The sequence below is a fragment of the Acanthochromis polyacanthus genome, chromosome 5 (assembly GCF_021347895.1).
Source record: "Acanthochromis polyacanthus isolate Apoly-LR-REF ecotype Palm Island chromosome 5, KAUST_Apoly_ChrSc, whole genome shotgun sequence".
Taxonomy (NCBI): domain Eukaryota; kingdom Metazoa; phylum Chordata; class Actinopteri; family Pomacentridae; genus Acanthochromis; species Acanthochromis polyacanthus.
In genome coordinates this window covers 24784573-24856335 of record NC_067117.1, presented here as the reverse complement: position 1 = coordinate 24856335, position 71763 = coordinate 24784573, and the positions used below count along the sequence as shown (strand labels likewise).

General features: G+C 41.2%; 4 protein-coding genes across 4 annotated transcripts; 3 read left to right on the top strand and 1 right to left on the bottom strand.

Moving 5' to 3' along the window:
* The first annotated feature begins 15143 nt into the window (after positions 1-15143).
* frmd4ba (FERM domain containing 4Ba) lies at positions 15144-42840 on the top strand. The gene is given in 25 exon segments (XM_051948287.1): positions 15144-15484; positions 19742-19807; positions 19908-20002; positions 20136-20197; positions 20200-20235; positions 20547-20629; positions 21877-21933; positions 22308-22330; positions 26347-26430; positions 27215-27280; positions 27741-27798; positions 28429-28515; positions 34138-34214; positions 34761-34899; positions 36269-36410; positions 36515-36648; positions 36725-36841; positions 37265-37493; positions 37633-37689; positions 37787-37922; positions 38842-39006; positions 39142-39902; positions 40003-40138; positions 40512-40750; positions 41691-42840. Coding segments are annotated over 25 exon segments (3222 nt in total). The 5' UTR covers positions 15144-15322; the 3' UTR covers positions 41702-42840.
* Positions 42841-45784: 2944 nt separating this feature from the next.
* Positions 45785-51472, bottom strand: arl6ip5a (ADP-ribosylation factor-like 6 interacting protein 5a). The gene is made up of 3 exons (XM_022187718.2): positions 51210-51472; positions 47254-47471; positions 45785-46939 (listed from the first exon to the last, which is right to left on the bottom strand). The coding sequence occupies exons 1-3, from the start codon at positions 51386-51388 to the stop codon at positions 46764-46766; spliced, it is 573 nt and encodes a 190-aa protein (XP_022043410.1). The 5' UTR covers positions 51389-51472; the 3' UTR covers positions 45785-46763.
* Positions 51473-51527: 55 nt separating this feature from the next.
* trnt1 (tRNA nucleotidyl transferase, CCA-adding, 1) lies at positions 51528-60834 on the top strand. The gene is made up of 8 exons (XM_022187810.2): positions 51528-51651; positions 51860-51989; positions 55161-55354; positions 55870-56008; positions 56180-56306; positions 56442-56635; positions 58455-58708; positions 60141-60834. The coding sequence occupies exons 2-8, from the start codon at positions 51860-51862 to the stop codon at positions 60384-60386; spliced, it is 1284 nt and encodes a 427-aa protein (XP_022043502.1). The 5' UTR covers positions 51528-51651; the 3' UTR covers positions 60387-60834.
* Positions 60835-60978: 144 nt separating this feature from the next.
* avpr2b.1 (arginine vasopressin receptor 2b, tandem duplicate, 1) lies at positions 60979-66829 on the top strand. Its single transcript, XM_022187904.2, has 2 exons — positions 60979-62213; positions 65062-66829. Exons 1-2 carry the CDS (start codon positions 61349-61351, stop codon positions 65268-65270), a joined length of 1074 nt encoding a protein of 357 aa, XP_022043596.1. The 5' UTR covers positions 60979-61348; the 3' UTR covers positions 65271-66829.
* Positions 66830-71763: the final 4934 nt, after the last annotated feature.

The following is a 71763-nucleotide window of genomic DNA, read 5'->3' as shown; positions in this document are numbered from 1 at the left end:
CATGTCATTAGAGAACTCGGTGACAGTAAGAGTGATGCAGAACAAAGGCACAGCACTGCTTTGTATAGGTGACTTTATTGGATTTGTGCCTCATGAGAGCAACATGTGCTGTCTTTCTTTCTCTTTCTGACGCACAGAGACAAACTGCAAAGGCAGCGCTGCTTTGTGTTGACTTTAGTCTGGGATGTTCAGCTGCTTTTAATGGGGTCAGCGCTTCCGATTCAATAAAGCTATTAACCCTCAGAATATTCCAACGCCGCTGCACGCTCCACTCTGCACACAGGAGTCATTTGCCCATCATGGTCCATTTACCTTATCCGTACACAAGGCAGTCTTTGAAAGGGTAAACAAGATTCAAACATCTCATCCAGACAACCTGGACAGTGTGACCTGAGCTGCTGAAGTGTTCCCACATCTCCTCAAGGCCAGTGTTTTGTGTTAGAAGTTCTTTATCAGCATTTTTCTCCTCTCTTTCCCACACATCTACATTATAATGCTCTTTGCATAGATTTGAATGAGAGCGTTTATCAGTTCGGCTATGTGATACAGTTGTCACACAGGTTCACATAATTCAGCACCTCTGTTAGAAAACAAAGTTCCTGCCAGACTGGTTCTCCTCGCTGATTTCCTCCTCGCAGAAAGATCGAGCTTTTGATCAAAGTGTGTTGCATGGCAGGTGAGAATGTAAATGGGAATCTTTCCAAGTTAAGTCATCTCACTTTACACATTCTGTTAATTTCTAAATTAATTTAACCTATAGCACGCAAATAAAAGCTTTTATATATCTGAAAGGTGTTTGGAAGGAAGAACACTGACAGTAAAAAATACCCCTAAAAGTAACTTAAAGAGGTATTCCAGTGTTTTGGAATTTCACTTTTATGAAGGTTGGGAATATATAAGGGGCAGATTTAGAAAGAAACCAGTCACATCTGAAGCAGCAGGGGCCAATAAATTCTGACATTCAGTCTTTATTACTCTGACTTAAGCACTACAAACACTTGATTATAATATTAGGACTCTAATGGTGTTTTTTTGTGACTCTGAGGCCTCTGAACTTAATCTGTAAAGTTGGTGGTAACCGCTACTGCTAAATGCTGAAGTGCTGTTAGTTAAACATTAAGTTATTGCTTCCCTAAACGCTACCCTACTATATCAATAGCACATGTGACCAATAGTCATAGTTAGCCTGCGGTAGAGTGTGTGTTATACAGCAAAAGCTAAACTTTGCTAACATTAGCTAACATTAGCCTCCACAAATTTCAAAGCAAAACCTCTGGTTGCGTCAAAAGTATATTAAGTATATTAAAATATACTTAATATATTAAAATATATTAACTTTGCACCTTTCCCCTCCATAGTAGACATTAGTAGAAACAAGGAGCTGTACAAAACAGTCTACAGGCTATATTGGCAAATACCTTTTAAAGATTCACACAAAAATGACATTTTTTGGTAAACTGCAGGGAGCTCATGCCAGTTACCCCAGTAGATGCTGCTTTTTGGGATTCCTCATTTCCCATAATCTCTACTACAAAGGAGACAGTGTGACAGTACAAATTAGCATGATGCACAGTCAAGTCACAATAGGGTAAATAATGGAAATACATCTGGTTAAAATCACCTGGAATTCTCCTTTAGTTTGAGCAAGGGTGTTTTCTGCTGCTTATAAATGCAACTTTTCATTTTATACACAGAAATTCCAAACAAAACGGTGTCATACTCTTTGATTGACAGGGGATATACAGGGCAAAAACAGCAGTGCTCCGAGTGCTTAGTTGTCAGAAGTGCAAAAACATGGATATTGTGGATTAGCACTTTCAGGCTTGATGCTGGAGGCCTAATTCAGGGCCAGGCACTGGAGTGTTTTCTGGTTAATGTGTTTGTGGGTCACCAGTAATCTATAGGCTTAGTAGCAGAAATCAATTCAGATCCTCAAACCAGGAGGGACATCTGAGTGAAGAGGTTGTGTTTCGTAAAATGATTTAGACATGAAATTTTTTTTTTTTTAACCACAAACTTCAGTCCGCCTGTGTTTGCTGTAAATGTCCTCAGTGGCTGTAGAGGTTTCTGTAACATAATCGCTGCAAACACCGAAAGTTGTGTCAACAGGAATCTGTTCCTCATTGGCTGTGAACCAGCTCAGCAGTGTACAGACACTACATCTCCTTTCCTTGTTTCATGTCTGCTTTGTCCTGTCAGACAGGACATCCTGTATAAAACAAAGAGTCTGGACCTTAGTTTCGCACACAGAACACAGACATTGTGAAATTTCACAATGTGTTTCAAAATTTACGATTCTCTTGTGAAAAGAGTTTTATGCAATGAAGATACTATTGCTTTTTGTTGGATTTCTAAGGGATTTGGTCCGTTCATGTGTGGCTGTAGTAAATAATGATGCTCAGAGGTGTGCTTGTGTTTATTTCCCTTCAGAATACAGCAGAATACGCAAACATCAGCCCTGGAGAGTGACTCTCAGCTGGTTGGCAATTCCTCTGGGAGCCAGTTTCCATATCATTTAGATAAAAGAGACTGCATTAAAACAAGCTCCAATCTGTTTAAGGGCAGATACTTGACAGTTTGTGGACAAATTCCACTAAAAATGCAGTGTTCAAGCCCACCTCCTTATGAATTATTCAAAGAATGGACACAAGGATGGATTTATAAGTTATCCATGTGTATCAGTGGCTATTGACCCAGACACTTCAGAGTAAAAGCCTTGTGTCTCAGGGGAATGTTAGAAGAAAATTAATCACAATTCCAACAGTGCGTGGTTTATACTCGTACAACAACCTATACACATTAGGTAAAACAGGTAGTTGGCAACACATCGTTATTTATCCATCGTAAAAATAACTAAATAAATATAAATAAAATGTTTTATTGTGAAACCTGTGCTTCCTTCTTCATAATATAAGCAGCTTATCTCATTAGTTAGGATATGTGATACAGTCTCAGGTTAGGGTTTTAATACAGGTTCACATAATTCAACACCTCGGCTAGAAAGCAAAGTTCCTGTCAGACTGGTTCTCCTCACAGAGTCATTCCCTTATCTCAGAAGTGATATAATGTTGTTTATTATATAATGTGTCTGTTTTGCATAGTGATGCAGTTCCCTAAATCCTACACCACTGCATATTAAAGGTCTTGTTGATGACATTAGTGATTACAGTGGACAAGCTGGAAAAATGGTTGGAAATCCGAAATAGAACCCTTGTTTTATAGAAGGTACCATTCTATACAGCTATTTGTAACAGCTTTACACTTTATATTAACATAACTATGAAATGCTGTTAACAACAGTGTATGAAATGTTTCTCAGAGTGTCAGTAAAATGTAAGTCTCTATCTGTTTTTGGTCAAGGAGAGAAAATGACTGAGGTCTTGGCTTATACAGAGAGAGTTGACATTGTCCAAACATCTAAACAAAACTCTGCATGTGCTCTGTTTTCTGGTGTCAGTTCTGTGCTTTGTACACGCACCATCCAACTCAAGCTCCTCTCAATACCTTATATTTGGTGCATGTGACGTCGTGATTAGACGGGGAAAAGCATTGCCTGATGTTTATGTAATCCAGCTAGCGATTATATTTGGTTACATTGCATGATTTGGAAAACATATTAGTTGAATACAAATGTATTTTCTGAGTGGGTTGCACAGATAATAGAGAAACATATCACAATGATGCATGTTATATTGCTGCAAAATGTCATGAGCGTTGTTGCTTTGTTGAGTTTTTTTTCTGTTTGCGAAGTATAAGCAGGATAATAAATGCTCATTTATGCCAGCATATGAGCATAAATCCTTGGAACATGTGTCATGTTTTCGGACTTCTGGTAAATGAGGTTGCACTGAGGTGCTACACATGTTAGTGGAACTGTGACCAAACTTCAGCTTGCGATAGTTGACCACAAACCTGGGAAAGTTTTAGTTCATCATCACAAAAGAAATGTTTTTTTTTCACATTTGATTATGTCTGAAGGCAAAAGTAGTAAAATAAAGGCTTTTAGTTGATATTTAGTTTGTTTTGCACAGATGTAAACACTTATATCTGTGTCGAAAACATATTTGAATAACGTGTTGAGGATAAGAATAAAACCAAGAAGGCAGAAAAGGTGTTTTTTTCTTAAATATAACTGTTGTATTTAGAAGTGTTGTTGTCTTCCTCCCACCACCTTGGATTTCTTAGTGTTCCCAACTTCTAAAATCAAAATATTGTGCACTGCGGCACAGGTGGGCAGGTGAGATGTAGAAGTTCTACCGGATCCAAGAAAACGAAGCACATCCTCCTGCTGGGTTCACCCACAACCTGGGGCAGTGGAGGGAACCTTGAACCCAACAGATCTATGCAGCGTTACACTCCAGAGCAGAATACCCCTGTTTTTGTTTGTGTCCTACTCCTCCTCCTCCTCCTCTTCCTTCTCTTCACGTGTCTCTCAGACTGGGATGTAATTGCTGTGAGGCTGAGAAAATGAAAATAACAACAAAGCAAAAGCCCTCCACCACCTTCCTCCTCTGCCTGTGTTGCTTTCAGCCTGCCTCGGAGGTTTTTGGAGTGATGGAAGGGGAGTGGTCTTTCCTCAAATTATGCCACTCGTGAGCCTCTCTCCAACCATCCATCCATCCATTGCGAGCGCGCTCCATTTTCCTGCATTTCACCCTTAAATACATACCACACACAGATCACACACCAGGAGAGCTGTCGGGTGAAGGATATAGAGGGGATGCGAGAAAGCCTGAATGGTAATGATCAGAATGAGACTCCCCACACGGCCCATGTGTGTAAAGCAAAGGAGGAGGGGCGGATGGAAAGGGCCTGAGCTGCTATTATTACCCTCTCAGGCTCAAATGGAGAGGTACATGGTGTCGAGGCTGGAAAAAACAACCGTGCTTCCACAGCAGACATACCCTACGGCCTCATATCCACAGTGATCAATACTGCTCAGCTCTTAAAACCCCATGTGAGTGTTTCACGCATTTAGTGCCAGAAGGGATGGAGGCGTGGTAAAAAGACACATTGGAGACTTCTGTGAATATGCAATGCTCTCAATCCTGCAACCCCCCACAAAGTAATTTCCTGTGGAGTTGAGTGTGCCATTTTTTTTCCCGAAGCATACCTCGATGAGTTAATTTTGTTTGGGTTGTATCACCAGTGGACTTACAGAGGGCTTACAGGGTGTCGTCTCGTAGACAGAGATGGAGGCTGGGTTAGCATCCATCATTAATGGAGTGTCACCTGAGCTTCCTCTTGCACCGGCTTAATAGGGGAAACCAACACCCCCACCTGGACTGATGCACACTAGCGGCTCACGATCCTCACAACCGCTCACATCCCCTGCAGTTTAGAAAGACAGAAATCATCCAGCTGCAGTCACCTTCACCACTGCAGCTGGGGAAGGGACAAGGAGGGGAGGGAAGTCATTATCACCTGCCCTGTGGACCGAAACCGAGCACCCTGCTGGTCCACTCAGACAGGCCAGGCTGAGCTCTCTGACAGGAATAAAGGTCTGCATGTTAGCTGCAACATGGAAGAAAGACTCTCGTGCCACGATGACAAGGAAACTGTGTCATGGGAAAACCTGTAGTTCAATAGAAAAAGCCGTCTTTGATCTAGAGGGCTTTTTTTTTCGAGGTTGTATTGTGCTGCTAAGAGACCTGTCAGCTTCCCTTTGAAATACATGAGTTTGTCCGACATGAGCGTGTCCTTTCACCTACTGTACTCTATTGTATCAGCAGCGCACGTGGTTGTCACATTTACAGGCCTGCCAAGTAGCAACTTAAGGTGTCTGTCAGCCGTATTAGCCCCTTTAACCACAGTTGGTCGTTAGCCAGAAATGAATGAACGTTTGGTGATGCAGTGGACTGGACTTGTAGAAAGCTGATCTGGAGGGTCAGTGCAGTCACAACAGGTGTTGAGCGTGTTGGGAGGAAAGATAATACTGAGTGCCCCCAGGAGAAGGCAGCGGTTGTTAGACTGGACGTGACAAGTGGTGTTCACACGTGTGCAAATACATTTAAATGCGTCTTTTAGACTGGGCTGTATTTTGAAAATGTTTAATGATTAGTTAATCAACAGAAACTATATAGAACCTTGACAACTGAAATATAATTTCAGTAAAATTAGCAAGCAAATTAGCAAATTTTTCTACTTGCTTTGCTTACTTTTCTATATCATTACAAATGTTAAAGTTGGTGTTCGGTCACATAAACTGAGTAAATTGACGAAGTCACCGTGGACATTTTATGCTGTATTATTATTTTGTTTCTCATGCATTTCTCATAAGCTACTGGCTGAGCAATTATAAAAACAATAAATAGATTGTGCATTTTAATGTACTAGGAAAGCAGTTGTTGCATGTGTGAAACAAATCATTTCAACTTCACACTTTTCATAATTCATGTATTGCGTTTGAATGGGAAAGATTATCTCTTTAGGCCATGTCACAATTTACAGTCACTGTTTCCAGCAATTAGGGGTATTGCATATAGTTGCTATTAATATTTCTATTTCGGTGAAACTCCGCTGAAGTGGTTAGGCCTTTTTCACTCGCTTGATAAGCAGTAATTTGTTGTCCAGATGACTGATGAGCTTTGTAGATGACTGAAATCAAATTATAGGCATCCCTTGGTATTACTAATTCCAGATAAACTTTCATGCATACCGCTAACAAATACAGATGGCCTCAAACTACTGGGCTGTTAGCCATCAATAATTAGACCACAACACAAAACCAAATGAAATATTTCACTTACAGTCGAAAATGGTAGTTATTTTGCTTTTTAAACCAGTGATAATTAATGCGACACAGTAGATTAAAGTGGCCTCTTTTTTGTTGTTGCTGTAGAAAAAGCTGCAAGCACAACAGTGACATTCCATACCAGCTTATAAAGATTTATCTCCAGTATTTGCTTACTTTTTACCTCTGTTTTGTTCACTACCCTCTTCTGATAATAATATGTGGCTCCCTATCCTACCGAGATTGACAGTGTTTTTCACTCTCTCGTCGCCAACTCTGTCTGTTGCAAGTTGCTTTGAACTCACTGAGAGCAGTGAGAGAGGAATAAAACGTTTAATAAAGTTATAGGTCGTAACATTCTGACAATGAGTTGAAAAATTGTACAACATACCACAGCGCTGAGGGAAACTGTAGGGTCAGACGAGTTCATGTTAAGCTGTCGCGCTACAGCAAGTTACTGAACACTCTGAACCTCTAAACCTGCCTGTGGCTTTGAAAGGCATGATATCTCTAAAAAGAAAAAATCACCAAAATTACAACATTTATCAGAGCCAGAAATGGGGAAAAACAGAAACATCATCACATTGGATCATTGGATTTTCAAAGTTTAACCAAATCTGAGTTTTAAATTGTGATATTTAGTCAAAATCCCTTTATTAAATATCAAACTATGTCTCGTTTAAAATTTTGTCAACAGTAAATAGTTGGCACTAACTAGATTCTGTCAAAACGAGAAATTTTGCAGTCCATAGTGCAACATTTGACAAAAATTCTGAGTGTTTCTGGTTGAACTTCAGGCTGTGTTTACAAAGAGCAGATGGGAGACAAGTATGGGATCAAATTAAAAATGTAAATAGGATACAATATCTATAGGGTTTCAGAATACTTTCATTTTTTTCAGTATGGGAAGCACTTTGATAAAGGTTGTGCTATACTGTAACTGATTGCAGTTTTTTTGGAGAGAAATTATTATTGAAAAATGATTTGTGGCTTTTTAACTTTGTTATACTACACAGAAGACACATGTGAGCTCTGCCTACTTCTAACCATGGCTGTGCTGTTTCCATAGAGGTGCAGGATATTACAATACAGTGAACAATGAGCCCACAATCAGTGAAAGTGTGACAGTAAAAAACACCCAGAAGCTGCTTGGGGGTTCAGAAGGTTGCACCATTTTACACGTATAAACATCGATAAGGACAGCTTTAAGTCTTGCAGTTCATCCAGGTTTGGTGATTGTTTTCCAGTTGCTGCCATGTCTCTCACCCTCATCCCTTCTGTTTGGTCATTTTTTCTTTGATTTTGCTATTTGAGGTCAGCCTGTGGGACTTTTTCTGTCTTCACAGCAACTCTGCGAATGTTTGTCTAGTTCAAATTTTAATTTGTTTGCATGCGATGTCTTTTCTAACCACTAAAATATTGAAAAGCAGTGCGACATGTTTTCCATCTGCAGTGTAGCAGCTGCTTTAGAATGTGTGACCATATAAACAGTAAAAGCATTGAACTAGACATTTTAGCAGCAGAAGAAGCAGCAGTTGCAGCAGTAAAGCGAGTCCAGATGCCTTTTTTGAGACTCTTTGCTCTACAAGCTCTACCTTCTTATAAATCCCCATGACTCCTGGTGAACTCACCCTTCCTTCAAATCATGGTATTTCATGAAATCGTTCTGACAATGCCGGCACCTTTGAGAGCTTTCATCCAATTGAGAGCACTTGTTTTCATACAGTGGGATAAAAATAGAGTTTGCCTACCATATTGGTGTCTTTAAACTGACAGAACAGCGGCAAGTATTCCCATAAGACCACTGCTCTTCGTGTGAAAGTGGCCACACAGACTCTGCTGTGTGTCAATATAGCACAGCAGCTAGAAGTGTATATTGGTCTTGCACATCTGTTGTGGTGTCTCCGACATGTGTTGTGTAGCCAGATAAGGCCATATAACTGATGTGATTATCTATTCAGTAAATTGGATTGAGCGTGATAAGCCAGCGGGCCTCAGATATGCAGATGCAGACATCAACAACCAGAAGTCCACTAATCGCTGACAGGATTAGCGACTTCAGTGTGTCTATGCAGTACATAACTGCATTGGTTTATCTGAAGGGAATGTATCCCTTAAAGGGTTTTCAGTGTTGATGAATTCACATGTGTCAAGTGTACAGTTTTTGGTGTCAGATTGAATCTGATAAAAATAGATTATGAGTACTGGACTTAGTTCTGAAATCAGATTACAAGAGCCAATGAACAACATATGAATAAACAGAGTGAATATTCACAAATATGATGGCAGCACTTCACTGTAAAGCAAATGTTTTGCGCTGTTGTTGTATTTTAATATTTGTTAACCTCAGCATGTATGGGTAAATGTGACTGATGAGTGATCTGAATGAGCATATTCTGTAAATAGGTTATTCAAAGACAAATTTCATTGTACTGATACCTAGTTATGATGCAATCTCAATACAGCTTTTGAATCCTTAAATCCTTCATGCTAGGTCAGTACAGCTCTAAGAATGTAATTTTATTGGCCATTTAGTTTGTTACTTTAGTCCAGAATTATGTAAAATGAAACTATTTTATAGATGGCTACCAAATATATATGTCAATAATCAAAACCTTGTATGTCATCTATCAGTGTCAGTAAAAACAGGCTGTTACTAACTCCTGCTTTACATATGTGAAGATGTGTACTACACACAGCTAATGAGCATATAAGCAATGTGAAGACCTCATACTAAGCTCTGGGAAGCTATAGTGACATTCTCAACATTTCAGCAATTTTAGCGAAGACAGCAATAGGTGCAATGATAATCAAACAATCAATATCTCACAAATGTGTTTTGTACCTTAAGTATTCTTCGCTCTCAAACGTCATCCTTCAAGCAGTCTATATTTTATGTGCATGACAGTTTTATTAATCCAGTTATTTATATCATAATATGTGGGGCTTTTTCCTCCTTTCAATAACTTCACCCCCTGCGTCGCCTGAAGGCTCATTACAGACTGGTATTGTCTCCTCCCCCCCGCTTCATCTCTCACTCTGTCTTTGTTTCACTGCGATCCCTGTGGAGAAGTGCACTGTGGCCATTCACATTTTCCATCACTTGCATATGATATTGAAAACTTCTGACACTGGCTCTTTATGCTCCTTCTAAGAAGCATCTTGACAAATCTGGTCACCCACGATCCCTCGGGCCAGCATTTTGTCAGACAGTTGCGGGGCTGTTGGCTGACACCGCGGCCTCTGCCCCCCTCCTCACCCTTCCCCCGCCCTGACCTCCTCCTCTTCAGAGCATCTGGGTTATGTACACACATGGTTTGTCATGGCCTGTGGCCTCAAGTCTGCCCATGAGCGCCGGCCTGTTTCAGCACGAAGAGCTGCATGGCCCCGAATCCCCAGATGCAGCCAACACGCCGATAGGTGCACGGCGGCAGCCAGCAGCTCCAGGCCTTCGTCTCTTTCCCTGCCTTCTTTTCTTCTTCTACCCCCCCTGCCTCTGCCACACAAAGCCAGGCTTGACTGTACCGCCTGAGCACACACAAAAAGCTTTTCTGACTCGCCATTCATTTGCCAAATGGAGCTCTATCACATGGTGTTAATTGGCTGTAATTAAGATGTCTCGTGGTGTCTTAAACAGATGCAGTGACAATTTCAGTCAAGACGTAAAATGGCAGCCTCTCATTGGGTGGCTTGATTGTTCATTGTAAAGACCCTTAGGATAGATGCATTTTTTAAAAATCTGGTTCCTTTTGATTTATTGCTCGCACAGAGAGTGTCATTAGGAGATTAAACAATAGCGACAAGACAAGACAAGACAAGGTGCATGATTTTTCCTTTTTAGGATTCTCATACATGAAGCCTGCAGCTGCAAAGCTTATTGAAAACTAGAACATACTCTATGCATGACCAGAAATGGCATTCTTTCATGTTTCATGAACCTGATCTACTGTATTCATCTATGATGTATGATTACAAATCATCTTCCAATCAGATAGCATAACCTCTGACAGCTGCTCCTCTTCTAACTACAAGTGACAGTCAGGAAGCTTGGTGCGGCAGGGTCGTGTGAGGAAAGACCTTAATAAGTGGGAGTGAACCATCCTGTGAGTGTGTGTGTGTGAGTGTGTGTGTGTGAGTGTGTGTGTGAGTGTGCGTGTGCGTGTGTGTGTTTTAGGCATGCAGTCCAGAATGTCTTCCATTCAGCGTGTCAGCTGCAGTCTCAGTATGTGGTAGAACTCGTCAGCTGCGGACCCGTGTGGATGACAGCTGTTTCCCTGCCCTGCTCAGGCTCTGCTATGATCACTGGGAGGCCTTCCCCGTTTAGACTATTAATCTACCACTTACTGTACACGGTAATTGCCATCCCACATTGAAATGTGCCCGGGGACACGAAACTCTGATGATCTTGGCAGCATGGCTGCCCCTGTCACACCCTGCCTTGTATTCTCAACAGATTCAGACCTATTAACACTGACTTCTGGGACAGAACAGAGCTAAATTGTAACAGCCTGCCTGTCTGTACTCTTATTAAACTTTCAAACCAGGTGTCGCAAGTGAAATGAGGCCTTTATATTAGGAGAAGGGACATGACACTGGTGTAAAGGTAACAGGAAAACCCTCTGGACAGAATAATTTACCACACAATTTCCAGTGCTAAAAGTATTTCTTCCATTTGGCCTCCAGGGTTGTGTGACACTCAATTTCCCCATCTGCTGGCTATAAAGGGGCACTGCAGCATGATCACTAAATATGTCAGCCACCACTTCACTTTCACAACAATTGATTGTGCTCCGCCTAAGGGTGAAACTGTAACAACAGCTTGAAAAGAATGAGCCTCTAAGTGAGCAGAGTCTTGTGTGCAGCACATGACTTGTGTAGAGAAATGGAGTGACACCAGAGTGACATCAGAGAGGGTGACGGACCACCGTGTGAGGTCATGTTATCGGCTGCTGTGCCAGGCGGGGAGAGGTGGACACTGGGAGACCGAATACGATACATCTTTTACTGTCCTGAAAAGATTATATTTAGGAGCATTTTATCTTAAAACAACCTGGCAAAATACAGCCTGTTTGACATAAAAGCTGAGAACATCTGAATGTGAATTTGTCATTGTGATCACCAGGAGACAAAGAACCCACATTTTTTTACTGGGTTGATATTTAACACAGCAACTAAAGCTGCTATAATCAATATTTTTCAGCCTATAGCTGTTTGCTTTGACCCCCAACTTTACTGTCTGTGTCCCTAATCATGATATCAACCAGTTTCTCTTCCATACAAAGCAGAAATAAAAAAGCACTAACAAACCGATCATCATAAACCGTCAACACTACATAGCCAAAGATTGCAACTAGATGGTAAAGTTGGTGCTGCATTTATCTGGTTAAGAGCCAGGTATTTCCCTCAAGAGCTGATAGAGACCATGAAATCACAATTAACTCGGATTAGCCTAATTGTTGAGCATGCTTAAGCAACTGCACTAAAATGTAGGTTATCTTAAGTTCCTGAGTTGCTGTGTTCAGCTGTTGGCTGTTGCAAAGGTGTTTAAATACGCATAGTATTGGTGACAGATGTTAAACAGTTGGATGCTCTAAATTTGAAGGACAGGGAAATTTGAGAATCAGACTTTATTTTGGGTGTTTTCAGGTTTAATGCAGGCAGTTAAGTCTCATACCAAACCCAGTGTCTCATCTTTAATTATATAGCAGCTAAAAACTCCAAACATAGTTGATGAGGACCGAGGCAGGGCTAGATATTGTTGCTTGCATTCACCTAATGCACTGAAAATAAGCCTAAAAGGATGCTCATGCTGCTCCTTGTCTACTGGGTGAGTAAACAGGCAACTGTAATCTAACATATTCACCATTTTTAACATCATGTCATGCACTGTTTCACTGTCCTCATGTGGATAAAAGCTGCTAATAAAGGTTTAATGAGAAAGTGCATGCAATATAGACACAGTCATATCAATAGTTAAAGAAACTGCATAGCTTTTAAACTGCAACTGAATACGCAACTGAGCATTCAGCAGCTCACAGTGAAGGAATTTTTCATTTATTGCAGACAGTTAATAAGCGTTTACCCCTGGGATGCCCCCCGTGATCGTACACTCCCACAGATTGATTCGAGCTGAGGTCGTCACCTCTTCCAACGTATTCAGCTGTGTGAAATTCCGGAGTGTGAAATCAACTCGGATCATCCGCCGCCTGCAGGCATTTTGCATATGTTTTGTGTGTGTTCACAAGAAGTGTACATGTGAGTGTCTGGCTGCAAACACAATGCCTGCATGTCCTTACAATGAAAAATAGATGGTTTTGTTTCACTGCATATGTTTTGCAGTCTGCGTACATACACATTACCTGTATCTACCATTTATGTTGAAGCTAGAGTTCAGACTAATGTTGCTAAATGAAATGACCATTGTTTTGGAGTTTTTGGAGAATTCCACTGCCTATCTGCAAAGCATTTGTTCTAAAATAAGTGGAAAGTTGGCACATTTGTATCTCAGAAATCTGTGCTACAGATGCAATAGACCTTGTGTATGTATTAACATTATGTGGACCAGAACATGCTGTTCTCCTTTACACACATGGCGATCATGTGTGTGATCAACAGCAGTTTGTGTCCACCATATGTTCGACTGTCGCTGCAGGCAGCTGTGGCCGTGCTTATCATGGTCAGGCTGCATCTACACCATCACTAGTATGTAATCCTGTTAGGACACTTTTTAGCACTTTGAAAAGGCTTTAGAATTACAGAAGAGGAATGAAATTGTTTCCCTCTTACTGTGTTCAGTATAGTAACAGCACAGCTGTTGTTTGGTGAAGTCTTTACATTATTATTCTGTTTTATATTTAGATTTCTTCCAGAGACCCTCTAATGTATGTTAAGAAGCTTTTTCTGTGGTATTTAAGATATATACATAGAGAAAACTCGCTTTCAGCCTGAGAGAAGCTGGGATTTATTTTCTATACATTTAAATATATCGTCCAACATTTTTGGAAAATACGCCGTTTCACTTTCTTGCCAAGAGTTCTTCTTGTCTGCATGCTGATATATTTAAAGTTGCAGACAGCAGCTGACTGTCTTAGATTAGCATATATTCTGCTGTGGTATTGATCTTCTATTTAAACCTTTTCCTTTAAAATACAGTGCATGGATCTGTTTGTGCCTGGATGACGCACATTCACACGCTTCCTGGAGAATTGCTTCTAATTCTATTTTCTGTGAAAGGCCAATGTCACAGCTGCTCGATGTAGCTTCTTCGCTTCCTCCGCAGGCACAGTAATTGATGTGTTTGTTTCCAACATGCGAATAGATTTGCATGCACGCATGAACTGGCGGGATGCACGACGAATCCTGATGATGTTTGTTTGCGTAGGATGACTGCGCACAATCCTGTAAGTGGGAGATGGACGTATCTGCTCCACATGAATCCTCAGTAATAACTGATGAGGCAGAAAACAGGATTTACCCTTTTTGCCATGTTTTTTTTTTTTTTTTGGAGTTGTTCCATAAAAAATTCAGGTCTGCTTCTCTTACCTTTGCCTCCACCCTTCCTTTGTGTTACTGTTGCAGATGTAGAGATCACAGTCTGCACGCTCTGAGACAATTACGCTGATAATGTTCAGTGAGACAGCGCCATGTTGACTGTGCACACTTAAGCACTCTTGGAAACTGGGGTCACATAAACAAACAGGCGGATATTGTTTCCAGATGGACTGCAACACGTCGCCGCTGCGAGCTGTCCCATCGTTTTCTTCTGTATTGTTTTTCTCAGTGTTCTCAGAGTTGTTTGTCTGAATCAGGTGTTCTGCGTGTGTGCGACATTTGGTTATTAAATGCAGATGTTCAAAAAGGAAGACGTCTGGTTTGGAGTCGCAGCAGCTTTTCCTCTGCATTTTCTCCTCAAAGCCTTCCTGAATGGCTTCCCCCCACCGGTTTCACTTTTGCCTCGTCAGTTCTACCAAACATGCTGATCCAAATAGAACCAATTATTTTTAGTGTTTCTGCAGAATATAATGGGTGGGAATGTCTGGTCTCCTCAGGAAATTGCTCCCACAACCCAGACAAAGTGACAGGCCATTCCCGCACCCTTTTCTTAGACAATGAAACTGAAATACATGCTGGAGTAAAAGCAGTAATATAAAAGATGAAATCATTCCCCTTCACAAAACAAAGCATCCTCCACATTATATTACTGTGAGCCGCAGAGGAAAGTATTTATGACTTTAGAGGTTGAGTGGCGAGCCGGAGTTTGTTTCCGTGTTTGTATACAAGTGTGTTTATGTGGAGGGGAGCCTCTGCAGCAGGGGCCTCATGGTTCTGTCCTGCCCTCCCCTGCACTCTATGAGGCAGTGTTTTGGACCGAGGCCCAGGACCGAGCCCGAGGCACGCTGCTCCGCTCCAGCCTCTCCAGAGCGCCGACTCTCACTGACATTACATCAGCTGGGAGACATAGTAGACCAGTGTGTGTGCTCCTTTCAGCTTGTTGCTCTGAAGCAAAACAAAGTGGCCTGCAGATCACCTCCTCTTGTTCTGAGAGGTGTCATCAGCAGAAGTAGATATTAGGCAGCAGAGGAGAAAGTCATGGCTGTGCGCATTATACGTGGAATGGAGGACCTGGTGGCATCGAGCAGCCAGCTGGTCTGGAGCCTGGCACACCAGACACTGAGGAGGTGGTACAACCGTGGGCTGATGCCATGCAGACGCTTCCTAGAAGCCTGGTTCAGGATTGGAAAATGCTACCAGGTATGACAGCTCCTTAAGCAGCAGCAGCATCAGATTTTAGCGGATGACAACATTTATGATCAATTACTGAATTGAATTTTTATGGCTTAACTTTCCTCTGAGTGAAGTGCGTCAGTGTTTTTCCTCATCTGGCTTATTAGTTGTATGCATGTGTTTATTTGTATGAATGTGAGGAGGCTGCCTCTTGGTGAGTCTGTTTTTTAACAAGGGTCCTTCTCGCTGCACATATGGCAGTCATTTGGAAAGCAGCATGCCCAGCCGTTTGATCTCACTGTCTGGCTGACGAGGAGAACTTTCAAAGTTGTCTTTGAAATGCTGGAACACCTGAACGCTGTCTGTGTTGTTAACGTATCCTCCTCACAAGCCTTCAGTGTAAACTTGAAAGGGATCAGGTTTCTGTGTTTTCCCAATATGCTGTCATGTGGAGGTAAAACAACAAAAATTTCCCTCTTTGACATATTTTAAAACTACACGAAACACCAGACACCGCTTTCTCTTAAAAGGGGTTCTCAGAAACAACATGATAATAAACCAAAGTGCTGATTTTCTCATTCTATTACGTAAAAGTACAGTCATTGTCGGGGTAGGACCGACTTGTAATTGTGTTGTGTACGCATCACTCATCATTTGTTGTAAAATTTAATTCCAGTCTGACAGATAACTAGTAACGATATTTTTTAAATAAGTGGGGCAGAGTAAAATTATTTCCTTCTTTAATGTAGCAAAATGGAAATATAAAGTGTCATGAAATGGATGCACTCATGTGAAAAGGCCCAAAATTTCAATTAGGTAAAGAGTTTCTTTCTTCAGCTTTGCATACATTTGTCCAGTTACTCATCAACTCATTTTGCCATTTGTAAAACAGCAGTGAATATACAGGCTGCTTGTAATCTGGATTTTGTCTGGTAATTTTTTTAAAAATGGTGAAAGGAAACAATGACATTTTTTATTATTTAATGGTAAATCTATCATTTTTATTTAAAAAATTACATTTAGTATTATCAGTGGTCCTTCTACATTAAAAAATAGAAAATTTTCTGGTATTAATGTTATATGTATAATATTAAAACTAAAAATTCGAAATTGCATCATTTTACCGAAAACATGGTGGACTTTTTCCTGTAACTGTAAATAGAAATGTTGTATTAAATCTGCCTGACTGAAAAATGACTCTTTTGCCAATTCTCTACAAACTCACTTTTCTGTGAGTTGCTGATAAGCAAGTCTTCTGTGGTAGCAACTGATTTTTATGAACTAAATTTTTTCACAATTCCATAAAAATACAGAACTAAAATAAAAGAGATCAAATTGTATCATCACATTTTCTCTTAAAACTACAAACAAGCATAAACAAAGACTTGGCAGCTATTACATCACATGTTAATAAGGCAATTCAAATATGTATATCAGCAGAAGCACATCTATAAATCATGTTCTAAGGACAGTTACTGTTAAATATACAGTCTTACTACTGTTAATGTACAGATATTTCTTACAGTGTAGACTTAATGGGTGCAGCGGTGGGTTGCAGACCTGCAGGGTGGCCTCAGTTTAGCCTGAGCAGGAGTCATGTGAAGAAAGCAGCATCAGGGCTCCCTGCCCATAATGACACGGCTTCAGGGGATGACCTCCCTGACTTAGTGGTGACTTGTGACCTTTCCTTTTTATCATCAGGGACCTTTTTCTGAAGCTCAGGTCCTCACTTCAGCTGAACTCATGGCAGTGATCTCTGTCAGTCTTTGAATAAAAAGTGGATGGTGGAGCTTGGTCAGTGGTGTTTACATGATATTTTTTTTTGACAATATGGTGTGAATATACACCATTATAGGGAGTTGAATTTGATGTTTTATGTGCTCCTTTGAAGCTGGTTATGCATTGGCACACAGAGAAAAGACTTGGGGATAAAGGATTTAGAGTCACATGCACAGTTTTTAATGGTGAAATCAAAAGTTCAGTGACTGGTTGCAATCAGACTGTTAACTGAAGGCCTTTGTCCCTTTCTCTGTGTTTTGATGTCACTGGTTTACAACAATACAGCATTGATAGATAAGCTCTTGGAAGGACTGTGGCCTAGATAACCACAACAACTCAGGAGAGGTCTGCTGTAGTGATTAATCCCTGTTTAAACAGTGGAAATTACTGTCGGACACAATAATTCTCCTTATCAAGACAAATTCCTCTGAGTTGTGGATTTATTGAGGTGAGGTTCAGTAGTTGTTTTTCCCCTGGTTTTTGTTGGTGACTAAGATTCTTGCCGCCTCTGGACCACAGAGATATGCAGCTTAAAACTGCCCCACTGTGCAGCTCACTACATACTTGGACATGCAGTTGAAGGAGTGGGTATGATGTTAAAATGTGGTGCTTCAGAGCAAAAGTTAACATAACACCAAGTTAGTGTGACTGCAAATGCAGCCCTTTGTTGAGGAGTCCAGCTCTGCCCAAAGAAACATAAATCTCACTGAGGTTTAGGGCGTTGAAAAACAACAAAGTGGAAAAGTAGTTGTGCTATATAAAAAGTGAAATGGCAGCTCTGTTGTGGTGCCGAGAACAATATGTGCTGCTAGATTGAAGTTTAACGCCATACCAGAAGGCGTTTTCCCGCCCTGCGGTCACAATAACTGGACATTAACATGACCCTCACTTTCCAACACTGAGCCAACTAGTTGGATGGCACATGCTGTCACTAAAGTCACAGAAAAAAGCATCCTGAACACATTCATTTGGCAACTAAAAGCATGCAGTCACATTCTTGGCACTGAGATTCCTGAGATCAAACGTAGTAAAGTACTGCTGTCACTACTGTAACTGGAACAAAGAAGGTTATAGAATTATAGACTTGGAAAGCAGCTTTCTTACAGTTTTTTTTTTATTTTGTACTAATTTTTTCACCACTACAAGGCATATTAAAATGCATTAAAGCCACTGTGTGCTGAATGTTTGTATTATTACAGTATTTATCAAGTTATTTGAGAGAAATGGACAAACCATTGTGAAGTTCTTATAATTGTGTGGATTTATTCTAAGACATCAGATTTTATGTGTAGAACTCTTTTCATTCATATGAAATGTAACATTAAGTCTCGAATGAATACTAAACTAAATCAGGGACTGAGGAAACACTAATATAAATTTTAAAATGGTGATAATTTCACCGCCGGTCAAATTCCACAAAAGCAAATAAGACAATAATCAAGAAAATGATTTGAGACTTGCTCCATCAATGATGTGGGCATTCCACAAAAGACTTGAAGTGAAATTTTGCAATGTTTGAAAGAATAAAAAATGTTCATTAACCTTAGAGGTGCTGGCAGGTGGAATTACATCCAGACTAGGCTAGTTGTTCCTCTGTTTTCAGTCTTTGTGCTTAGCTAAGCTATCCTGCTGCTTATGGTTGCTCACATTTCACTTTGGATTAGAGATGGAAGGGCTGATTGAAAAAACTTCACAAATGCAAGGTGGATTTCACTGTGGCGGTGCACTGTAAAACTCTTAAATATAGCGTGTGAAAACATGTTAATAGACAGAATAGTGTCACAATCCACAACGGTACAATACTTAGAATTTCAATATTTCAGCATGTTACTAAGGGTGTGTTGGAACAGCTTAACACGCTGTGGTATGACTAGATTATGATTCACCATAACAATATTTACCTTTCCTTCCACTGAGAGGTAAATCTGCTGACAGCACCAGAATGAATCTTTATACCATTCATTGTAAACAATAGAGTGGGAATTCAATTAAACTCTGGACCAGCACTTCATTGTCTTTTCGTTTGTTTTCTTGCGGGGAGAGGAAAGCGTGGGATGATGACATTTTCGTGATTTTCATTAGACCAGTGTTGATGTAGAGGAAGGATGTGTGGTGAAAGGGACAATAGTATGAAGGACTAATAGCAAAGATTTGCGATTAGGAAAGAGCTGATTTATGGCTGAAATTTGCAGCTCATGTCTTAAAAATACTTAGTGCACAAATGAGGTGGTTGATCTTGTATGGCTTTGATCTTTGGAGCGTGGGTCCCATATGGACACTTGCCTGTGGCTCTTCTTACCTATTCATTCAGCACAAGGCAAACATGACACTGAGGTGAGTCACTGTTCAACTCCCTAAAAAACAGGAGGCATTTTATCCCAGGGCGGACACAGTGGAAGACCGGCTTTGAGAGGAAAGGTGGAGATGGAGGTGAGACAATGTGTGTGCTCATGCAATGAGATCTTACAGGAGTTGCCATTTCTAACATCATCTTTCCCCCTGCAGATGACAGAGGGCCGTCTGTGCCAGGTTCACCTCCTCGATGGCAGGAAGCTGGAGCTGCTGGTTCAGGTAGCTTGATTTGTTTTTAAATTCTGGTCAGGGAGTGGAATTGTCTCAGATGTACATTTGTTTTTCCGCCTTCTTTAATTCTTTATCCTAAACTTCCCAGCCGAAGCTGTTGTCCCGTGAGCTTCTAGACTTGGTGGCCTCGCACTTTAACTTGAAGGAGAAGGAATACTTTGGGTTGCTCTTCATAGATGACACGTAAGTACACTTTAACAACGACAAGGGGATTGACTTCAAAGGTTGTTCTCATTTGAATGACGATGAAAGAAAGAGAAGGATAAAAAAATGAAGATAACAGTATTGCATGATTTGTTCTTTTATATCTTCTTAGTGGACAGAATAACTGGCTCCAGCTGGATCGTAAAGTCCTCGATCATGACTTCTCTAAGACTTCAGGCCTTTGGAGCTCAAGTTCCTTGTAAGGTGAGTCCGCTCCCTGTTAAAGCTTGCCAAATGTGGAACAACAGAACACTTATTGGAAACACCAGTCTATAATGACTAATAAAATCTGCTTGTTTTACATAAAAAGCTATGTGTGATCGAGGTCTTTTTTTTGTATTAAGATGGCCTGTTTAGAATCTTTGACTTACTGTAACCAGCAGGTGGCAGTAATGAAACACATTTTAGCCTTGTTATGTGAATGCCAACATTATTACTATACTGAGCATGATCAAGTATGTATATAATGCTGAAACACTGGTAGAAATGCTCTGACTTCGATTTTTAAATAAACTCTTCACAGGTTTTATTGAGAGGATCACCTTCCTGAAAGAGAACACAACAGTGGAGCTGTTCTTCCTGAACGCTAAATCTTTAGTGTTTAATGTAAGTGCTTTTAAGCATTTATTTAATGAAAATGTGTCTTTTGTAATCAGATTTTGCATTTAATGAAGCTACAGATAGACTGCGTGCAATATCCTTATGCACGGAAGCCTACTCTGACAAAAATATCTCAATACAAAATGCACAGCTAACATAAGCAGAAAACTATGACCTAAAACATATCCAAAAGTAGAAAAATGTCCAAAAATATAAACACAAGTAGAAACAGCATAAGAAAAAACGTACAATGTGCTTTTACAGTGTAATGACAAGTGTCCTATTTTACTTATATTTAACTCGTTTTTACATGACTGAGGGTTTAATATTCAAATAGCGCACATGTATGTTTTTCTAGCACTATATTCATCTCTTTCAACTTTGCCTAATGTTTGTAGGAATTTGCAGAAATGTTGTATTTATTATAGATAGTATTATTATATTGTTGTTTTATTGACTTCACATACTCTGCCCTTGCTTTTTTTTGCATTTCTTTATGTTGATGTTTTACTTTGGAAAATACAAATCTTTGAGTGTGTATATGTCTCTTTTTTCCTTAAACTTAAAAATACATCCTTCACACAGTCCTTAAGATTACACACTACTACATGCCACTGAGGTCCAGAGCAGGATGGCAGATGATGCTTTCAAGTACTACCTGGAATTTTCCAAATCACGCTTAGTTAGTGAGGATGCCATTCAAGTAATATGTTTTCGTTTTGCATTTATTCAGACAGAACAAAGAACTATGGGAAGAGAGTAAAAAATCTACTAAAAGTGTTACTGTTGAAGTGGGCAACGAGTTGTTACAAGAGGACAGGGGGATGAGCAAATGTACGAGGAGCACTGAAGGCGGCATGTGATCAAACGTTGCAGTGCAGTTTTTTTCGCGGGGCGAGCAGACTGGTCACCATGGGAGACGGAGACTGTTGAACCTGCTTTCGGACTGTACCACTTTTACTAAGGGGACAGTAACTTCAGGCAAGGTCTTCAACCGGGCTTTGTATGCACCGGTTTGTGTTTTGCTTTTTACAGTAAATCTCAGGAGAACTTGGGAGCTTAAAAACCCATTAAATTATCGCCGGGGACAGTTTTAAACATCGTATCGTCTCTGTGGCAGTGGTTCAGTCGGTAACGGTGGGACCGAGGTACGGGACGGGAAGGTCCTCTCTTCAGTCAAGTGTTTCAGGCAGGCTGCACTTTGTGTATGTTTTGTGATAACCCTTGCCAATTTTGACTGTTTTTTACAACAGGAGACCATTGAAGTGGAGAGTGGGAATGTTTTCAAGTTAGCTGCGTTCGCATTGCAGGTAAGAATGAGTTTGTCGCAGCCGTTTTAGGCAGAATTTTCTCACTCACCCGCAAATGTGAATGAAGACAGTCGGCGCACGCAACATTTGAAACAGTTGTCCCTTGAGAGAGCAGTGGTCGGAACTATTGTCAACAAAAACTGAACATTTGGAATATTTTTAACTTCTAACGCAAGATTTACTTCAAGACAGTGTTAGCCTTTAGTTATGAGTAAAATTAAATCCCAGTCAAATTAAATCTGTTGCAGTTTAGTCGTGTAACGTTACCTTTGTGTATATTGTTCAGGTAGCTAACATTAGCATACTGGTCAGTTCGGTAAGGATTACATATTCCTATATTGCTATTAATAACTGCATTGTTTTCTTATTTACAGGAGGCCAAAGGAGATTACGCCAGGTAAGAAGTTTGCAATATTATAATTTAAAAGCTCTTATTGAAATTGAGGTCTGTCCAAAAGGTCTTAGTAGACTTTCCATGTAACACGTTTTGAGTAAGAAAAGCAGCATAAAATGCATGATTAAGATAAACTATATCTGTTTGTCTATTTCCAACATTGCATGTACTAAGATATATATATATATATATATATATATATATATATATATATATATATATATATGCTTGACTATATTGGCATACACAGACATGAAAAATTTCATGAACTATAATCTGTATTTAAATGCAGACTCTGTACAATCTATAAAGTGTTTATTGCTTTATCAAAACTAGGAAGCCAGGTTGTTCAGGCAGTTGTCAGGATATAAATGATGACTGTCTGTTAATGAACAACTTGACTTGCTCAGATTTAGTTTTATGTTGGATTTCCTTCAGTTAATAATTGTCTTGATTTTGCTCGTGACATTGAACTGAACCCCTGCTGGCATGCTGCCATCCACATGGTCCAAACATTCCCTTTAAAGTCAGAATACTAGCATTTGTTGTCACACTGTTGTCTGTAAAGACTGATGCAATCTGTTTATACATTCAACACGTGGAAAACAGTTCTTTTTGACATGTTGTCATTGTGTCATCTCTTAGTAAATGTCACATACCCTGACAAACATGGCCTGTGTGATACTTGTACAAACACAAGAACACTGTGTACATGATTTGGTCGATGACACTGGTGCGAGATTTTGTCCTAAACCTCCACAATCTGTTCACTAGTGGTGATAATGTTTCATTGTGGGCCTTGCCGGCAGAGGCTTGACCTGCTGATAAAGTGTGCATTTTTTGCCAGCTATAGGAGTGAAGGGCATTAGCTGCCATTAGTAAACACTGCTCTGTCTGATTGGGTGACTGAACAAGTCCAAGCAGCAGAACCTGTGGTTGTGTTGTCTCTTTGCTTTGCCTCTAAAGGCCTCTTTGTCCATTATGCAAACACAAAGATTTGTGCTCTGTAAGGAATAGTGCTTGTATGCTTTGAATGGTGATATATGCAATGCTGAAAATGCAGTTTGACCTCTTGTCAAACCATTGCCTTTGTTCTCCTAGAAAAAAGAAAAACGCAACTTGGCTGCATCTGCTTGTGCTCATTAAGCGCTTTATTATTTACAAGCACGACTGACCTGATATATATTAATTAGCCTTTATTACAGCTTCACTTGGGATTTATGCCTCAGTGTTTTGATTTAAAACTGCTTTACCATGACTTGTAGAGTGCACAATACAGTCTCAACTTTCGGTTCATGTGGGTGTGGGGATGGGCTGCACTTTGTTCTGACTCTGAAAGCACAATAAAAGATAACTGGCCAACAAATCTGGTCGAAGCAGTGAGAATGGGAATCTGTCCAAATCAAGCTGTCTTTCTTATTTGCAAAGATAGCCATTTCCTCGTGGACATTCTGATTATGGTTTCTAGTTATTAAGTTGTTAAACACTTGGCAAACTTGTTTGTTTTATATAACACCTATTCTAGTAATAGAACCTGTTTCCTTCTATGGAAAAGTATATAGAAAATGGCTAAATGAAGTTGTTTTCTCAAGATTTCTCTCACTTTAGCACGGCAGCCCTCCACCGCACCATTATCTAATGCTGCTATTAAGCTACTGCATTTACCGTATTTCTCATTCCTGTCAGTGGTCTTCTTTATTTCTACTTCTTTGAGAGAACCAGTGCAGTAAATCCCATCATGAAGCATATGATATAAATGTGTCTCCTCTCCACTGTATCAGCAAAGGGTCCAGGAGCAGTAAGATTAGCTGTGGAGGAGTCAGGGAGCCCTCCTCCCACAGCCAGCTGCCTTAAGAGGGATGAGCCAGACCTACTGTCCAATTGCAGACAACTTGGCGTCAGAAGGACTCACTGTAGTCATGTTATTGTGGCCGTGTGGGCCGACCCCCTGCTGTGCATTGAATTAACGCACCATCAGGTTTCCCATTGTACTTGTAATGTGTTAGAATTCCCTTTGCTGTGTTAGTATTGCCTTGCGTCTTATGTTGCCTTACTGATTCACACTTTATTGCTATTCCTCTCACCACCTGCAGTTATAATCCACAGCTGAGTGTAACATGTTGCAACTCTTCTCTGGGGATTTATTAAAAGCATTGTGGAAAACACTGATTTGATTAATGCCTTTAATTATACCTCACAGTTTTAAGAGCTACTAGGGGAATTTTCTTGTATATTTGCAATCACTTTCAAAAGTGAGCTTCAGATATTACTCTGTTAAAATATGTATGATCTGCATGTGATTCTAAATTCACTGAGTGTCAATAGTGCTCGAAATGTACCACGCTTGAGCCAGTATTACACCCAGACAGTTTTCGTCCTCGGTTCTATTTGCAGGTGTAGCCTGTAGTTAGTGGTTCATTCACAGCAACCAGCTCTCTCATTGTGCTCCCTTCGAAGTCACCATGTCTCAGCCCTATGGAATAGCTGACACATGAGTATTATCTCTCCCACACTGGGTAGGCTGGCTGCACTGGGCTGGGCTGTACCGGGTCTAGGAATTGCCCCCATGCTGCAGGCTGCGGGAAGATAACACACGTAGTAATGAATTCCAGATTGCTGACACGGCAGCGCAGCTGCAGAGTAGATCACCCCGACAACACCAGGGCCCAGCTCCCCATAAAATGTGTGCCATCAAACACACAACTAAGTGCCGTGGCAGCAAAACCCAGTCAACCTAGGAGAGGTAGCTACAGGGAAGAGTGATTCAAGTGCCTCTGCCCTTGCAGTGGCTCACTCTTGTTTTTGTTTAGTAAGCTGCTTCACATAACTGGATCATTATGCTTCTGTCGTGCCACGTCAGAGAGTGTTAAATTCCATTACTCTTCGAAGAAGACGAGTTAAATTGATGCCCAGAAAGTCAAATGGCTTTAAGCTTGAACTCATCCAGTACTTTTACTTTATTATCCTGATGTAGTTATATACGATAGTAAACAAGAGCTGAGGATGTTCTAATAGATTTATATGACATATGGTTTGACCTACACATTGAAGTCCTGTTTGAGAGGCCATGGACTGTTTAGAAACAGCGCCGGCCCATACAGTGCTTTTCAACACAGGCAGAGGCTGCCAAGTGCTTGTGAATGGCTTTTGTTCAGGTCTCCACTGGACTGGCCCGCCAAGCCTGAACTGTTTTTGTCCACCAGAAACTGTAAACCCAGTGCTCCCACCTACATGAGATTGGAGTTGCTCATACTTCATTATCACATACCTTGACAGGCACAAACACCACAGTTTGTCTGTACAGATAACCCCATCAGTCCTGTGTTCATTACAGCACTTTGAGAGTTTGTGAGTGAGAGCAACTGTACTTGTTGGATCTATCATGTACACTTTTTGGCTAAAAGGGGAATTAATATGCTGTTGTTTACCATCATACCATAGGATTACTGTGAGGTATTTTGCCGCAGAGAACCTGCATGAAAGATTTCTCTACGAGCCACTTGAAAGGCTCCTTATGACTTCAAGTCCCTGCATGTGCTTTTGTAAATTAAGCCTGGCGAGACATGAGTGAAGCTCAAGTTTAGTCTTGGCAAGCAGTGCTACTCCTTATACTATAGATAAGAAAGATGAAAACAATAACCTGACACTGCACCTTTTCAAAAGGTTTGCAAACAAGAATTATTGCTGTCATGCATTATGATAGAAATTTAAACCATGCTGTGAAAGTATGAACATATGAAGAAATTTCCTTGACACATTTTTAGACTTTTTCAACATTTACCTTTTCTGTTGTTGTGTAGCACTCATTTTAAAGTCATTTTGGGAATCTTTTAATGACTGAATGAGATTTTCATGTATAGGAGAACTAAATAACAGACTGTTATCAGTTAATACTGAAATATTGATGCCTTACTGTGACTCTATATAACTGTTTCTCTTTCAGAACCGACCTAGACAGGAAATTAATATTGTAAATGATTATATTCACTGTTGGTAAAGTTTGTATTTGCTTTTTTCAGTGTTGAGACTGCCACATTGGACCTAAAGCAGCTACCAGTCCTACCCACCAGAGTATTAAGGGAGCACCCATCTCTCAATTACTGGTAAGATATCTGCTCTGATGCCTCTCAGAACACCACAAAAGGCATGAGTGTGAGGGGTTTGCGGGATAATTTTGAGTAGCCTACCAGGGTTCAACCAATACAATGGCTCTTCCTTCATATCATATAATTAACATTCAGCTGTGAAATCTCCAGACTGGTCAGAAACACCAGGTTGTGCGAAGGAGTGATTTCCCCAGAAGAGCAGTTTTAGGTGTTAAAGTGCATACAGACCTGGCTGTTAGTTAGCAGATGGGTTTCACCACTGATAGGGTGACTCATTAGTGCCAGGGTTGTGTTAATTACGTTTGCTCATTAGCCCTAAGAGAGCACTTGGAGGTGCTGACTGTCTGAAAGATTGCTGTCTGTCTCTTTCTTCCACATTGCTGTTGTTACTCCTCTGCTTGCCTCATCTCTTGGTCATCTGAGTCTGCTGCTAACCGAGGCAGATCCATTGGTTTAATATCCTAATTAAACTTACACTCTGCTGCTGGTGGCCACACGTACACCTCTGCCTCTCTCTCTCTTTATGTCTGTTCGGCCGCAGTGAAATTGCAGTGTCACTGTGCTGTTAAAAAGAGATGATTATAATGGGAAGTAAATGGGATGCATTTGCGGTGGAGGTAGATGGGAGCCATCAGCAGGCCAGTAGGGCAGACTGCATTTTCTGCATGAGCAGACAGAATGTGTGTCAAAGAAAAGGGCCTCCTCACAACAATCCCTCTGTGGCTAGAAATTGTTACACTTGATGGATTATTCATTAAATGTTTTATCTTTCCATTTACAGTGAAGACAAAGTGATTGAACATTACAAGAAACTAAAGGGACTTACCAGAGGACAAGCCATTGTACAGTAAGTCATGCAAACAAATCTATTGTTTTTGTATTTTAAAAATGATTTGCAAATGTACTCTTTAACCTCATGTGTTTGCACTCTGGTGGCTGTTGTTAAAAGAGGTGGCTGTCACCATGCCAGAATGTGTCATTAATTAGAGGAGGTGCTCTTAGCGTAGGCAGCCAGCCAGCCTTGGGGAGGATGTCAGTCCTCTACTGTGTTTTTCCCCTGACTGTAACTCTGTTCAACCCTGACTATTTTACGCTCAGATGATTTGTGCCCTTGAACTGATCAATGGACTCTCCCTCCCTCTGTCACGGCCCTGAAACAAATCGATCAGCTTGCCACTGCAAATGACTGTGGCTTCTCAATGACTGTAGCTTAAATCCCACTCTGTCTGTTGTACAACAGCGACCAGATGACAGAGATGAAGTGTAAGTGACTGAATTCCTGTTAACCTGTTCCTCTTTTGCTGAAGGTATCTGGCCCTGGTGGAGTCACTGCCAACATATGGAGTCCATTATTACCCAGTGAAGGTAACTGCAGTGCCCTGAGTCATACAGGAGCAGAACCTTTGAATGAGCTTATGTCAACATATTCATGTTTCTTTCAGCATCTAATCTAACACATCAATCTAGTACTTACTTATTTATATGCTTGAATCATGAGACATTCCCTGTCTAAAGTCCTTGCTGCAGCCAAGGCAACAAAATATGTATGTTCCAGTAGAAACATGCAGAGCCATGCTCCCTCTGGTCGGGTGGTAAGAGAATGTGACAAAGTGGCTTATTCTAAAATTAAAGCTTAAATAATTTGAATGGATTTAGCCAAATGTGAGTCTGAACCACTGCAGCATGATTACTTAAGCATTTTTAAGGGATTCATCCATTCAACTCTTCTTGCTTTTACACACATCCACTCACTTTTTCCTTCCAAACCCTATTAAATTAAGGTGTCTGAGGAGATCAAACAACAGCGTTAAAATGACTCAGCTGGGCTCGCAGAGATTTTAAGGCCTATAATGCATTTGATCTCTTCTTGTGTTGGTATTGCTGTGAGCCTAATGGGGTAATTGCTTTGGTAACAGGCCTCTTTTTTTCAAACTTTCACCATTAAAGTATCTCTAATGAGTGGTGGTCTGCGTGCGTGTGTGTGCTGTCATGCAGGACAAGCAGGGAATACCGTGGTGGCTGGGAGTCAGCTACAAAGGCATCGGCCAGTACGATTTGCAGGATAAGCTGAAACCAAGAAAGGTAGGTTGCCCTATTTTTGATGGTTTTGTTTTTTAACAACTGCAGTAGTTGCCTCAGCTGTTTTAGTTTTCATTTCAAATTTTGGGATTTCAGTACCAAACTAACCCACTTCAGACACTATGTCTGTTTGTTGTGTTTTTGCATGTGGAGTTTTTTTTCATCTCTGTCAAAGATTTAAGGGTGCAGGCCTTCTGGGACTAACTTAGCGTGTGGGTTTTATAAATAAACTTGATCTGGTTTTCTTACAAGTGACATTCGATACGCGAACAACTAAATCATCAGATGCAAAGATACCAGCTTTTAACTTTGTGAAAGTATGTAATATTGAGTGTCATTGAAGTAGTTTAATTGTCAGTTGAAACCCTGGCTTTCATCCACACGTTTCTTGTTAGCTAGTTAATGATCCATCCAGACTGTAAATAGGCGTAATTAAGACCCTGGTTCCCATGCCAGTCAGGAGAAAGAGGAACACAGATGGGGAAAATATTTTGGAGTGGCAGTATGTACTCAGCTCAGTCAAGGCTGTAAGTGTAAGAGCAAACACACTAAGGACCAATACTGGCAAGAGTGGAATGAACAGTTGTAGGGATTATAAAACAGCTCTACTTGCTAAGTTTAGAGGGGGAAATACACAAATACTAACACTTAAAAAAAAATGTGTGGAATTATATTGTTCTTGCAAGTTCATTTTTTGTACTTACACTGTAATTTTGTAACTGGTTATGTATCACAAGTAACCAACAACTCTGTTGCACAATTGTCATTAATGTATATTTTGCTCTGATTCAGACTTAAAGGCATTAGAGGAGATTTAATTTCCTACAGCTTTGAACGTAGCATGCGGATGCGCACATACAACCTCTCCCTCACCTCCCTCTAACCTCCCACTTCTTAACATTTACGAAGAAACGCCCCCCTCCAGAAACTTGCGTAGGACTCGTGAAGTTGTCTTTTACGGCTGGGTCCCCCTGGATCTTTAGCTGCTATTATGTAAAAAAAGATGAGCAAAACAAGTCGCCAGCTAACTACGAAGCTATACCAAAGCAACACACTTTGATTGACAGGAAAGGGAGCAAACCGAAGGCCTCGGTCCGAGCGCGTTGATTGGTTGATGTTTTTCAGGTCCTGCCATGTCCACAGTTATTTTTTAAAAATTTTTATTTTTTTAGAAACCATACATACAAGTCCACTAAAGGTCAGTATATTCATTTTATGTGAATCAGACAAATTAAACAAAAAAAAACATCCTCCATAATGCCTTTAATTCATTTTAAACATGTACCTTAAAATATCAGGCTTGACTTTTTAGCTTTATGGTGGATCTGGTTTGATTATTATTACTTTACTTCTCCTGTGCCATAAGTTTTAAATGTGTGTACTTGGGTCTGTGGTTCCCGTCCCCCATGTTTGAGAGGTGTAATTTGACAATATCCCAACTGAGCATTACTCGCCAGCCACTTTCATTAGACTCATCATAGCGGTTGTTATATGGCAGGGTGTTGACATAGCAGGGTGTGCTGTTACACTGAATACCGGAGCATTAATGGGCACAGGCACAGTGCCTCTCCCCAGCCCTCCTAGTGGAGGCATAATTATGGTGCTTCGTGGGAAGCTGCAGGGCACTAGGACCGAGGTTGGCACTGTGCCAGCTGCGTGGCTGGGTGGTTGTTTGGAGTTCAGGGACAGCAATGAGGGTGTTGGGGTGCTGGAGGGGTTCATCAAAACTAAACCTTGCCTTTTCTAACTCAAGGAGGGCACGGTCACATGAGAAACCCAAGAGTTTCCTGTTGTGGGAAAAATGTTGCCTTTTTAAATGACCTTTTTTTGTTGCTCTTGCTGATAATTGGATGTGTGTGCTTACTTTCCCTGTTTGCCTTGAAGGGAGACCTCCATATCTGGGGAATATTGATAGTACTTCCGTTCTTAGCTCACAGTCCCTGTATTCAGCCCATCCCATCCCTCCTTGCCCTCTGCCCTGCCCCTCTCAGCATGCTACATTCATTATGGTAATCTATGTGTGTGTGTGTCTTGGAGGGAACACAATTGATCAAACAATACAAAACAGTCATCTGCAGAGGGGGCTAGGCCTGGATTTAGCATTAGTAGTAGTGGGAGGTCAGTTGACCACCGGTGCAGCTTGTCTAGCTTTCAATACAATACTGTGCAAAGCTTTCACATGCTCAGAATAAGGTGAGGATGCTATGTTATGCTAGTTTTCACCTGCTAAACATAAATACACTAAATCACATCAATAGTTGCTATGATCATCCTTTAAAACTGTGACAGGATGGTTGTGTGTTTGGGTTTGTTGTCATGTGGCAGTATTAATTTGGACCTGTTCTCTTGTTCTTGTCTCCCTGATAGTACTGTATGATAAATAAGAAGCTCAGCTAAAGTGCTGTGTATTTTTTATTTTTAAGTTTTGAAAATATCTCTGAAAGCCGTAGGATAGCTTAACCCCACATTATCTTCTCTGCATGCATGCCAGCTTGATCACTCCTTACTGAATAGCCTGAAACTCAAAAGCTCCATCTCCCTGCTGTGCCTGAGAGAAGTGATACTTCAGTAAAGTTGAATACCCTGTCATTTCCATTATGCATAGATGCAGTGTATATAAGCATGTAGACAGAAAGAATAGATTTTTGTGTGACGAAGATCTGGAGTAGACATAGGAGATAGAAAGTTGCAACATTGATGCATGTTCAGGAAGAGGATTAGAAAGTATTCAGTATGCGAAATAAAAAATGGAGCATCATAGCAATATGTGTTTTTGGGAAATTTGATGTGGCTGAAGCAGATCACAAGACTGACTTTCGCAAGACATTTCCGTCTGTGTTCCCTTCTCTCTCTCTGTCACTTGGGCTCTCTCCCAGCATGTAATGAGACACTCTTTAAGACCACATGCTGGTCCAGATATATGGTGAGCCAGCAGAACCAAAACAAGTCTTCAGTTTATTATGAAGGTCAGGCTCGGGGAATAATGGAATGATCTGAAAGACCTGAATGAACTCAAAGGTGTCTTTGCAAAAAACGTAAGAAATGTTTAAATGAAAACTAAACTGACATTTTCCGTGGTCACATGTAATTTACCAAACTCCCCCTGTCATGAATAAATACTGGATGAAGTTCCTTCCGGTATCTTCCTCACATTTTCACAACTTTAAGCTATGCGTCATGTTGTGGAAACGTACAGTGCTGCCAACAGCCGGTGCTGGTATGTGACGTGCTATGTGAAGGGTGGGGCAGATCTTTTTCTGTACAGACATGTGAGTCATGCCCTTTGACACATTTTCATCCATTTATGATTTTAAGGACTGGTGGCTCAGGGGGTCCTTGGGTTGCTGGTGAGATCTGGATCTGAACAGCCTGATCCCATCTGAAACCACAGGCATTTCTGGCACACTTCCACCTGCCTGTAATGAGACATTTGGCAATAACAAGGGACGTGTAAATAGAGAAGACACTGAAATTTGTGTACTGTTACATTGCTCTTTCATTGTTTTTAGAAAATGGTTACTTTTGTTTACTCTACATGACTTGTATTAATGAGTCACTGAAGGATTTCTTGGACCGTTTCCGTGTTAAATGAATTACTTGCAGTCTTGTGATTGTGGTGTTTGAGGTGTGTCACATCCTTGTCATATTTTAGAGACACAGCAGAGTCTTATTAGTGTCATCCATGCACTGGCTGACACAGTGTAGAGTTTCACTAATAGGATAAAGGAGCCAGAGAAAATGTGTGTTTACCAGGTAGACCTTTATTATCTGGTATTACTATGTAAATGAGGCAGAGTGATAGCGACTGGGGTGTGTGAATTGGTGTGAGATTCCCTCCACAATGAGATTAGATTTTTGGATGCGTCTGCCAGCTTTTCCCCCATTGTTCATTAAGTGCAATGCTCTTCCTCTCATCAGCAGACTGACTAAAGAGTGCAGCACTGGCTGCAAAAGCATGCACAATGATCCACCATGCTGATATCATGCATTCAATAGCATCTATAACACGTAAAAAATGGAATCCTCCAGTTAAAGTGTAGTAGTGGGATTTCAGCTTGTCAAACATTTTAGGTATAATACAGTTTTTTTCCTCCTGCTGAAAAGCCCTGCTGTGTGCTCACTTGCCTTTACATGATGCCTGCTATTAATGATTACCCCTCAGTAACATATTTCTTACATGTTTGCCTGGTAGGGGGATGGCTGTAGTGGATTCAGCTACACAACAGTGCCTTAGCGGTATTTAAGATATGAAAAGCAGAGAACTTCCCAGACTACATGTGGAGAATTCAAAGTGTGTGAGTGACGGGAAGCAGAGCAGAGGTTAAATGTCTTCGAACATGGCAAAAACTCGCTTAGCAAATACTTGACTGTAACCTGCTCATCTGGTCTGACTGAAAATGAAGAGGGCTGTGTTGGAGAGAGAGAGAGAGAGAGAGCAGCTCAGAGCAGTACAAAGCTTTGAAGGAAGAGTGATGTGTCCGTGATGTCAGAGCAGGAGGAGGGGTTGTGGTTAAGGAGGTGTGGCCAGCCATCTCAGCTGAAACTCTTGCAACACCTATCTGAATCCCTGAGAACAGACAAGAGAGAGTATTGTTCGAGGAAGCTCTAGCCCTGTGGGAAACTCAAAGTCAAAGGATTCAATACAAACCCAAGTGAATTCCGCAGGGATTTGAAAAGCGCAGAAATACCCTTCACGGTAAGATGTTATTTTGTCCACCGGTTACCTGTCAAGCTGATTTAGATAGTTTTCATGTTTTTATTTCCTTGTGCACTTCTCTAAATGACTACTATACTGTAGTGTGTTTTCAGTAAGATATACAGGCACTCTGTCTGTTGTGAAGGCAGATATGTCTTGTGCTTTTGATGCAGTGAATATATTTGTCCGAGTGGAATTGGATGTGTCAGCTCATAGTGATTTCTTTCCTGAAGCACAATCTCTCTGTAGTTTGGAGCGTTTATGTTGTCAACTTCTAGGTTGGTTATCAGATAAAGCTGTTTTGTGAACATTAATCTCAGCCTGAGTGTTTTATCTTCTCTTCCAAAATGAGAGCCGAGGAGTGCTGTTCACAGGCAAGAGCCTCCAAATCTGTTTAGTTAACCCGCTATCAGTGAAGCAGATGTTTCATTCAGACACGGAGAGAAGTGCTGCCTCTGTTTTCCTCCACAGCATAATGAAATGAGAAGCTGGCTTTCCGCCTGGCATGATTTTGCTCCCTGCAGTTGCAGCAGCATTATAATTGCTCCTGTGTTACCCCGAACTTACACCTGACTGGCTGGCCCATTGAGTCCGATTCACAGCTTCAGCTGCTGTATTGTGTGTATTATAAGCTGTGCTAAAAGGCAGGCTGCTGTGGCTGAAACAAAGCCAGTTATTTGAATACCTGCTTGCCCACTGTGCTGTCTTTTGGTGAGATTGATCCCCGTCAGATGGGAAGCTTCTAGCTTTTCTGAGTAATTTGATGTGAATGTGTGTTTTACAGCTGTAGTCTGTCAAATGACTTTTCTGTTTATGTACTGTAAATCCACATTTTAATCAATAGTTCTGTGTTGGTTTGTGTACTCAGTGATGTGTAATGTCTCTACCCCTCCCTCTCTCCCTCTCTACTGAACTGTCTATCTCTGCAGTTGTTTCAGTGGAAGCAGTTGGAGAATTTGTATTTCCGCGAAAAGAAATTTGCAGTGGAAGTGAACGACCCACACAGGTCAGAAGACAAGCCACTTAATTTATCTCGACTGATCTGCTTTCCCTGTGTATGGAAGTGTTCCCATTTTAGCTGCTGCTCTTGCTTCAGATGTCCTTATCCTCCACCTTACGGACTGTGAAGGGCATCTGCAGCCCGTGGCCCATTTAGGACACCTTGTTAATAGCTTTAACCTGTCTGTTAAATGAGTGTTTTCCTGTGGTTCAAGGAGCACTTTGTTATTCGAAGGTCAGTGTAAGACCTCTGCCCTTCACACACCCTTTAATGTGGCACTTCAAGCTTCTAAAGCTGTTATTAAATCCCACTGACTGTTTCATGTTTAAAATTGCTGCTCATCTGTCTTGAGTATATTATTACAGAAAGACCCACAAAGTTTAATTGGATTTAATAATAATTCTTGTCTAATCTTTGCTTAATGCATCTTTTTTAAACCTTAATTAAAGCCCTGTTTATCTACCATCAAGTGTTTAGTTTTTTGAGTGCAGCAACTGAACGGATTTGCTCCTTGCATCAGTAGATGTACAGACTGTGATATTATTTCTACAGAAGAGCAGTGACCAAGCGAACTTTCGGACAGGCTGGACTGGTTATTCACACATGGTATGCCAGCCACTCTCTGATTAAAACCATCTGGGTGATGGCCATCAGTCAGCACCAGTTCTACCTGGACAGGAAGCAAAGCAAAGTGAGTCTGCCTAAAGTCTCCTCCTCGAGTCACATTTCCTTGTTCACATTTTCCACCTGTTCAGTCATTGTGAAAAAAATCTAATCTAATTTTCCACTGATGTGTGTCACTGTGTGAGACGGCATAGGTGACCCACCTAGTGATCAGGGTCAGACCTGTGTGTGTGTAATGCAGGCTTTTCAGGGCCATGCTGGAAGAGCAAATAACAGGCTCCTTTACAGTTTGTTAAGCAATGCGACCATGTTAAGAACTTCATTTTGGGTGATAAAATTCATTGCTGTTTGACTGATATCAATTGGAGCCACTGAGTTGACATGTTTATTATACGAGTAACTTCTAGACCAGGGGTGTCAAACTCAGTTCCTGGAGGGCCACTATCCTGCATGTTTTAGATGTTTCCCTCTTCCAATACACCTGATTCAAATAATCAGCTTATTATCAAGCTCTGCAGAAGCCTGATAACGAGCCTGATCATTTGAATCAGGTGTGTTGGAAGAGGGAAACATCTAAAACATGCAGGATAGTGGCCCTCCAGGAACGGATCTTGACACCCCTGTTCTAGACAGATGACAACACACAGAGGTCGTCATTCTGTTTCAGTTCCAAGAGGAAGATAGGAGCTGTTATAAAGTTTTATTTTGTCACAACCTCTTCAGCATGTGATGCATTGCCTGATTCGCGTCTCCTGTGACTTCTGTAAATATCTTGAGAAAGAGACATCCCAGACTTTCAGTCTCACCATAAATGGGTTCTATACCAGTCAGCTGTATATTAGGACATTGTTGGGTCTTAATTATAAAAGGAATATCTTAGTTATCATCTGTTGTACTATTATACATCCTTGCATGTGGGTGTAGTTTAAGAGGAAACACTATGAAATGAGAAGTGTTTAGATTGGAAGGCATGCATGGCTTTTATGACTGTGCCATTAATAGCTGGAAAAAGGCACAGTGTATCAACACCCTAGGTCCTTGTACAAGTGTTAAAACCTTGCCCCAGTGGCCTGAAGGTAAACCTGAGCCCCATATGTATGTATTGATGATGCATATTTGCTGAGCAGCGGGACTATTATACAGTATGAGTAGTGTGTGATGTGCATTTTGTGGTGGAGATGGATGAGCGTGTGCGGCTGCAATCAAATGAGGTTATTCAACCACTGTCTCTCCTGAAGGCAGATGGTGTGTCAGTGTTCATCCAGGAATAGAGCCTGCACTGATTGATGAGAGAGCAGTGCGCTTCGTAGCAACCATGCAAATGCAGTCGTTATCGCAGTGCACTATCATTAAAATGAAATACTCTCAATCCGTGCTTTACTTCATCCCCCTCCTCCTTGTTTCCTCTCACTGACCTTATCGTCTTTCACCTACAGTCAAAGATGACCACAACCAGGAGTTCAGGAGACATCGCCATGGACCTCACAGAGATCTGTCCCCCACGGATCAGTAAACTTTCCAGTATTGAGAGCAAAGATCAGCTAATAATGGCAAGCAATGGAAGCCTCATCTCAGCCGGTAAGCAGAGAGTTAATCAGCAAATGACTTTTGTTTCATATCAGATTGATGAGTGATGATTTATGGCTATAATTTTTAGTTAATCAAACGTGTGCATATTTCAGGTTCTGCTGACTCTGAAGTCAGCGAGGAACAGAAGAAAGAGAAGATTTCTGAATTAAAAAAGAAAGAAAAGGACCTTCAAGACACACTGACGCAGAAACTTGAAGAGCTGAAAAAGATCTGCATGAGAGAAGCTGTGAGTATCTTTGTCATCTGGTTTGTTTCCAAAAGTGTCCAAACTCTCAGCTGACTGTTATTATTCTTCTCTGCAGGAGCTTACAGGCCAATTGCCTAAAGAGTATCCCTTAGCCACAGGTGAGAAGGCTCCACCAGTTCGACGTCGTGTTGGGACAGCCTTCAAGCTTGATGATCTTTTCCCGTATGATGAGGTTAGTATGGATGTTGTTGTGCTCTGTTTTTGTTTTGAGATATTACTGTCTGCTGTGTAATTTGGCATGCCACACCATGATTGCACCACTGTGTTTACCTAGTGATCATTTAAATCAGCTGACTTCTTTAAAGGAGGATTATTGTGGGATTTAAAGTATATATTGCTTAATGTTTTGACTGAAACATTTGTTGTGACTGTTGCTGGTTTCTATCTGCAACTCAGCTGGAAGAATGAATATGAATGAAAATAAAAGAAAATGAATATCAGGAGGCTAAGAATATATATTTGTAGATAAAATCTGTGTTGTGTCTTTTAACTTGGGTTGGGGATGTTTGAAGTCTGTTTCTTTGGTCGCAAGATGGGTGTGTATTTTGGGGAAATTCCCCCTTAACTATGTGAGTGTTTGTGTGTTTCTCTGCAGGACCCACAACTGAGGAATTTGGAAAGCAGGTTTGCCTTGCAGCAGAAGATTGTGGAAGCAGCAATGAAGCTAGCCAGTGAGGGCGACCTCTGCAAGACAGTGAAGAGAAAGAGGAAAAACAACTACCTGGATTCTATGAGGAAGCTGGAGGAGATCGAGAAGGAAATCAATGCCTATAGGATCAAGATAGGAAAGAAACCTACCCAGAGAGCCTCACTGATCTTAGCAGGTACATTTAATAAACAACTGCAGGGAAAACATCTTGCATATCAAAGCTTGTAGAGCATTAGTCCTGGTCATGCAAGACTATGCAGAAAATGGCATATGAGAGGTGTTACTGAGGACCATTTTCTCTTTTCTCTGACCAGATGATGTCCACCCGTCAGACCTCAGCTCTCTATCTGACAGCCTCACTCTGGATGATGGTTAGTGTGTGCGGTGTGCATGTATTTGCCACCTCATCCCTTTCTCGATTTGAAAAGAAAAATTCAGTTTTACTCAAATGATACTTTTATCTCCCAGATGATGAGCTCGGTTCCCAGAGGCAGAGGTCTAGATCTGTCCAATACTCCCCAAGACCACACCATGCAGAAACTCTGGATATTCATTACAGCAAGGACAGACGATCCTCTGCCAATGACCAGCTTGGAGACAGCAGGTACACAGCTAGTACTGGCACTCGTGGAGCACATCAATATTTTTTAATTTCCAATGTTTGTCTGACTCAGTGACTACAGAGGAGCCGTAGTGTGAGCAGCAGCTACACAGAATGCATTCAGACACAGTATTTCATGTTTTGGCAGTACTTAGAGCCCAGCACTTACTGTGTGTGTAAAATCCAAGAAAACAAAAATATACTCTGATCCACATTTTAAAGCATATAGTGCAAGCAAATAATTGCAACCTGTGTACCCCACCGAATTGATTAAAATGAATTTGAATTTGTCTCATCAGACACAGGTGAGGCAGATGACTGAAAAACATGGCTGAAATGCTGTCGGTGTATATACAACATGACTGTTGTTTCTCTGGAGGCTAGAAGCATGGAGCTAGTACAGACCTGTAGAGTAGATCCAGAGCTACATTCCTGCCAGTCACCTCCTCCCTCCTTCTCCTGCCTCTACAACAATCTCCCTCTTATCAGCCCAAATGCACTGGCTTTAAAAATAGATGGAAAAAACATGTCGCTGCCTGTGAAGGAGCACACAACAATCCCAGGCTGAGAGGAGGGAGGAAAAGGGAAACAGGAAAGAGGGGCTAGAAATTTTAAACAGCAGCTACTGCAGGAGTGTTTACAAAATAATGCAGGTGATGTGTTACTGTCGGCTTTGGAGATTTAAAGTCATTTTTAACAGTCATAGTGGTTGCTCTTGCATGAAAAGAAAGATCCATGGACTATGTAATGGCAGTCATTCAGGTGTAAGCAAAGGCTAAAGTGCTGCAGTCAAGCAAACTCAGTTTTTTCTCCTTTAGTTCTGAGAGCATGTGTAGAGAGGGTAATAGTATTAATCTCCATAAAAAGACTCTACCCTGAAGAGGTGAATGCCCTGAAAACATAGTTCTCATCTGTGTTCCAGATTAAATTACGGCCAAGTCCAGGAATCGTTCCACTACAATCACAGTGATGCCTTATCAAGCCACAGCAGCCCGTTTAAACCAGCTTCCAGACAGCCACGTGATGCCCGCAGCATGCCCCCCACTCCCCTCCTCACCCGCAATGCATACAGCAGCACACAGCTCAGGTAAGGCCTCAGAGAATAATTCTACTTTTTTCAAATTTTTCTTTTTGTTCTCTTAAATTCTGGTTCATAACCGACTCTGATGTGTTTGGGTGAGTCAAAACTCAGCTGTTTAATTAGTCATGATTTCAATTGTAGATCAGAGGATGCTCCACAACATTTCCGTCAGCGCAGTGGGAGTCTGGAGTCCCAGTCTCAGTGTATGACAGAGACGAAGCTGCCTGTACCAGCATTCCCTGTCTCTCCAGCCCGACGCAGCAACAGCACCGAGGTTCTTGATGACGGCTCCTCCTACACAAGCCAGTCCAGCGTTGAGTACAGTGTTCCGGGTAACCACACCCATAGGCGCAGAACTCGTGGCCGCCACAGAAAGGACATGTACGCCAACACGGGCAGCATGCCCAACCTGGCTCAGCCAGACACCCGGTGCTATGCCTACCAGCCTCGGGCCAGACCCACCACGACAGCCTACTATGTCACAGGCTATCCAAGCTACGCGGAACCAGAGCCTTACTCCAATGGAGTCTATGTGTATGACAACGAGATGGAGGGCCACTATAACGTCAATCCCTCCTATCACCAAACCCAAACAGCTTATCACAGCCATGACACGCACAGTCACTACGGTAACGACGAGATAGATGGTATATCGCAGAACCCTTATGCCACGCTGCGGCCACCTAGGAACCGACCAGTGCCCCGCAGCAATGAGCAGGTCAGCAAGAACATCCAGAAAGCTCTGGTGGCTGAACACTTGAGAGGCTGGTACCATCGCAACGCTGCACACAAACAGGCTGCGCATAACTACGACTATGACAGAGGCTCCCAGCACAGCCTGGGTTATCAGACCATGCCTGCACCTTACAGCCACAACAACAGAAACACTGCCTACTCATCAGGTTAGACAACTGCACCGTGTATTAGTCTCCTGTGTATCATGTTGTTTAACCTGGTTTGAAATGTTGGGGGGTTGTTTGCTAATTTGTACTACTTTTCCAGTGTCCTCGGTGTCCTCCAGTGGAAACTGGCACAGCCACATGAGCAGTAGGGATATGTTGGAATATGACATGCCCATGCACGCTCCGCAGTCCTACTCATACACTGCAGCCCCCTACAGCCACTCCGCCCACAACAGGTGAGAAAAAAAAAACTTGGCCTCAGCTCTTCTCCTTATCCAATAAGCCACTCCCTGATCCTCCTTATCCCCAGAGCTAAGCACTACTGTTTAATTACCTACAATGAATGGCTACAGAAATTATAAGCTGCTACTGCATTTTGTTATCCCTTACAGTTAACAATACTGTGGATTAATGTGTAGCCAGTGTTGCTTTTTTCTTCAACTTCACCTTTAAAGTATAAAACAGGATCCACAGACATCCAACTATTTGATATGACAGCTTGGTTCAGCAACAGGATTATAGGATCTGTGCTGCCAGCAGTCACTTCTTCCTCAGAGCTTAAGAATGGTTCTGCTCTCCCTAACTGTCCACCGGCCCCCTTTCTTATAGATATGGCACCTCCCAGCTTTTAAAGGGCTCCTGGCACAGCCCAGATGGCCAGAGGCGCTGCGCCTTTTACCCTGCTAGTTCTTCCTCCTCCGGTTCCCCTTCCACTTCCTCCCTGCCCTCCTCTTCCTTTCCCTCCTCCTCCTACTCCCCTGGCTGTCGGGTCAGGCAGGTGACCTCCAGCCCTTCGCAGCCACAATCCTCCAGAGGGCACAGGCTCAGTAAGGTGTCCTTTGCTAAAGGTAGCTCATAGTAAGTAAACAGCAGCGGCTGGAGCCTGTGCGTTTGCCTCTTTCACTGTGTCTGCAGCGTGACTCCATAGTCTGCTTGTTGATGTTTTGAAGTGAACTTTGCATTTTTGAAATGTCTCGATGTTTGGTCATGTATGATAACGTAACTGCATGGCTTCTTAAAAAAACATGCCTGCCCTACTTCCTCTTCCAGCTGGCATATTGTCATCCAGTGGTCACATTTCTCTGAAGTGAGCCTTCACTGCTCAGTTTTTTTTGTTTGTTTGTTTGTTGTCCTCTGCCGTTTGCCATCTTCTCGGCCTACGCAGAGGCTCCCTGCCCATGTGCTGCCATTCACCCTTGACCTTTGCAACCCTCTCATGTACAGATGCCCCCCAGAAAGGCGGAGTTGTGATAAGATGCCGTGCCCTGCGGGGCTTTTAGAGAGATGTGGTGCTGTTGCCTATGCTACTGACCAGGAAAATTAACCCCCTTACCCCAATTATCAGTCACAGCACAGAAAAAAGGGTGAGAGAAAAGAATGGGAAACTACTCCACATGGTTATCATGGTGACGGTGATTGTTGTTTGTGGCAGGGGCGGACAGAAAACACCAAATCATTTCACATCACTCTCTCTGATTTGTTTCTCTTGGTGTCTTGTGGTGGTGGGGAAGCACTTGTGTGGCAAAGGGAAAATGTGACCCCTGAACATTGTTGCATTTGAAGGCTGTGCGTGTCTGTGTGCATCTGCTATTTTACTGGGTGAGAATGTTTGACCCTGGGTTTTATACTGACACTAGCATGCCTAAAACACAGCTGGATACATCTACTCTGTTTACCCTCTGATCTTGGTGCCACAGCCCAGGGTTAATTCATTCCACCCACGATTGTCCAGTCAGTCTACATTCAGCTGGCATCCTAATGTGTTTCAATCTTGTGTGTTTATTACAGATCTTACCTAGATGTCAGCCAAACGGACTCAAACATCAGCAAACAAATGCACACCAACGTGGACCCAGAAGACCAGATTTATTGGCACGAAGACTCAAAACCAGGAACAATAGTTTAGTTGCCTGTTATCGTGCTGTGTGGAATTTTTACCTTGACAAGTTGTCACTGTGCCTTAGACTCCACTTACCTGTTTTTGTGTACAAGGGACCCAAAGAATGAAGGAACGTGACTTCTGTGGAATTCAGTGTGTTCAGCAAATGAAGTATTCTCACTTTTGGTTCTCTGGAATGCAGATGCCAAACTCACGCACATCCCTGCATTCAAACCATTATGAAAACCCCACGGGAGTGTCTACATGTCGGGATTGCGAGTGTTTGTGGTGATGCCTCTCGTGCACTGAAACTGTACCTAAGCCCTGCTCTGGACTGTGTGGTATAGCCAAAGGGAATTTGGGCTAAAATTCTTTGGTGTTTCCCTTTCGAGATACCAATTTCACAAACCAAGAACTGAGACTGTCTCGGTAAGAGGATACTGAGCAGCAACGAACAACTGACCTGATTCTGCTTCTTACATCTATGAACACTGGAACCATGAAGGATTAGACAAGGATTGATAAGGACATTATCAAAATGAAGGATTGAACTCATTAAAAATGAGTCAAAAGATGGCTACTTCCTGGAACATTCTGCAGTCACCAGATCCAGTTTTACCACAGCATTGCTTCAAACTACCACTCTGCTTCCTGCACGTTTGTTTGTCTTTTACAAAGTTTTCAATCTATCTCACTGTCAGTACTTACAGTATAATTGAGCCAAATACTTATTTGTTGCACCATTTGAGTATTACTGGAAGTCCAATTTTTAATAACTGCCACTGCAGGAAGACAGAAAATTGAGTTTAGTTTGTTTTTTTCTATTTTAACACGGTTATTTCCTCCATGCTGGAAATCATGGACTGGTGCTTCCAATTTCTCTTAAGAGAATCGAGTTCTATGTAAATGTTGGTATTGTAAATACACTGGTTCTGTCCTTTTTTAGAGCATTTTTTATGTATTTGAAAAGCATGTAATATATAGTAAACAATTATTGTTAAGCTGGTTCTTAGTAATTTGTATAATTGCATTTGTTTGAATTAAAAAAAAAAGTCAGCATTTGAGTCTGTTATTTTGGTCACAGGAGATACTTATTCCAAACACTTACTTTGAAACATCTCATACCTCTGAGTGCAGGACTTAAATCTCAATCCATTACATTAGGCAAATGAATGTCTGTTGAGCAGGTTCAATTAATGAAATGGAGTGAAGAAAGTAGGATTGTCACCACTTAACAACTAAGTAACTTTAAGCCTCTTTTCCATTTTGTGACTGAAGAACACACTTAGTCGCGGTGGTCTTGGTCAGCTGAACACAAAATGCATTCTCCACATTGAAATGGTTTTGGAAACTGCTTATCTGGGGTGCATTCGAGGAAGCAGATTATAGTTGGAGAGATAACTGTGGAGTACTGGCTGCATCCCTTTTTTCTTTCCTTTTTTGTGCCTCTAAAAATGAATGCAGGGCTGCAATCAGTCGTGATGAGTATGAATAAATGATCTGATTTTAGAAAGGCAACTCTGCAGAGCTCAGCTGCTCTGCTCTATTTTCTCAGCGCCTCGCCGTGTTGCCAGGCTGGTTTTTGTGTGTTCTTAAGCTGTAAACCGACCAAACCAGTCTTTAAAACCTGTCACACCCAGTATGGGCTATAACCTCTCCTTCTGTCTTCCTAGTGAATGACACGCTACTGTTTATGGCAGCAAACCCTCCCTGTAGGCTTTCATATAGAGAGGTCTGCTATACACATGTTGTCGTTATACATTGTGCTTCAACCCTTCACCTCCTTTTCCCTCCCTCCCTTCCTTCTTCCTTCCCCGGCCGGCACACATTCTCCACCGCTAAAGTGTATCCTGCTGCTGCTCGCCTCTTTAGGAAGGCCACGGTTGGGACTCGCAGTGCCCCTTGGTGTTGTTGCTTCTTGAGCGAGCTCAGGGGAGGTATCAGACACTTCCAGCTCCTCGACTTCACCCGAGGCTGCGTGAGAGGGGGAGTGTTTGCATCCAGCTGTCTCCCTCTGTCTCTGCTGCTTCACACCAGCTGCAACCAGACATCAGGGGAGCCTGTTCCAGCTGACACTCGACTACATAAACAATAAGCTCCTGTCTGCTTTCCCCTTCACCTACCACACTGCAGACACAACTCCTCTAATGTGGAGGGAGGATTGGTACTGAGTGTGAACCTGACGACATTTGGTGAAGATGGAAATATGTCAATCACAAAAAGAATCGAAGGAAGCTGTCTGACTCATTCACCTGTTCAGCTGCACTGAATGTTTAAGCATTTTTTTCAGCTGCATATTTTGCTTTTATAAACCTGCAGCTGCAATGTGTTGCTTCAGTCTGTTTTCTGTCTGTCAGCTAAATAGGTGTTGATAAAGCAACTGTACACTGCCTGCTCAGCACCAAACAGGTTAGCAAGTAGCTAAGAAACATAATGGAGCAGTTAGTGGCTGTAGAAACTGAACTTTTTCTCAGAAGATGAAGGAGCCCAAAACATGAGCTAAAAGAAGGTCAAAGATGAACAGAAATGCTACTCCATGTCAGCTGTTGACTAAATTAATTAATGTAACTTGATCTTTTTAGACTATATCATTTAGATCATGTCCAGCTGTATGTGTTTTGACATAATTTACACTCAAGGACTGCTTTTCTGAGTTGGAAAATGGTTTGCGGAGAAACACATTTGTCAGATCAAAGTACTGAAAGATAAATCGCTTTGGTGCTGCTACCAAGAATTAAGTATAGACTATGAAGTCGTATCAAACAGTTTCTAATGATACCCAACCCTAGAGCGCATAAAGATAAGTGTCACACATGAACTACTAAACTCAGCAATAGGGCTCAGCTAAACTTAGATGAAAGTGGCTGTAAATCATGCAGTGCTTTTACCTTCAGCACATTTACCTTATTCTGTGAAGTTATGAAGGGTGAATAGTTGTATTAGCTGACCGCTCACATACACGAATCTTGTTGGGGCTAGCATGGGTGACCTTTCAAGGAGGCAGAAAAAGCAGTGTGAGCGTACTGGAGGCTTGAGGGGCTCACATGAGGATACAGCACACTGCTTAGGTCATGGCCGGTCATCATTAATGTGTCACATGATCGGCTGTGGTGTAGGTCTATGCAGCCGGATCTGCTGAATGACAGGCTGCCTGAGTTATGAGGCCGGCTAACCAGCTTAGCTAGTCAGAAGCCAAAGCCTCTCAGGCGGGGCCAAGGAGGGAGGGAAAGGATGCAGGGGTCAATCCAAAGGCATCCCACTGTTGAAGTGTGTCTAACTCAACTAAATTAAGCGACCTATACTAGCCTAGTCCCTGTGTTGTGGAAGTGGAAAGTCAGATGTTGCAAAAGTCAAAAGCCTGCACACGAAAAAGTGTTGTTGCACGGCATCTAGTGCAAAAACAACACAGGTTTGTTTTTGTGTCACATCAACTCACTTCTGTCGCCTCACTGAGGAGGTAATTACAGCTGTTTCAAAATGACAAGTTAGCTAAGCGTTGTTGAACAATGCAAAAACACCGACAATAGAAAAGTGTTATTTGTACCGTTTGGTGGTGCTTCCGCTCATGGATTACACGTCTGTTAAGGAGAAAACACCAAACACACACACCTGCTGTGTGTGCAGCAGCGCACACGTGTTGATAGGATCCTTCCAGCAGCTGCAGCAGCGAGAACAAGGGCCTCCTCTATGCCCTCTGAGACATGACTTTACTTGAGTTTATTGCCACCAGTGCTTGTGTTCACTCCTCCAAGTTTCACAATATGGATGGAGATGAGGCACCGCAGGGGAGGAGGACATAAATCACTACTGCAGCACCGACGGGTAAAGCCTAGTAGCTCGAGATGAGGTTAAAGCAGAGAGAGCCACTGGAATAGGGTTACACCTGAGTGTGTGGAGGTCATTTAAGGGGTCTGCTTCCTGCATTCCACTGAGAAATGATGCTACACCGAATGTTACAAAACAGAGTTTAGTCATTTTGAAAGCAAGGAGTTAACAGAGACACTTTGAAAAACTAGCAGTCTTTATTATCTTCATGTTCCTCCCTCCCATTACACACTGCCACTTGAAACCAAATAACAGAGCATTATGTTCCAGATGGATTCTCGTTATCTGCAGTCAATTTCAAATGGAATCCAATAAAAAAAAAAAAAGCTGACACAGCGGCTAACTCGGGTTTGGAGGTGAATGACTGCAGATGAATCCACTCAGTCACTGCGCTGCTCTCAGCACTATAATCTACTGCAAGCCCATTGATTAGCATTTGGGGTAAGTGGAGAGGAAAGTTAGCCCATCCGTCACCCAGGGGGCATTGTCAAGATTAAACACTCAGAGGTTCACAAGGAATACTGACGGACATAGGTTGCCTTTGAAGTCTCCGTTTTAAATATTGACAAAGCGATCTGACTCGAGACAAAGCAGTGCTTTCTCTTTTGTCTGGTTCTTTTCATTTGCATGAACATAAGGTTGGCTGGTTTCTATTCAAATATGGACTGAACTGTTACATTTAATGTGAGGAGATCATTCAAAAACTTGAAACAATCCAGCCTTTGGAGTTTCTTGGCAGTAATATGTGATGAGTGTGCACTTTTGACTCTTTGTTAAAAAGCAACACTTGCACTGCTTTCACAATATTTGTTGAGCGCAAACTGGCAGAACTGACGACTGTTTCTGAGACTGATTAAACACAGATTTCATACATAGCATTAAGTCTGCAGCTGTGTTGCACTGGACACTCACACGGTGCATAGAGGAGATGTTCTCAACACTGTTGGAGAAAGGTGCCCTAGCAAGTTATGGGTGGAGTAACAAATACCCCGAGGTAAAGATAAAGCCCTTTAGATTACAATCTTAGTTTTCAAACCACACTCTGTATGTCAATCTGTAACAGGTTTACACTGAGAGACAGACAAATCTGTTTCATCTAAGAAAAAAAGTCATGATCTTTGGCCAAAACATGGACGCATGCTTCTTTAAAAGTCCAGTCACTCCTTCCGTTTTCCCTCCAGGAAGCCCTGGATCTTCTGTAAGTTCTCCTCCTGTTGATCCAGAGCTTCCAGCAAAATCCCCATCGGTGACCTCTTTAGTCCTGCAAACTCCATCTTGTTCTCCAGTTTATTTTTCATGTTGCGGAGGCGAAAGGAAGCGTGTGCAAATATCACTGAAATACAGATGGGAAAGTGACTGTTAACATTTGAAATGTTTGGCAAAAACAAACCCATAAAAAATTCAAGTCATACGACGAGTCTTTGAGAATCCGAAGAACATCTTTCATTGATTTGGAATCATTTCGTGGTACTTCAAATGCACACATCAGTATACTACACAGAAGTATAATGCACTAAATGGCATTTAATGAGCTAATGAACTTCATAGTAAGCTCTGTTTACTTTCTGTGGATGTTTATGCTGCAATACCAGATATAGAATGAATCAACATGTCACTTAGGGACTATTATCCAGTGTATCAACTTACATGCCAGAGGTAAAGTGATCGCTGAGGTGAACACCATGACACTCCCCAGCATAGAAATCAATATGTAGCTGGCAACCATGACGATGATTACAAAGGCTGTGGGATTCTGCCTCTTAAAGCTGCTGATCGCAGTTCTGTTTTCTCCAGCCCACACTGAACCCAGGAAGATGCCCGACACCACGGTCATGGCTGTGAACATCCCCAGAGGGTTCAGGAACCTGCAGGGCAGCAACACGAGGCACGTGAGAGCAGATTTAAATGGCTGTGATGCAGCTAGAGCATGAATATGTTCCTGTGTAGTCACAGGCTCCGCCAAGTGGTTAGAGTCCGTCTGTACAACAACATGGTTTCAGACTGTGCCACATACTGTTTTTATAAAAATTGGACAACCTCAGATGAGCATATCATTCATTTTATTGAGTCCACAAATAATGACATCTAAAATTAGATAAAGGTTAATAAGCAAAAAGAACGAAAACTAAAAGAATAGTTGAATAATGAATTAGCCAGTGAGCAGAAAATGGATCTGCAGCTCTTATTTGCCGCTTTTCTGATGTTCATTTTTCACTATTTCCTGACATTTAATAACCTAAATGATTTAATAAATAATCAAGAGAATATATGTCAGATTAGCAATGAGTAAATGATTATCAGCTGCAGCCCGGAAATCCTTTTTTTTTTTCAAAACTGTATATCAAATCATAAGTTCACACCTGATACACACACACTTAGAAAATAAATGTATACTGAAGGTATTTTGTTTGCTGCTCTCACTGTTGTATTCTGTCCAGCCAGACAAAAAAGCTTTGTGACAAATCCAGCCTTGGCACGAAAACAGTGGCCAAGTCCATGACCTCAGTAAGTAGTGTGACCGAGGGCCTGTCTCACCAAGTACCTTCAACTTACTGAGGCTCTCTTTGAGGTATCGTGGCATCACTAAGCCGAGGAAAACTTAAAGGAATCAAGGCTTGATGGAGGTGGATGTGGTCAAAATGTGTCATGAACAAAGCATTGGAAGCCAAATTACAATGTGCAGATATTGTTCAATTAAAGTCCCTTTCTCAGCAACTATTGATATGTGCAATAATGTTATTTTCATCCAGATGGATGTAGACAATCAGAGCTAGTACTAATGTATATTTTGGTTTATTTTTTGTATTTTTTCAACTGATATTCCATAATTGCCTGCACTGTCCTCGTTGCTGTTGTAACAATCTAAAGTTCCCCTACTGTCGGATTTAAAAAGGCTTATTTTAAAAACTCATCTCTGTGTATCAAAATTACATACGGTAATTAGGAGATTTTAGTTAAAAACAAATCCATTCCTGCTTTAAAAAGGTTTAGATGTAACAACATTGTTGCCTCTTTTAGAATCTACAGATCTATAAAGCCCCTGATTATTTCTCAGCCCACCCTTCTATTGCTTCTATTCTTAAATACAGTATTCTATTCTTAAAATCTAAAACCATAAGACTTTTATCAGTACAGTACAGTTTCAAAGTACAGATGTCCTGTCATGGTGCTGACTGCTTATTTTGCTCATGATATGCCTTATAGCAGAGATAAACGCCATATGGACTGGGATTGACCGATTACCAGTATCAGTATTTCTTTTTAACCATTCCCTAATAAATACATTTAAAAATGCCCTATTTGGCTCTGTATCAGTAGTCATTCTGTGGTCTTGGACATGTTCCACCCATAGTACTATCTTGATCACATGTCAAGTAATATCCTGGTATCAACACTGAAGAACAAATGGTAAAAAAAAAAAAAGTTCTTTGAATTAAACATATGCCCAATATACATAAACAACCAGTTAAAAATAATGGTTAGCTGCTTTCTTGATTATTAATCATAATTACTGACCCCGGGGAAAGCATATCAGTCGATCTCTAACATGGACATGTCAATAAAATAAAAATGTAATTTTCATCAGAGAGGTACTTTAAAGTAAAAAATAAATAAATTTAAAAAATTCTACCTGTCACACCACTGAATACAGAAATATTAACTTGATTTTCTAAGTTAATTTGTGAGGCTAAGACACAACAAGAACAGCACACTCAAAACTACTGACTGATTAAAAAAACAGACATACATACAAATATTTTGATCATTTAAATTATTCATTTAACAGTTAGAAATGAACCTCACACTGCCCTCTGATGGTAAAATGATGTGATTGCAACACTGTATTTTTTTGTACTTCTTTAAGCAAATTCATCAACATATTTACCTTAAACTATCAGTCAGCGTATGCATCAATGTATTACTTAGGCTCTCACTCTCATTATACTAATATCACACAAAACAATATGGAGGCCATATTTATACCCTACGAGGGGCATTGACTTCCTTTTATGCAGTCAAATGTCAAAAATGCTACGTCTTTGTAGGAACATCAGCAATCCTGAACAGATTCTGCTTTTTGTACGTTTGACCTACAGTGTGAGTTACCATAGTAACCAACACTGAAACCATCTTTGAGAGTCCAACTGCCTAACAAACAACTGCAAGCAAATTAAAGGAGAAAGACTCCTAATGCCTAGTGCTTTAAAGACAATGCTCACTCACACAGTTGAATAGCCAGAATGTAGGATATTGGATGGTTTTGAAAGCATTACAATAATGTAACCTCTCACATTCTTAAGTATGTTAGAGTAGCAAAGTTGTGCAATTCTTTTGACAGGATTTCTCAGCTTACACCCCTCATCACTTACATTTATGCCTTGCTTAGACCGGTTGCACAATACCTATGGTTTACTTTTCCTTTGTACGCATCCAATACTGACCTGAGATTACTCAAACAGATGGCAGCGCATATTATATAACCCTCTTGTAGCGATATTGTTTCTGATAATTTCACTCTCAATGTTATTTTCCACTCTAGTGATGTGATTCCATTTCTCTGTAGGTTCAAAAAGACACGATGCCTGTATGTTGCCGTTGGAGTATAAAATGTTTTATAATCCAATAAGCTTCCTCCCACTCCCTAGACACACCTTTTAAGACTATGTGTTCCATACTTTATTCTGTTTCCACACTGGAGGAACATACATGACAGGGTTTTATAAAAACAAGAAAATAAAGGTATCAAGTTGGACTAGTTTTGCTAGGTTAAAGGTCACACTTGAGGACAAACAAATTGAGAAATCTTCCAATACCTGATTTCTTTCTTCACAGGGGAACAAAGGTGGATGATTAAGCAGCTGTTTTATCACCAGTGTGATATCTGCAACAGCTGACCAGACAGAAGGCTTATGAGGCCTTGATGACCATAGCAACAATATGTCATCACACAACTCAGCAGACTGACCATGGCAGGGCATCACTATTTTTAGTAGGCTGAGCTCTATTTGGAACAAAGTGCAAACTAAAGCCAGGATATTTCATAAAGGAGAGATTTAATCCCTGATCTGATGGAGTACCTTGTATGGAGTTACCGGATAACAGAGCGGCTCTTCAAGCACTCTGCTGTGGTCCGGGCCTGCTCATGCACTTAAAACTAATGAGTTTTGATTTAGGTTAATGTGCTGGACGAGGCAGGACTCAACATTATTACTGCACTCTCCAGTTCAGTCTGTTTGCATATTTGCACATCATGTGGGTGTCATGTTCAAAATCAAATATAATGTCTTGAATTATACTTCTATGTGTTGCTCAGTTCTTGGCTTTGGGTGACATAATGAGAAAACAGAAACTGTGCATCACAGAAAGAGGAACAGTACTTGCATTCACTCTTATTGGACTCATTCCAACTGTAAGCAGAGTCTACATCCTGCCTCTGCCCACTTATAGATCCTTTTAAAGTAGGTTACATGCTGGCTTATGCAAACAGGGCAACAATAGCGACTAAATATTGCAGCAAAGGAAACATTTAAACCCGGAAATACTGTTACAAACACCAAACAGCTGCTGTATTGGTGCTGCTTGTTGTCATATGCATTACTTACCCGACAATGAGGAAAACAGCGACGGCCACAGCCAGATAATTTGTCTGATAGTAAAGCAGGTTGCTGATGACTCTGTTGCCCCATTTCGCCGAATCTTTTACGTCTGGCTTCCCGAATCTTTCCGAACCGGGGAAGAAGTCGCCCCACGATCTGAGCGGCGTCAGCTCCACTTTAGCCATCTCCCTCTAGTCCCGTTTACTAATCTGACAGTCAACACAAGCAGCCGGAAGATCACCTGAAGCTTCAAACCAAAGTAACGCGAGAGTTCGGCGGCTCTCGCCTCGTAAACCCCGCCTCTGATTGATGACGTTACATCACACTATAGGTCAGTAAGCGCACGCTCTCCAAACTCTTCCTGTATTGCTTTATAGTATATGACAGAGCGGCGTTATGGGGAGATAACTGCGGTTTGTGTTAATAAAACCTTCGCTTTAAGCTGCAGGTCAGTTGTGTTTGTTATATCTACTGCCTAACTGTCGTCATGACACCTGTTACTTACGTGTTCTCAGTGTAGAAACAACGTGACAGGTGCACGCCGACCGCTAACGGTCAGAAGCATGACTTCAGTGACATGTAGCTAGCTAGCTCATTGGTAGCGGGCAAACGTAAACAAACAGAAACCAGTTACGACGTTTGTGTTCTTTGTGCAGATGTGGAGCAGAGTATTGAACCCTGGTGTGATTGGCAAAGGAAGTATTTCTTGGAGGAGTCTCTTTACTATGCGGCTGAAGACCAGCGAGTTCCAGTGTCTGCTCTCTGATGGGCTGAATGGATTAGCAGGTGAGGTACAGCTGTGACCGTAGCAAGGGCGCACAAAAACCAAAACCACTAACTGAATTTCAGGAATTCTGTTATGCTCCTCTAGTGCAAAGAGTAGTAGAAGCCTATTTTAATATGAGAGTTAGAAAATCACACCCTGATATGCTTTGGTTAATTGTTCTACAGTTCATCTTACTACACTGCTCAAAAAAAATGAAAGGAACACTTTGAAAACACATCATATTTCAATGCGGGGAAAAAACAAACTGAATATTTACATTAATATGGACTGGTTAATGTGTTAGGAATGAAAAGATGCCACATTGTTTGATGGAAATAAAAATGATCAACCCCCAGGAGGGCTAAATTCAAGACATTCCAAAATCAAAGTGAAAAACTGATGTGGCACACTGGTCCGTTTTCTGAAATTCGTTGGCAGCAACTCAAAACGGTACTCAGTAGTTTGCATCACCTCCATGTGCTTGTATGCAGCCTGACAATCGGGACAAGCTCCGAATGAGACGATGGATGGTGTCCTGGGGTATCTCCTCCCAGATCTGAACCAGGGCATCACTGAGCTCCTGGACAGTCTGAGGAGCAACCTAATGGTGTCGGATGGAACAAAACATAATGTTCCAATCCAAAGGCGTTCTATTGGATTTAGGTCAGGTCAGTATTGGGGCCAGTCAATGCTGTCAATTCCTTCATCCTCCAGGAAGTGCCTGCATCCTCTTGCCACATGAGGCCAGGCATTGTCATACACCACAAGGAACCCAGGACCACTGCACCAGTGTAGGGTCTGACAATGGATTCAAGGATTTCATCCTGATACCTAATGGCAGTCAGAGTGCCGTTGTCCAGCCTGGAGAGGTCTGTGTGTCCCTCCATGGATATGCCTCCTCAGACCATCATTGACTCACCACCAAACCGGTCATGCTAAACCATGTTACAGGCAGCATAACGTTCTCCATGGCTTCTCCAGACCTTTCCATGTCTGTGACATGTGCTCACGATGAGCCTGCTCTCATCTGTGAAAAGCAAAGGGCACCATTGGCAGACCTGCCAATTCCTGTGTTCTATGGCAAATGCTAATCAAGCTCCACAGTGTCAGGCAGTGAGCACAGGACCCACTAGAGGATGTCAGGCCCTCAGACCACTCTCATTACATCTCTTTCTGATTGTTTGGTCAGAGACATTCACACCAGTGGCCTGCTAGAGGCCATTTTGTAGGGCTCTGGCAGTGCTCATCCTGGTCCTCCATGCACAAAGGAGCAGATACCTGTCCTGCTGATGGATTGAGGACCTTCTGCAGCCCTGTCTAGCTCTCCTCGAGTAACTGCCTGTCTTCTGGAACCTCCTCCATGCTCTTGAGAATGTGCTGGGCAACACAGCAAACCTTCTGGTAATGGCACACAATCCTCCAATCCTGGAGGAGTTGGACTGTCTGTGGAACCTCTGTAGGGTCCAGGTATCGCCTCATGCTGCCAGTAGTGACAGTGACCCAAGCCAAATGCAAAACTATTGGAAAAACAGTCAGAAAACACAAGAAGGGAATAAAATGTCAGTGGCCTTCATGTGTAAAACCAATCCTGTTTTGAGGGGTGTCTCATTGTTAGCCCTCTAGTGCATCTGTTGTTAATTTCATGAACACCAAAGCAGCTGAAGCTGACTAAAAACCCCCTCTTTTACTTACTTGACCAGATCAATATCCCACATGTTTGACTGATTTGATGCAATACTTAGACTAGAAAGTGTTCCTTTAATTTTTTTTGAGCAGTGTAATTATCTGAAGTGCACTACAGGTACATTTAACATTTTGATTACTATGGTGACCACCGTTCAAAATATCCCAGGAGACAAAATGCTTATTTGCTAATAAATTTAACACTAAAAATTCTTTCCATGTTTGACGATAAGTTATGAAACTCAAACTAAAATGTGTTTTTACTGTTACTTGAATACCCAGTGTCATATTTTGGTAGTTACTTTAATGATTAGAGAGCTCACATTCTGTAATATATCTAAACACACACATGCAAATTAAATTTAGTAAACAGATCAGACTTTTACAGTGAAGTAATATCCTGCTGTGATGCAATTTAGGATTCAGCTATAACTAATGATTTAAATGTACCTTAAAAACGTGGCTGTGTGCCTTACAGCTCACCTGAACTGTAAACAAGTTCTCAGCATGACTCGCCACTAGGTTTTGACCAGTCTGATCTTTCATTTCAAAGATAGTGGTAATTATTGAAATTAACCCATCAGATTTTTGAGAGCTTGCTTTGATAATATTTAAATTTGTTGGTGATGCTTAAAGTTCTTGGTCTACTGAAGAAACCAAGGCTGGAAAATCAATCATTTCAACAGCACAATATGTGCAAAAACAGTAGTCACGTCTCAAAGAAGTATGTTGTGAAGTAAGGCAAATTAAGTCTAGCAAATCATACTACAACTTTTTTTTTCTTCTGTTTAGTCCAAAAAAAGCATTCAAAGTTCAGATTTGCCATGAGTGGTCTTCATCAGAAGTCTATCTGGTTTAACATTGTTTACTCAATTTTAGGGGCTTTTGTATACCCTGAGGTTTTTTGGTTGCTTTATTTTTATTATCACAATGCTCTGTATGCCAAGTTCAAAGCCAGGTCTGAATGCCAAACTATTTTGAATACATCTTGCCAGTATTGTATGAGAAAGATTCCAAATATGTTGTACTCCCCAACAGCATCACCCCAATCATTGAAGAATTAATAATTCTTCCAACTAGAATTTTTCAAGTAATTTGGTGAAAATTCTTGATTTTTTTTTTTTTTTGTTCATATTGTAGTCAACTTCAGGGTTCAAAAGATGTTATTTATCACATGTTCATGCAGCATGTACAGTAAATACAGTACTGTTTATTACAGAAGAACAGAGTACAGTGATCCAGGTTTTTCCAATATTGTGCAGCCCCTGAAGAAACGAAAACTAGATGCATTTGTTAGTCAGTTCATTATTTGCTTTTTGCAGATATCTGTATTGCTCTTTATTTCACCTCATAAATTAACAGCATTACATAACAACTGCAATACAAGAATTACTTAAGTTGTGTTTGAGATAATGTGCATAATATTAGTTAGTCCTAATTGTTATTGTGATAACTCTTTTCTCTTATGACATACAGCCTGTGACAAGTTTGTGATTTGATCTTTCCAGAGGTGTTTGCGAAGAACCAGCATGAGCTGAGGATAGCAGGAGGTGCTGTACGGGACCTTCTGTCTGGAAAGCGGCCTGAAGATGTGGACTTTGCCACCACAGCCACTCCAGAGGAGATGAAGGACATGTTCCAGTCTGCTGGGATCAGAATGATCAACAATAAAGGAGAGAAGCACGGGACTATTACTGCAAGAGTAAGAGGCCGGAGAGGATGCAGCTGCTCTCATTTCTAATCGGTGTACAAAAATCTGCATCAAACTTGCTGTCAGGCGTTTTACTTTGGCAGAAAATTAGTCCTCCAGATGTAGTTATGCCTGTTAAAGTTACTTGGGGAAAATGTAGTTAAAACTGAGTACTAAGAAATGATAACACCTGTCTCCAGTCTGATCAATCAAGCTAATCGTAAATCTTTGTTTTAATGGTTGCACCATGTTGATGTACTTTAGGGTTTTTTCTGCTGAAAAGCAGCCCAGGAACAGGAACCTCAGCTACTAATTGATTAGTCTGTTCCTGGAATATGTAAATAAGATCTGCCTGATGAACAGATGCAGCAGGCTGAAACACATGGCTTCATTAGTTTTTCTAAATATAAAATGTCACAGTGTCATAATGTAGTACCAATTGCTTTAATAAGTGTCTAGAATCTTATGAATGACAGTATATGCACCATCACCATTGCTGCTCCATCACTTCTATTTATCTCTTGTAGCTACACAATGAGAACTTTGAGGTGACCACACTGAGAGTGGATGTTCAGACAGATGGACGTCATGCAGAGGTAGAATTCACCACTGACTGGCAGAAAGACGCTGAGCGGAGAGACCTCACCATCAACTCCATGTTTCTAGGTAACTCTTCTTTGTACTCCACTAAACCAGAGCAGGAACAGTGTTGAAGTTCACTGATGATTTGACGATCCCTGTTGATGATCTCTTAACTCTGTCTCTCATTACTTTTAAGGAGTCAAATTTACTTTAAAATTCTTTACCATGGTGTGTGGACATTGTTTTCCCTCACAGGTCTTGATGGCACATTATATGACTATTTTAAGGGATATGAGGACCTGCAGAACCGGAAAGTGCGGTTTGTTGGGAGCGCAGAACAAAGGATTCAAGAAGACTACCTGAGAATACTGCGATATTTCAGGTCAGCTCCCTAATTTCATTTTTTCCCTACCTAAATCCAGCTATAAACTTTAAGAAAAAAGGAGGAGAGGGAATTTACAATGCAAGTGAAAAATGAAATCACACTGACTTCCTCAACTTTATCATTTCATCACAGATTTTACGGCAGGGTGGCTTTGGAAGCTGACGACCACGAGCCAGAGACACTGACCGCCATCAGGGAAAATGGTCGCGGACTGGCAGCTATATCAGGAGAACGAATTTGGATGGAACTGAAGAAGATGGTGGTTGGTAACCACGCTGGTCCTCTGATGGAGCTGATTTATAACCTGGACCTGGCCCAGTACATAGGTGAGAGCAGGGGAAAAAACCCTTTACATCAGCATGTTCAGCTTCAGTCATTCACTATTATGTGTATGTAGTGAGACATTGAAGAGATAGACCTGACAAAACAAATAATGAAATGATTAATCAGTTATTCCAACACAAAGACTTGATTGACCGCTCTGATTTTGTTGTTAATTCTTATTGTTAAAGAAGTGCTTCATACTGTACTGCACTTCTACCCTATCTGTAGGAGACCAGCACTGGTTGCAATTTCATGACTCTTTGTTCTCAGTGTGGGTCAAAACTGCAACTCAATAGTGTCTTTAATTGGAGACTCTGTCATTGAAATTCCAGCTTCTTTCAAATTCTCGATTTGATCTGAGTCTCGATCTCAAACCAAGATAACGCCATTAGTAGTGCTGATTTATAAATCGTGTTTTTATTTGCACTGTGCATGCATAGTATAGGCCACATAATGCAAATATGTTATTTAAATTCATGTCCAGTTCATAAGATAGGATATCCTCATTAATCTCTCACTGGGGAAATTTACTTGTTACAGCAGCTAGATACAAATGAGGCACAGAAGAACAATAAGGCTAAAAATACAGATTTAATAAAGACTGTGTACATCTTTCATGTATGCAGATGAGGCAGGATGGTGGCGTGTTCATGTGCAGTTTGTTCAGTGATAGCATGTTTAAAGCTATTTTTCCTTTCTTTATTCAGTGGGCAGAGGCTGTTCAGTGTTGGAGATCTATGTTAGCACTGACCTATTAAAGCAGAAACACATAGGAACTGTATAGTTAATACATTTCAATATTTGTTAATTTGTCAGAAGCCATATCATCATCACAATATTGAACAATGTAATCAGATTCCTCACACTGTGCATTCCTCACGACAAAACGTATTTCAAACTTCTAAGTTCCTCTTGACCGCTAGCAGATGGTACACTTTTTGTTTTCACATTTGAGTAGTAGCCCTTGTAATGAATGAGCTGACCTTCGTGCTCCTTTAAATTTATCTTTTTATGAAACCTCCTTTTGATAAATTGCTCTTAAAACCATTACTTTAGGTAAATTTTGTACACAAACTAAATTTAGAATTTAATTGGACGGTCCCTAGTGTTCTTGAACTCATTACAACAACATCTAAATTTAAGTAGAATAATCTGTATACTGTATTCCTTTTAAAGGTAATGATGACTGCTACAGCTCAAATGCTAACATCACATTTTCCCCATTTGATTATTTTTACCTGAGGTTGCACATGCACTGACTAAGTTTTTTTTCAGTAATTTTATTGTGCTGTTGGAACTATGAAGCTGCTTGGAATGTCTTTTACACATGCTGTATTTTGCTGTAGTTTGGTTTTAATAAAAACAGCAAAACAAAATCAACCAACTAAGTGCACAGTTTCTTAGATCATGAGTCTTTTTTTGTCTTCCCTCAGATCTCTTGGAAAGGGTTTAAGAGAGAATGTTTCCTCATATGACAAGATTGTCTGCTAAGTGAAGGCATTAGCAAGAAGATCAATAGTGCCAAACATTTTCAAGTCTCACACATTGGAGCTGTTTCTAAATGGGGAAGGTTTCAAATCCTGTTACTCAGATGAGGTGAACTCAATAAATCTAAACCTCTGTGGTGCTGTGGACTCCGGTATTCGTCACCACTATTCACTAAACGACTCCTGATTCTTTAACTCTCCAGGTTATTCAGCAGCCTCACATGATTTTATAGCAGTACTGTAATTCTAGCAAATAATATCCTGTGTTTTTGTGCTGCTGAGTTCCCTTCTCTTATCACTCATATTAATCTCTCCTGTCCCTGCTGCTCCTCAGGTTTACCTCCAGATGGCAACATTGATGAGCTGAAGCGAGTGTGGCGGAACGCTAAGGAGCACTCACCAAAACCCATGACCATCCTGGCTGCTCTGTTGCACTGCCCAGAGGAGGTGGAAAAGATGGACATCAGGCTGAAGGTGTCCAGAGAGGAGAAGTATCTGGCTCTGTTCCTGGTCAAAAACAGACGGGAGCTCTGCAAGAGTGAAGATGATCCGGACAGCCTGAAACCTTTCACTGACTTTATTGTTGACGTAAGTTTCCGCCTCTTGTTGTTGGTCTGTAGAAAGAATTAGGTGACAGTAGAGATTCAACTTTATCAGAACAATGTGGTCAAGGATTTTAGACACAGTTACATGTGGGGGAAAAAAATCTCTGGGCTGGATTGATTATTTATCAGCATGAATTGTGTTATGAGCAAGTGGTCGCCTACAATAGTGTTATCATTTTATTTTGAAAGTGAATAATGCAGTGAGGCTACTAGGTGAAGTACAGTCATAAGACAGTTTAAATTAGAGATAAATGAGTGTTAATTAACTGATTAGTCAATCAGCAGAAAAGTAATCAGCAACCATTCTGATAATAGATTTTTCTTTTAATCACATTGAAGCAAAAATGCCAAAAAGAAAAATCTTGTCACTTTAATATTTGCTTCTTGTCTTGACTCTAACGATGATTCACTCAATACGGTATCCTCAGGGTTTAAACTGTCGGTCAGACAAACCAATCTATTTGCAGACATCAGCTTAGGCTCTCGGAAAATGAGATAGGCAGCATTCCTCCAAAGAACAACTAATTAATTTAATTTATCATGTTCTCCTGTTGGACAGCAGTTCTCCTGCATCCATCAGCCACAACTGAAAGCAGCATGTTCCCACACATACTAATAGGGCCTGGAGAAAGGCATTGCAGGGAACGCTTGTTATCACTAACTAGAATGGAGTTCCAATAGACAAATCAAACTGGATCTGGGTCCAAGTGGGTAAAATACTTAATGAATAATGCTCTCTACTTTCTTTTAAACTCGCATAAATTAAAAAAAAAACAATTACCAGTGCATTCTGGGTGTCTTTCCTCTAAATAACAAGTAGATCTATTAGTTTGACAAAACTTTTGCAAGTTTAACAAGTTTTCTTGTTTGAATTGGTAAACATTTGAATTTTAGTTCTTAGTTTAGTACTTCAAATGTTCTCACCTAATTACATGTGAACACAAATGTCTTAACTTGAATAGATTGAGGTATTTTCATGGGTTAATAGAACAGACATTAGATTCAGCTTTGAGAAAATACAGTCCTTCATTTGCAGAGGTAGAATTACACTTGGTCAAAAGGGAGAAAACCCCACAATGAAAAGGAGAATTCACACAGGAATGCTTTAAACTCCTTGAAAATGTAGTTTCCCACCCAAAGAACAGATTTCTATGTTTGGGGTTTTGCTCTGTTTGAAATGGAATGTGGCTCAGTTGAAAAAAATCTGCTGTTGCATGTTTCCAGCTAGTCAGGATATTGATATATCTGCTTGTCAGGCCATTGTTAATCCAATTAGATCAATTCACACCTGAACACTCTAACTTCTTGAGTCATGATTATTTAATGGGATTTTAAAACACGTAATATTAATTATGAGTTTAAGTGTAGGCATGTTTTAAGTTGGTCTAATTCACACAAATACTGTATCTTCTCAGAGTCGGGAGTTGGATTCCCAGAGTAAAATCTGCGAGCTGCTCAAGTACCAAGGTGAACACAAGCTGCTGTCAGAACTGTGCCAGTGGTCCATCCCTCGCTTCCCCATCAGCGGTCACGACCTGAGGAAGATGGGAGTCAGGTCGGGCAAGGAGATAGGCGCCACCTTGCAGAAGCTCCGCGACATCTGGAAGAAAAGTGGCTACCAGATGGACAAAGATGAACTCCTTGCATACGTAACACCTTAAATGAGCAGAAAAGCAAATGTGTTTTTGTGCTTCAGACAAAAATAAAACTTGGACAAATGATGCTGTCACTGTTTGAGCAGTACGATGCTTATTGTTAATAGACAATACAAAAAGTAAATGGCTGCTGATGAATGTCATTTCAGCCTAAATTACCCTTGGGCCCCTTTTGTTCATTTGCATTGCTGTGGAAATCTGAAGAGATTACTCGGTGTGTCTTGCAGCTGACATCATATGACAAAATGTGTACTGGAAGCATATTTCGCCGTATGGATAACCAGACAACTGTGTGATCTGTGGAAATGGTAAAATTGGTACTATGCCAGGGCTCAGACAAATGAAATCTTCAGTTTTTTCGCATGTTCACTCTTTGGGCTGATGCTATGAATGAAGATGAAACATGTCAGCAAGAATCTGTCATTTAGAGTGGATTAAAATATCAGAGCAGTCACACTGGTTTTTGTTTTGGGTTGCTGTTTTGCATAACTGCATTTGTGTTATCTAATTTTTTCCCCTTTGTTTTCTCAACAAAAGACTAAGTTCTGTTAAAAAGGGGGTGCCTGTATTGGATGAACTTCTTAGCATGCTGTGTAGAATACAAAGAAAAGCCTATTTGCCTAAAATCCCGACATTTCTATGGCTTTGCTGCTGTGAGAAATAAATATTTTCCAAGCTGGAGAGGTTGCTCCGCCCTCCTGCAGAGATGAAGTGATATAAAGCCCTGAGCTCTCCTTCACTAACACCTCAGTTTGTGTGTGGTGAAGCTCAACACTTGTTGCTCACTGGAAAATCACTCTGGAAACTCCCACTTTTTATTTAACCTTTTGATCCAAATGTTCAAATTAGAATTATTAGCTTTCTCTTACATTTTTTTTGATTCAGTGAAATGCCTCCACAGCAATTGGATTCACCTGGCGTGGCTATGTAACTGTTCAGCTTCTCTGTGCTGATTTGGGGGCGAAAGCATGGCTTGGTTCAGTGGGAACATGAGTAACATCACACTGGAGAACACGCTGTCCGGTGATGAACCTCGAGACGAGCGCTTGGCTCAGGTGGAAATAGCTCTTCTGTCCATCATCTTCGTCACGGCAGGGATCCTAAACTTTTGGCTGTTGTTGGTGCTGTGGAAACGCAGGAAGCAGCTCTCCAGGATGCGCGTCTTCGTGTTCCACCTGTGCGTCGCCGATCTGGTGGTGACATTCTTCCAAGTTTGCCCCCAACTCATGTGGGACATCACTGACCGATTCATCGGTCCAGATATATTGTGTCGCGTGGTGAAATACCTGCAGGTGGTCGGGATGTTTGCCTCCACTTACATGATCGTAGTGATGACTGTGGACCGATATCAAGCCATCTGCAAGCCCATGGTGACTTTTCAGAGGCGCAGGGCGCGTTGGAACGGTCCGGTGTGCGCAGCCTGGTGCGTCTCCCTCATCGGCAGCCTCCCGCAGATCTTTATCTTCTCCCGGGTCGAGGTGGCTCCCGGAGTGTACGACTGCTGGGCGGAGTTCATCAAGCCGTGGGGACCGAGAGCCTACGTGACGTGGACGACTTTGGTCATATTCGTCCTGCCGATTCTCACCGTGATCGTGTGCCAGGTGCGCATCTGCCGCACTGTGCACATCAACTTCCACATAAAGACGCACCACGCCGGAGAGGCGACCAGAAAGGCGCTGTCCTCCAGGGCCAGCAGCGTGGCGGGGGTGTCCAAGGCGAGGGTGAAGACGGTGAAGATGACCGTGGTGATCGTGCTCGCCTACATCATCTGCTGGGCGCCTTTCTTCACTGTGCAGCTCTGGTCCGTCTGGGACGTAGAGGCGCCCACTCAGAGTAAGAAAACACTGATCTCACAACATGGAACTAAGAGATTTTAAAGGTGTCTGCCGAGTTTGTTATATCTTGTGTGATTGGTTCTAACTTTTCCCATCAGAAAACAAGAAATAAAAAGATAAAACACGCTTTTCCTGGGGAAAAAAAGTCTAATTCTCATTTTTGCACCAGATTAATAATTACTTTGACAATGATGCAATAATAGATTAAAGCTGCAAGCAGAGATGGACGGGTCCTCGCATCCTTGCTGGTCAGCGAATCCACGCATGTTCACCAGGTGGCGTTGCGACCAAGAGTGTATTTGGACCCACTGATGTCATCAGGACTGGACTCTGATCATACATGTAAAGTTTCAGGCAGATTGGAGCATGTACAGCAGGGGTCACCAACTATATTTGCCAGAGGGCCAGAATTTTACCGGACAGTCACTTTGGGGGCCGGACCCTCAAACAAAAATTAAATAAAAATCGAATTTTGGCATAACATTATTATTTGATGTTTATTTTTTATATTTTTTTCCATTTCATTACAAAACTGAAGGCATTTTTAGCCTTTATGAGTCAGTGCTCCTATCACCTGTACCACAGTCAACCACTAGGAGTGATAGAGATATTTTGCCTCATCTCAAGTCAACTTTATTCACAGAGCACTTGAAAAAGAAACACCGCAGAAGTGACAGGAAAAGGCTTATTAACACGGGTAAAATGGCACTCTCTAAGGCCACGAAACGAAAAGTTGATGTGGAAAACGGATCCTTTAATAATGACTGGACTGACTGCTTTAATAGTGTGGACCACATGATATTTTCTCTTTGATCCTCACAATTTTGGAATCCAGTCGCGGGCCGGATTGGACAGTTCGGCGCGCGGGCCACCAGTTGATAATCACTGATGTACAGGCTAGTTTTAGAGCATTTCCTTCCATCCACCAGGTGGCGCTATGACTGTGGCTGTATATCTGCATGTGAATGTGATCAGGGCAGGACTCTGATCATACATGTAAAGTTTCATGCAGATTTAAGCATGTTCAGGGCAGTTACACTGCATTTCCTGTTTCATGGCGAATTGTAAATTTCCAGGGGTCGCCATTTCTACACCCTCAGACTTTTGTGGAGCATTTTGATAACTTTTGATCAGCCATGCCTGCTGTACATCCTGGCCAAATTTCAGCTCTCTCAGTGTTACCCTGTTTGAGTATATAGCTTTTGAAAATGGTCAAAAATGACCTAAAATTGTCAAAAAAAAGGACACATAATTCAAAATGCCCGACTTCCTGTTGCGTTCTGGGCATGGGTGTCAATTACATTTTTGTCTGTCTTGACCAGTTACATATGCCTACCAAATTTCATAACTCTGGATGGCCGCAGTAAAAGTTTGAAATTTTCCAGGTGGTGCTATGGAGCTAATTTTTCAAAACACATGCGCAGTTCATCTAAAATATCAAATCTTCAGCGGTCCTGATGTGTGTGGTAATTTTGGCGAGCATTTGAGGGTTCAAACCCTGTCAAAATGTACTTTGTTTGTCAAGGCAACAATCCATTGCCACGGCAACAGTGTTTTATGAATCGTCAAAATTTTCACACTGTGGCATCATCTAGGTGTGAACACTGAGCTGTCAAATTTCAGAATATGACAAAGTATTGGGCAATGGGACGGGCTAATGTAATGACAAGAACTCCCTGTTGCCAGTAGGTGGCGGTATGAGTATTTCTAAATTCATGAGTGTGGATGTGTTCAGACCCAGACTGATATCCATCATATAAAGTTTGTTCCAGATTGGACCATGTGCAGCTGAGATATAAATAATTCAATTTTCATGGCGAAACATCGAAATTCGCTGCGCCGCAAAAGACACGCCCTTTGATGACGAGTCACCATTTTCTCTGGGAATCATCATCAACATGTTTAGGCTTATGTCACCGAATTTAAGGTGAATCTGATCAAGCTGCTGACAATAGTACATCAAAGTGTAAAAAAGTGTACTTCCTGATAAAACAAGGTGGCGCTATGACTGTGAATGTATATAACTACATGGATGTCGTCAGGGCGGGACTCTGATCATACATGTTAACTTTCATTCAGATCAGAGCATGTTCAGGCGAGTTAGACAACACTTCCTGTTTGATGGCGAAGGATCAATATTTTGGGAGTCGCCATGGCCACGCCCTTTGACTTTTGCGGAGCATTTTGATAACTTTTCATCAGGAAGAACTGTTGCATGTACTGGCCAAATTTGAGGTCTCTCGGACTTACCCCCGATGAGTTATTAATCAGAAAATATTTACAGCTAATTCAAGATGGTCGACTTCCTGTTGGGTTTAGGGCGTGGCTGTGATTGACTTTTTCGTGTGACCTGATGTGCTGCATATGCCCCCCAAACATTGTGGCTGTAGATTAAACGCAGTTGGCCTAATGACCATTTTTTTCAATTTTACGGGGGGCGCTATGAAGCCATTTTGCCACACATGCGCAACTCCCATAAAATATCAAATTTTTCGCCAGTTTGACGCATTCTGGGGTATGTTTAGGCCGCCAAAGTGGAGTTTGAAAAGACAGGAAAAGAGTGAAGAAGAAGAAAAAGAAACCCTAGGGTTTCAATAGGGTCCTTCGCCACCGTCGGTGCCTTGGGACCGTCGGTGCTCGGACCCTAATTATGGCACTGCTTTCACAATAGTTCATATACTCATTTAAAGGTAATCTGTTTGAATACAATCATCATAATAATAATAAGTCAGCCTTACAAATGTGAGTATGATTCTACTTTCAGCATAAAAATTCAAGCTGAAACTGGTTCCTGTCTGTAAGAGAAAACTCCAATAAAACAAATATTTCTCCTCCTGTATTTCCAGCTGCAACCTTCACCATCCTGATGCTGCTGGCCAGTTTGAATAGCTGTGCCAACCCCTGCATCTACCTGCTGTTCTGCGGGAAGCTGCCCAAAAGACTGGTGACCCTGATGTGCGGGGGTCAGCCTGACTTGAAGGAGTCCATGCAGGAGGAGGCCACCATGGTCAGCTCTCTGTACATCAGCCTCAAGAACCTGTCAGACTTCAGATAAAAATCTTTGTGACAGAGAATTACTTTTTTCTCAGTTCAGACTTTCGCCTCTTGAACATTTGTGTGAAAATAATGAAAAAGACTCACTGAAATCCTCTAGCAAGTTCGAAGACAAACATCTGAGCACAAAAGTGTTCATCTTTGTCACACATTTTAACACATTTGATGGAGCTTTTAGTAGTAATAAGAATAAGAATCTAGAGGAAAAAATAGCCACTTTTGTGCATCTTCCAGCTTCACTGAGGTGTGCAGAACAGCAATGACAGAGAGATGCTTCTTATTTCAGTAATAACAGAAGTGCACTCTAATTGTGAAAGAGAAAGAGCAAGTGACCACTTTACTAGTGTGACCTTCTGTGTGGAAGAAAAACACCTTCATGATTCTGAGGGCTGTGGTTCTTTCATTAGTTTCTAGTTCCATTTTCTGCTTCGTGACGGTGAGAATGTCACACTCCTCCGGTGCCAGTCCTCTAATTGTGCTCAGCTGAGGAAGCACAGCTGAACTCTATGTACAATCACTGCAGCATTTAAGCTGGCCTCTCTGCACTACACTCTGCCGGTTCATTGGTCCATATCCCACCATCCATGCTATGACGCACTCAGCGGTCCCCTGCACTCCGGTCACCACCTCTTGCACGCTGCTTCCTGGACACAAGCTTCCCGTTGGACTTATTATCTGTTCCCCTGCCCTCGTCACATCTCTCCCTCTGCTCCCTTCATTCTGCCTGCTTCTGCCTTCCTCCCATGGACACATGTGAGTTTCCTCTCCCCTGTTAGTTTAGTTTCATTTAGTCCTCGTTTCGGCCATCTGGCCCGCCCTTAGTTAGTGTAGTTTTAGTTTAGCCCCCTGTTCTGTTTAGTGCCTGTGCCTCCCGTATGGAGAGCTTTTGTGTTTCGTTCCTTTATTAAAACCTTATTCATTTATCTACCTGCCTGTCTATTGCCGCTGCTTGGGTTCACCCGCCCCGTTGTATGACAGAAGCAAGCCAAGTTCCTCAGAACAGATGATGATGAATCACACTTGCACCCCTTGAGCCATAGTTTGCACCTGCTGGCACAGCACAGCACTCCCAATTTCTGATAAATAAAACAGGAAACAGCATTTGTTTTCATTTGAAAACAAAATAATGAACACTGCATCATGAGGAAATGAGCTTTGTTATCTTGAGGTAACAGGATAAACTAACTTTTGTAAGCATCTGCTTGTAAGTTAGTATTGATATTTTATTGCATGCAATATTGTCCTTAATGGGGTTGTGTAATTCTCTCATTTTCAGTATAGCTCTACTGTGTAAATCACGTTTTTCACTTAACAGTATATTTCTGTGTGTGTATATTCATCAGATGTCCGTTGACTTTCATTCATGTACATATGCCTACATAATGACAAATCTGTAAGTTTGTGGTCAAATAAGTTATCAGATTATGCAGTTTCATTAATGTTGCTCATGTTGCTAATTGATAAATATTGCAATATGTTTACATTTTCACACTTTTTCCCGTCAGTCCTTAAGGAGTGATGACCTCTTAAGTGTTATCAAATAAACCGTTGTGAATTGTCGTTGGACTGTTTTCTCTCTTGCCAACATGACTCTTTAACTCTTGTTAAAAAAAAAAAAAAATCTCTGTTTTGGAATTACACACTTTAAAACACCTCAGCCAGTCAGTCTTCTGTTTGCCTGCAGTTCTTCCTGTTTTTCTGAAGGTTTTTACTTTTCTGCTGAATGTCACCTGATGGAGTTTTCATCCTCCATTTTTGGAGAGGAGCATATGGGAAGCCAGCAGGTGAGGCAGGAATACATGTTTCAATTATAGATATCATTTTATCATATAACATGTCATTATAACTGAAGGAGAGCCGGGAGGAGAACATTAGCAGAACCTGGCACATGGCGGTTCTTTCAGTAATGAAAGGGCAAAGCTGTGGATGTTGAAAATAAATGACTTGAAAATAGGACTTCATTACTTGGACAATCTAAATTCTACGATTCTGTGAATACATAATCAGAAACAGACATACACACAATAAAAACACCTGCAATGCTTTCATTAAGCTGCACTGACAAATCCACCAAGAAATGGTCCTTTAATGCATCTTTTGTTTTTACCATCATCAGTGACTGTGTGACAGCAGGCTGAGTCTCACCTCTGACCTTTAACGCTGATAGAGTGACCAGCAGACGCCTCTGCAGCATCTCCAGCTGCTAAACTGTCAGAGAGGTGAGGTGCAGCTAACTGGTTGGTCAAGCATCAGTCCTGAACGAAACCATTCAATCTACACTTCATTTGTCACACTCATATCACATTATCCGTTTCGGAAGACAACAAAGACATCAGCCTGCATAACATACTTTCAGTAAAACTTCCAACCATGAAGTTATTTGTCTAAGCACAGAAATATCTGGTTTTGCTTTTCTGCACTGCTATCCTTTGGTAGAATTCTTTACAACAAAGCAGAGAACCTTCTGCTTCTTGTTTATGCTGAAACACACATGCCCATTGTGCATAAATGACCATGTGATACACATTTACAGCCGTGCTCGTATGTACAAAGACTATTTCTGAAGGTTGGATTGTTCAAGGTAGCCAGTGTTTGCTTTGATGTCAGGTTTGTACACCAGTGGCAAGAAGTTAACCAGCTGCATGAGATCATCAACTTCAACGATGGGATTTTTTGGCCTTTGAGTTAGTTTGAGATTATCATTTGTGTTTTTGCAAACGTCTTAGTCAAACATCTTAATTTGGCTGATTTAGCTTCAACCAGATTATTTTACATTAAAGTTCTGCAGTACTATATCATACTCAGTATTAGAATTTACTCTGTTTGCCCAGTTTCTCTTGTATTGTTGCCAGGTAAGAATGTTTGCTACCTGTAAATACTAAGTAGGTACCCAGTAGAGCTACACAGGATCTCACTGATATCTCATACAAGCACATATTTTGCATTAAAATGTGTGTACTGGAAGCCAAAATTAAAAAAAAAAAAGACTAGTATGTAGCAACCAACGATGAAGTAATTTCTTCGTGGAAAATGTGTGCTAAAATCCATCAGAAATGTAATAAAACGCAATAATGCAATAACTTAACTGATGCTGTAATAACATTCTTTCCATTAAAAACTTAGAATATAAATCTTATTCCAGATCTTTTAATACTGCAGCCATTTTAAGCACTTTGGAATGAAAGGATGGCTGTCAGGATGAAGTTCAGACTCAGGAAAATGCACCAACATCCTGCTCTTATTCTGAGCAGCACTGGACACCCCAGTTAACTGTTCACTAAACCTTCCTGTTATTTGTACCACAGATTTCCACCCAAACTCTGCCTCATGAAAACAGTCACAATCCAAGAGAACAACTCTGTGTAACACTTTATTCAAATGGGATATACAAAAGCATACACAACACCCACGTGAGCTGTATGTGACACCTAACATAAGCATACATAACCATAAAAGTTTGATCCAATCATATTTTCAGCACCTCAGAGGCAAAAACAAGAATGATCCAGACACATTGATCTACCTATCTATATTCATTCTCCACATTCTCAGAATTTGAATAGAGAAATAAAACAAAAATCAAAAAGACAACCCAGAATGTGGGGTTAGTTTAGTCACTTCACTGTCACTGAAGACAGTCTGTGGCCAAATAGAATTTAGTTTTTCCTTTTCTCCTCTGTGAATGATTTCGTATTTTCTTATGTATTTCTTGACAGAGAGGTAGATCTCACAGGTTGCAGCAAATATTGATTGGATAGCAGTGTGACACATGAGATGTTTACTGTCCCTGATGATGCCCATGGTACATCAGCAGGTAGATAACAATAGTAACAACCCATCGATCATTTCAAGTGTACAAGTACAAAACCACTTGCGTCCACATTAATGGTCTCTCACTCGCAGCATGCGGCCATTCAGAACATCTGTTACTGAAATAGTAAAATCATTACAGCGGATTCTGAAATCATTCAGGACTTTTCTTTCATTGTGTCATAAAATTAATTTGAAATGGATAGAATTGCATTTTTTCCTCATAAATCTACATTCAATAACCAAACATGACAAACTGAAAACAAGTTGTTGCAAATGAACTAAACAGTAAAAACTAAGGTCTCTCATTTGCACACATACTCAGATCCTGTGGTGAGGTGCATTCTGTTCAGCTTTAATTATCCTTGAGATAACTTGACTGGAGTCCATTTGTGACAAATTAAGATTAATTGGACAGAGTTTAGAGAGGTGCACAGCAGTGTTTGTAAAGTTCAACAATTCAGGAACAAAACCCAGCCCAAGAAATTCTCTATAAACCCCTGAGAAAGACCAGATGAGGACAGGAGTATAAAACCACTTTGAGTGTTCTCAGGAGGACAGTAGCCTTAAATGTGGAATTGAAGTTTACAACTGCCAACTCTTAGTGTTAGCTATCTGGCCAAATGGAGTAACTGGGGCCTCTGTCAGGGAGGTGACCAACAATCCAACAACCCCTCTAAGAGAACTTCAGAAGTCCTTTGCAGAGACGAGGGAACCTGGCAGAAGGAGAATACTCCCAAATGTCAAACCCCTCTGTTGTAAATGGAAACCACTTTTGAATAGGGGCAAATCACAGCCTGCTTGGAATTAATCAGACAGCATTTAGAGGACTCTGAAAGCACAAGGAAAAGATTCTCTGATCTGATGAAACAAAACTTGAACTACTTTAGCAAAACTCCAAACACTACGTCTGTCAAAGCGCAGACACTGCTGATCACCTGACTAATAGCATCCGAGCACATTTGGTGAATGAGATCTGTGTTTATTCTGCAGTGACAAGTAGAGAGGTATCCTGATGGACATTTAATTTATTTTCCATTGGCTTCTTTTTTGTTTTTAATAGAGGTTCGACTATTCAATGCACTTACAGACACACAGAAGTGATTAAGCCTGTAGATTCACAGACACACCTAATTAGCGGGATGAGTTACTTGTTGGTTTAGTTTTTTTCCTTCCTCAAGAATGATAAAACATTAAATAACCCTATCTTGGCCTGCAATCATTCAGAATCACAGACAGAACACATGCAACCAAATACAAAATGATCCGTCAAGAAAACCTGCTCCTGAGCATGAGCTGAGGCTGGGGCAGTGATTTCTGTTTCAGCACATCAACCTACAGCAAATGGCCAAGACAACACTGCAGTGGCTTATAGAGAAGTCTTTGCCTGTACTTGGACCAGACAAAGCCCTGACATAAAGCCCATAGAATGATCAGTCTGATTGAGTTTGAAAGAATCTTTCAGGAGAAATTAGATGAACCGCTCAAATTCAGTTGTACAAAGTTTCAGACCCAAGATAATGCCATAGTACAACTAATCAGAGATACAGCAGCTTTCTAAAATGATGCCACTGACAGTGCACCATATGCACTGAAAAAGAGACAAGTTGTCGCTTTAGCATGGGGTTATCAATGCAAATCAGAGTTTGTGATAGCACAGACTGTGTGGATGCTATCAGCCGCTACCGATGCCATCCAAGAAAAACAACCTTGACTCCTCTTTGTCATAAAATGGCAAAAATTCAACTTTACTAAAGAACATGAAAAGATAGCTGGTGAATATTAGGAGCACATTCTTTGGTCAGATGAGACCATGATAGATTTGGTAAACTGAGCTAGGGTCCAGCATGCTGGGGGTGAATCAGGGCAAAACTACCACAGTGAATGCATAGTCCTGACAGTGAAGCACAAAGATGGAAGTGGGATGATATGGCGCTACATGAGGGCAAAAGATGTTGGGCTGATGATGTTTAAAGATGGCACCATGAGTAGCTGTGGAAATACCAAAATACTGGCTGACCAGTTGACTCCCACCATACAGACGTTTGGTAGCAGAAGAATATTCCTTCTCCTAAGCGAAATCACATGAGAGTTTCCAGAGAAGGAAAAATTAAAAACCGTGACCTGGCCAAGTATGTCACCTGACCTAAATCCAGTAGAACACCTTCGGGCTATTTTAAAGAGCAAAGTAGAGCAACACTACCCCTCCAGGAAAGAACAGATGAAGAATATTTCTGAAGTATCTCTCATTTTGTGCAACACTAGTATCCTCTAAGCCGCAATTAAAGGCAGACATTCTGAGAAAATCACACATCTGAATCTCAGTGTAGTCATTTTTGCTGCACTTATTTTCTAGTATTACAAATAATACACTCACTGTAAGCTGATTAAATTCTAAGTGACTTGACATTTAATTGATATTGCACAGGGGTGTACTCTTTTCTATTGTATACTGTATGTGCAGTATAACTTACTATCACTCTTTGGATGTAAACTGTGCCTGGTTTCAAGGGTATTGTTTGTGAAGACAGGTTTTTCAGTTGAAATATGATGAAATGAAAAGAGAATGCTCACTCTTCCATTACATATGTGAACATATCTCATATTTATGTGGTCTAAAGGCACTTTATGTTGCTTTCATGATACACGTGTGAAACCGTAACGGTTATTCAATGCTACCAAAT

Coding starts and splice junctions, on each gene's coding strand:
- trnt1 (XM_022187810.2), top strand. CDS start 51,860: ATGTGGAGCAGAGTATTGAACCCTGGTGTGATTGGCAAAGGAAGTATT. Junction 55,355..55,869: donor ACGGGACTATTACTGCAAGA/GTAAGAGGCCGG, acceptor TATCTCTTGTAG/CTACACAATGAGAACTTTGA. Junction 56,009..56,179: donor CATCAACTCCATGTTTCTAG/GTAACTCTTCTT, acceptor TTTCCCTCACAG/GTCTTGATGGCACATTATAT.
- avpr2b.1 (XM_022187904.2), top strand. CDS start 61,349: ATGGCTTGGTTCAGTGGGAACATGAGTAACATCACACTGGAGAACACG. Junction 62,214..65,061: donor CGTAGAGGCGCCCACTCAGA/GTAAGAAAACAC, acceptor CTGTATTTCCAG/CTGCAACCTTCACCATCCTG.
- arl6ip5a (XM_022187718.2), bottom strand. CDS start 51,388: ATGGCTAAAGTGGAGCTGACGCCGCTCAGATCGTGGGGCGACTTCTTC. Junction 47,472..51,209: donor GCTGTTTTCCTCATTGTCGG/GTAAGTAATGCA, acceptor GCTGCCCTGCAG/GTTCCTGAACCCTCTGGGGA. Junction 46,940..47,253: donor GATCACTTTACCTCTGGCAT/GTAAGTTGATAC, acceptor TCTGTATTTCAG/TGATATTTGCACACGCTTCC.